The following is a 72,089-nucleotide window of genomic DNA, read 5'->3' as shown; positions in this document are numbered from 1 at the left end:
CAGTCTGTTTGCTGGAGTAACTTTGCTCTTCTGATTGCAAACATTTTAAAATATTTACTGCATGGTTTTAGTTTTACTCCCTCTGCCAACTTAACAGTTTGTTGCAGTGTCTTGAAATTAATGTGCCCCCTGTATCTATGCAGTAAATGTATGCATTCGTCATGGGGTTTAACATTATGATAAGCTGTGCTAGCCATCTGGCCATCCGGTATAACATACAAACTGTTTCTTAAAGTAGCAGTAACCCTGTTGCCCTCCTTTTCAACGATATAGATTTCTCCCCTAAAGGTTACCACATAGCCAATGTTAACCAGAGCCCTAACTGATAGTAAGTTGAATTTCAGGTTAGGTACATATAACATTGGTAACTTCTCATTTAGGAATGAACAACATGCATTACCTTCACCAGATACCCTCAGTTTCCATCCATTTGCCAAAAATACATGTTCCTTGCTCGTGGTCATTTTTACAACCTTTTTTCTATTTCTAGCAATGCACTGTGATGCTCCACTATCAACAACCCACAAATCATGGTTTACTGGTGCATTGCTAGACATAGCCAAAGTAGACATAGCTAAGTTGACATTAGCATTTTTCTAGTTCTTCCAGCATTCTGTCATTTTGCCTTTTTACAGAACCTAGCTATATGTCCCCTAGCCCCACAAGAAAAACATTTCTGAACAATATAGGCAGTAGAATGTGACTCCTCATGTTGTGGTGGTTTCTCTCTCAGTTGTTCCCTTTCCATCTTTCTTCTTGACTCTTCCAACAGTCATGCAGTAATGTCAGTCAATGTTAATTCATTTCGAGTTAGGACTTCAAGAGATGATATAAAAACATCCTAACTCTCATCCAGTGAGAAGAGTATGATATAAACTTGATGTAACTCAGAAAAAATTAATTCTTTTTCATGTAGCTCCTGAAAAACCCCTTTCATAAAGGTTAAATGAGCTAACATATCTCCACCTCTCAGCAGATGTGCCCTAAACAGTTTGTGTGTGAGATGTATGTGTGCACCTATAGTGTCATGTACATAAATTCTCTTAAAATTCTCCCAACATCTTGCAGCAGAATTTTCTCCACAAATATGAACTAATTGTTGGTCATTCAGTGTTAGACCAATTATACACAAGAACCGTTTGTTGTGTTACTGAAAATCTGCTATCTTCTTGGCATCATCATCATTATCTGGATTCCAAGCAGTTACATCCGGTGGATTCTGGACAGCATCCCATAAACCATCCCTATGCAGGAGTAGACTGCATTTTATCAACCAGGAAACATAGTTTGTTCCATCCAACCGGGTTATCATCGATAGGCTTGTTAATGGATCGCTCGCCATCTTCTCCAGGATAGTAACAATCACTAAATAAACAGCTGTCTGTATGCAGTATTGCGTATCAACACCAACTCTCCTTTAGCTATGTCTGGTATACTCTGGGCCCATAACTAGTGTTAGGTAAGCTCCCCGTTGGGAGAGCGAGTACGTTTAGAGAAGCGTTGTGAGAGTTTTGTTGGAGAACACACAAACCAGCATACAGAGACACTGCAGTTTAAATAGACTTTTACTTTCGTGGAAATAGAGGTATCAGAGTCCATCAAACAGTCAAAGTCATACACGGATAAGACAGTCAGTCATCAATGTCTTTCAGTTAAGGGATAATTCAAATAACATAGTCCAGTATCATATAATCAGTTCAGAACTCAAAGTTTGCTAGCAGTTGCAAAACTTACAATGGCTCACGGCACTCAGATCAGATCAGCCCAGCATCTAACGAATAGAAAGCTAATAGTCATTCTGGCTCCCTCCGAGGTGGCGCGGTGGTTAAATGCAGCACTGCAGGCTACTTCAGCTGACTGCTAGATCAGCAGTTGAGCGGTTCAAATCTCACCGGCTCAGGGTTGACTCAGCCTTCCATCCTTCCGAGGTGGGTAAAATGAGGACCCGGATTGTTGTTGGGGGCGATATGCTGACTCTGTAAACCGCTTAGAGTGGGCTGAAAGCCCTATGAAGCGGTATATAAGTCTACTGCTATTATGGCTAATTGAGGAAAACAGCAACCAATCACATTTTACAGTATGATTTAAAGAAACAGGTATAGCATTGTTACATGATTTATATATTGCCAAACCAACTGTTAGATTATATTCCTAACAATATATTTGGTATTTAAATACCACAACTAATCCTACTAGCCTTGATTATTTTTCTTATTTAAAAGACTTCATAACAGGCTGGGAATTCAATTTTTCTAGTAGGAATTTGCAGTGGGACAAATTAGATGTGATGGCAATTTCATGAACATGCCTTGGACACTTTTCTTTTTCATGAAATCATAGCTCCAGCAGAACCTCAGCTTTGGTAAAAATGGAATTCTTCCTCCCATCTAGATTGCATGAGGAATGTGCTAATTGCCCAGGGCTGAGGATAGTTTTCACTTCCTTCTTGAGGTTGACTAATATTAACCTCAGGAAGGATGTGGGCAAACTCTCTTCACCTCCTGGACAAAAAAGGCCAGGTTCTTGTGGAGGCAAACGTGCTGCTGGTGCAGCTGGAGCATGTTTACAGTAGTGCCTCCTGGTTTTATTTTATTTTATCAATTTTTAGTACGGCCATTGTATCCTTTTTTATTTAATTAACATTTTTCGTGGTGATAATAGCATAGGCCATAACACAGACAAAAGTTTTTGTTGCTGCTGAAGATTAAAAAGGCATGGGGAAAAGAAAGAAACACCATGGCACCAGTCTGGGATCCCTCCCTCTGGTGAAATCAGCAAAACAACCAAGAATTGAGGAGCACTTTGTTGGCAAGTGATGTGTAATTAAAACTAACCTCCCGCCCCCATTCCCAACAATCTGGAGATATTAGAATCGGACCTGCAAAAAGATTTCGCAAAACAGCAGTTACTAGACGTTCCCGATCTGGCAGGAGGGGAACAAACTGAAAGCCAGCTCTTCTCACAAACAACTAGTCCAATTACATCCTGTATGGAGTCTGAGTCAAAGGCTAAAAAGGCAAAGAACAACCAGATAATTCAGAGGAGGGTTTACCTTGGGAAAATTCAACAGAGTTTATGGCAAAGTAATGCTTTCTCACAGCGCAAACGGTGGTTTCAATATTCGAACAACTAATTGCCATCCCATTTACAACAATCACATCGCTCACAACAAACCCAATGAATTGCTTTTAGAATTCATATGAACGGACTTAATTATGGACATTGGAATATCAGAAGTGCAATACTAAATTCCCTAAGCCAGCTTCTTCACTGCCACAGGGGGCTGATTGATCTCCATGCTGTGGAGTGGTTCCAAATTGGAAATGGATTTTCCTGATTTTCAAACAGCCCACCATACCACAGATGCTATTCAAGATGTAGGCACATTTAGCTTCCTTTCAAATCTTTCCCATCAGATTTTTTTGGTTAGGAGGGTTACTCCATTAATTGTTAACATGAGAGCTCCCAAGGTAGCTGCCTCTTCCCCCATTTTCAACCTTGGGAAAGGGAGAGAAAGACAGTGGGAGTCAACCAGTCTTGTCTGGTGAAGAGATACTTAATAGCACAGAAACTGCTCTCATTAATGCTTTTGGCTCTCTCCCAAGGAAAGAACAAGACAATATATTATTCAAGTTAGAAAATTTAAAGAAATCCTTATTGGTCACCGCTGGTTGGTTCGCTCTGGCTACCTCCATCCATCTGTGCCTGGCAGCTGCAGCGACCTCATCAAGACAAAGTGGGAGCAAGGGAGGTGAAGGGCCCTTGGTGCCCTGCCTGATCCTCCTTCGCTTGCTCACTATTTTGCCTGCATGGGGCGCCTCGGTGGAAGCCCTTTGCTGGTGGCCAGACCTCACCTCCCCAGGGTGACAGGCGGTAGTTTGCACAGAGCAGCCAGTGCCTAGGAGGTAAGATCCCACCGCCATCCTCATCCCTGCACCCATGCTTGCAGATGGCCGTGCAGCCCTGCGCTATAAGCAAGCCAGGGATCCTTGCAAGGCTGCTGAATCCTAAGGGAGATGCGAATGGGACCAAAATTTGAAAAACAGGTGAAATTCTTTCTGGAGACCAGAAGCAAACACACACACACACACACACACACACACACACACACACACACACAAACACACAGCAAAAGTGTCTGGTTTTGAATATAATCCTCCTTAGTGCTTGGGGAAAAAATAGAGGAACATTTGGATATATTTTAACATTTTAAATTAACTTATATTTAACATTTTAAATTAACGGGAAGAAAATTGCTAAAATCACTTTTAGCTGTGTTCTGCATTAAGGATTCATGCAGTAGCATTTCTTGTTGAATTAGCAGAGTAATATTTATAACAGCCAACTAAGATAGTTTTATCTGTCTTATAATGTCCGTGGGTAGAGGACTTAGGCATAAGTGCAATGTTTGCCTGTGATTATATAATAAATTCACAGCTTATACATTTGAATTAGATGTTTTTCAATTCATGTTTAACCTATACTTGATATACTTGTATTCAATACGTAAAGTGTTTATTATGTCAATGGAAGAGATAGGAAACTGCATTAGTGATATATATATATGTCAATGCATTGATTTGTACTAAAACTGTTTAGCTTAAAGAAGTTATAAGGAATCACAAATATGAGCAAGCCGGTTTTAGAGAAGGAAGATCTACGGTGGATCATATCTTGGTACTCCACTATGTAGTACAAAAATACACGTATTTAAAAAATGCTCTCTTTCGGGGCCTTCCTTGATTTTAAGCAGGACTTTGATTCAATATCCAATACCCTATGGGAGAAATTAAAATGCATCACTATCGATAAATGCCTCCTCTTCCTCATACAAAAATTGTATGCCAATTCCATCTTGAAACTGAGGTGCAATCCCCAAGGGAGTTTAACCACCCTTCCGGCTTTCGGCAAAGCAATTAAAACCTGGCTGTTCCGGCAAGCCTGGGGCTGTTTAAATTTTGCAGCCCCATCCAAGGGTATGACTGTTGTTGTTTTTTAAATGTGTTTGTCTTTTTATTTTTATTTCTGTACCCCCTTCCCTTTCTGATTGTTAGCCGCCCTGAGTCTCTCGGGAATAGGGCGGCATACAAACTGAATGAATGAATCAATCACTCAATCAATCAACTGCCCCAGTAAGGGTAGAAAAAGGGGTACGGCAAGGTTGTATCCTGTCCCCCTCCCTCTTTAACTTCTATATCAATCTCCTGGTCGATCTCTTACAGAACCCTGAGTGGTCCTTAACTTTGATAAATCAAAAAATTTAGTTTTTGCTAAAAGACCTAGCCAATACTCCTGGAAAGTAGAAGGACATAGTTTGGAACAGGTTAGAACATTTAGATACCTTGGGGTGGTCTTCCACTCTCAAGGGACATGGAAGGCGCACCTGGATCGTACATTGCAAGCAGCCAATAGGTCCTCAAACGCAATTAAACACTTCTTTTACACAGGCGAAGGGCAGTTAGTACCTGCTGCCTTAAAACTGTTCAAGGCCAAAATATTCGCACAAATTCTATATGGGGCACAAACAGGAATCCTTGCAAAGAAAGACTTGATAGAAACCATACAAACCAAATTCCTGTGAGTCACCTTAGCTGCACCCAAAGGAACTCCAAATGCCCAGTTAAGAATTGAGACAGACATGCCTCAAATTCAGATAAGAGCCTGGAAGATGATGATCATTCATTGGCTTAAAGTGCATTTCTTTCCAGAGGGACTGTCCCCACTAGTGTTGACCGACAACTTCCCCTCCCCCTGGAAACAGGCAATTGGTCACAAGCTGGGCTCTTATGAGCTCTCACTGGTATTCTTAATGTCTCTAGGCTTTGACCAAGCAAAGCAAGTAGTAATCAATAGAATGAAGGACATGGAGTTCCAAGAAGAACTCCTATTGTGGAGAGGCATTACTGTGCCTCTCTACTATAGGGACAGAATGAAACAGGGGTGTGGGAATCAGCAAGATATCTAAATGACCTGATCTTCCCAAAACAAAGAATAGCTTTCTTCAAAGCCAGATTTAACATTCTTCCTTCAGCACTCCTCCGGGGCAGGTATAAGAGAACACCAATAGCAGAACGGGTTTGTATATGTGGTAAAGGAGAAGTTGAAGATATCTCACATGTTCTATTACACTGTGAGCTATACAGAGTTTGTAGGTCTGCACGTATTATCCCCTTATTAGAGAGATTGCCAGGAAGGGCAGACAATTTTTATGTATGTTTTCTCCTCCAGGATACAAACCCCGCTACCACGTATGCAGTGGCAAAATTATGTGTTGCTGCAATGTCCACAAGAAAAAAAATGATTACAGAAATATGGTTGTCATTTTGTACCATTGGACAAATCTTCAACAATTTCTGGACCATTGTATTTACTTCCATTATTGGCTTAAAAAGCCACTTATTGGCTTTTCACCCACGTAAACCAGGGAGTGACCCAAGCAATTTTAGAACATGTATGTTATTATTCACTTTTATGTCAATACTTTTAAAATATATTTTAATGTCAGTACTTTTTAATATATTGTAAAAAAAAAATGTGTATTGCCGTTTTTTGACCATAATAAAGATTTATACTTATACTATACTTATACACATGTTTTTGAAGTGCAGTTCCTTGGACAAGAAAGATTAACCAATTTTTGCTGCAGATGTTGAAATGATCTATGATAATCAAGGTCGCTGAGTTTAGACTTGCTTGCTTTTTGGTGTGAAAGGCCATTTCAAAATGTAATAAGCGAATTCCCCTTGCAACTAAATTGATTTTAATAGACTTCACAACAAGCCAACTTTTTAAAGGAACCTTAAAGAGTATATTTGAGAAATATCTTTTATAATGTTTATTTATTTTGATAAGATGACATATATATTTGGTATTTAAATAACTAGTCCTACTAGCCTTGGTTATTTTTCTTATTTAAAAGACTTTATAACAGGCTGGGAATTCAATTTTTCTAGTAGGAATTTGCAGTGGGGCAAATTAGATGTGGTGGCAATTTCACAAACATGCCTTGGACGCTTTTCTTTTTCATGAAATCATAGTTCCAGCAGAACCTCAGCTTTGATAAAAAATGGAATTCTTCCTCCCATCTAGATTGCATGAGGAATGTGCTAATTGCTCAGGGCTGAGGAGAGTTTTCACTTCCTTCTTGAGGTTAACATTATGACTAATATTAACCTCAGAAAGGAAGTGGGAAAACTCTCCTCACTTCCTGGACAAACAAGGTCAGAATTTTAAACAAATAATTTAAAATTCTTAGAATTAAAGTAATTCTAAGCATTAAGGCCTCCCTCTTTCAGGATACCATTGCAGGCTGGTTTTCCTATAATCACTGCTGGGTAAAGAAGAAATAAGCAGGCAAGGCCATTCTTCTGATGATCTTCAGTCTTGGTCCTGGAATTTATGTCGTAATACCTAAAAAACTATTAGTAGGAAAAGTAGTACCAGAAAAATACAATAACTATTACTTTTCTACATAACAAAAATAAATGGAAGTGCTCTGACCTTATGAAAAAGCACATTGTATCCAAGCATCCTTGATCAGAACAGCATTAAATAGTCCAAGCAATACTTGATAAATAAATCCCCGCAAATTCTCTTTTGGTGGGTCATCTTTTTCTAATAAAAGCTCATTTCCCCGCTTTGTGAGCATTGCCTTGGCTTGAATTACTGAGCACTTACAATAAATCATGGCCCCTGGACAGGTGTTCAAAATCCTGCAAATACAACTTTTCTTTGTAATAGCCTAATGTAATATCCTAGAATGTTTTAAACTGCAACATCCTCTCTTGACAATGGAGTCTGGACTCATATGGCAAAAGACAAGTACCTAGCTGAATTATAGACCACTCGTGAGAATAATTTATCTTCAAAGGCTTATATGGAAGAGTACTGAAGATAATCTTAAACTGTTTTCCTCCCCACAAACATTTATTTACTTCAATTTATATAGCTGCCCATCTCACTTATGTGTTACTGGATGGCCTTACAATTATATTCTCAATTATAAATTGAGATTATAATACTATTTTTAGTTTTATTGGAGTCTTTAATGATTTGTTTAATTACAAAAACTCCACATAGAGAAAGAAAAGAACTCTTCTGAAGGCAGCAATTTTTTTTTCCATTATGGAGGCAGTTTAGGGTTAATTTTCAAATGGAAAATGGCATGAGGAGGAATTGTTAAGAAGTCTCTCCATTTCTCCTTTAGGTTGCCCTTCTTCTTCTTCTTCCAAGTAGGGCAATGATGCTAGGTGCCTTATAGGAGAAGGAAATATCCAAAAAGCAACCTGGGACTGAATGAAATATATAGTGTGAAAAAGAAAATGATGGCGTGATCAGTTTCCAAATACAGAGCAGAAATCTTGAAAACACTTGTTTTGAAAGAAAAAAAACTCATTGGCCAGCTGAAAATAATTTGCTGAATCACCTTTTATCTTCCTGTCTTGTCATCAGCTTAGGTTGACAAGCTCAGCGCCTTGAAGCTTTTCTACACCACATGCGTCATAAGCATTACTCTGCAGAGCGTTTCTTGTGATGTTCTGTGCAATCATTGCCTTGTGGGGCATCATTTCCTGTGCTTTAGCAGCACACGCGATAAACCAGGGGGAAGGTTATGCACACGTTTTATTACTTATTTACTTGCTTCTGTGGAGAAGAACCATAGCTGCTCTTCAAATTAGAAACAACAATGGATACCATTTAATATATAAAGTATATACAAAATCATACAAAACCATGAAATCATCAATATGTACATAGCAGCAACAGGCCTCAGTTAAATAGAACCATTAGCACTGCCTTTTCTAAAACGAGCAAAACAATAGTTCGGGCACACCTCTTTTGGGTTGATGTAGCTAAATTTCAGCAGAAAAGAATATCTTTTGTTCTCCACACCCACTTGCTGCAGTTGATGATGGTGGGGAGAGAGAACAGGTTCTTTGTGGAAGGGCCAGTTTCCCCAGACATGTTGGGAATATGTTTCTTGGCTATGTTCGATGGGAATTTGAGGAACTTGACTTTCAACACTAGGAGGGCAACAGGTTTAAACCCAAAGAGGCATGGGTGTATAGGATCTAAACTTCAATACATCTGATGGGCACCATGCTAAGAGAGGTCTTTTTGGTATTCCTATAGTTAATATAACAACAACCCCCAAAAAGGGGGTTGCTAAGATTTATAACAGTTAAAAATTCCATGGTAAGGTTTTTTTCAATTAACTTGTATTTCAGTGGGTTTTTACCAAAGCAAAAACAATACAGATGTTAAGAAAAAAGAACAGAAAAGCAAAAAAAGATAAGTAAATAAGAAAAAAAGAAAAAAGAAAAGAAAGGGAAAAGTGTTAAAAGATATAAAGACATCGCTTCTATCTTCTTTACAGTAGTTATAAATAGATTTATATTTTATCCTTTCTCAAAAGTTACATTAGGACTTCCTATTCTATCCTTTCTGATAATCAAACCCATAAATCACAACTTCATTTTTTTACCATTTTCAGCAAAAATCCCATATAGACTTTTCATCCATTGGCAAATGTAGTTGTCTTTTCTTTAAACAAGAAAGCTGTTTTTTGCAAATTTCTGCAAATGTTCCTCTTCACGAATCATTCCTGCATTATAGGTATTTCAGAGTCTTTGGGCATATAATAATCTTGCTAAAAAAAATCCATGGTAAGCTTTAACTTCCATTTAAACAACCAACAGCTGGTCTAAGTTATAATAAAGCAAGAATATGCAGTGGCAGTTATTTTTTTAAATAATTGTAACAAAACTAAATGATATCAATATCAATATTTTGTTAAAACAAAATGAGAATTCAAAGTGAAATAAAGTTGTCAAGAAAAAAATTATTTTAGTAAATGCTCTTTGGAAAATTTATTTTTATTTACATTTTTAATTTAAACTTGAAACAGACTATAATTAACATTTCTCTTAAAAATCATCTATAAAAATGTAAATAACAATATAACTATTATTTTAAAATTAAACTATATACTTTCAGATATATTAATAAGAATATAGCAAATAAGGAAAAACTACATGTCTCATCCAAAACAATGAGAAATATCTTACAATGATTTTTACAAAATCAAGATAACAAAGCAAAACTTAATAAACTGAACCTAGATGGATTATAAAAAGTTCTGCTTCAGCAGCTTTCAGAAGGTGTTAGAAGGAATAGCCCTGAATTCTCAGTGGAAGGAATTCCATAAGGCCCCAGCCGAGTAACAGGGGCTCCTGGCTTCCATTCCCCTCACTTCACAAAAGTGGGAAATGATTACAGGGAAGAATATCCTGAATAGATAAATTCAGATAGGAGGACACAGTCTTGAATTTCCAGATATGTCAATTATAAAATAAATGAGTTGGGTAGCCTTGGGAAATTCTCTCTCTCTCTCTCTCTCTCCCTCTCCCTCTCCCTCTCCCTCTCTCTCTCTCTCTCTCTCTCTCTCTCTCTCTCTCTCTCTCTCTGTGTGTGTGTGTGTGTTTGTGTGTGTGTGTGTTTGTGTGTGTAAATATAAAGTTTCACTCAGCAGAAGCTTGTAAAAAAAGTTATGCCCAGCAGCCTCTTCTCAATTACCTAACGTTGCTTGTTCTGTTCCAATTGTTTAGTAAACTTTACTAAGCACCACACTGCACAGCCTGCCTTCCGTAATGCACTCACCTCAAGCAAAATCTCAGATACTATCTGAAAAGTGTCCATCATTATGAATGGAGATGATCATTCCCCTTATGCAGAAATATCAGACAGTTTAAGGCTTTGGGAAGTGGGAGGCATAGTGTGTCTCAACTGTCCAAACTTTATTAGGAAGACTTGATAAAATTTTAAATATCGTAATGTTATGGTAATGTTAAAAATATAATATATATTTTTAAAGCAAAGCTAAAAACTGAGCAGAATATTGATCTGTACAGTAGAGCGACATTAGTTTTGAAACCAAGCCAGACTCTCAGAGTCATATTTAGTGATTCAGTAATGAAAATATTTTTGGAATTCCAATCTAATCTTCAATGCTCTTAGAATTTTGCAGACCAAATTATGTTATTGTTTTTTTTTTTAAAAAAAGCAGTAGTCTGAGGGCAATCACTTTTCATTCAAATGTCACAATTAGTTTGCTAATTCAAGGAAAAGAAAAATGATCGTACTTAAATTGTTTTCTAGATACTCTAAAAAGAAAGGAAATCAGCATTCTATTGTTGAATGAAGATCTTGTAATTCTTAACAAAATAGAGTAATTAATATAGCAAAGAAAATTGAATTTTAAATAATATATGTGACCCATGACATTGAGGTTAGTAAGAATCAGTGCCAAATTTAAATTATTATTTAGTCTTTTCATAAATCTTTTTAATAACATGATAATGACACCCCACCTTGGAGCAGCTGAGGGTGGAATATTTCTTTCACAATCACCACTTACTGGAATTGACCCCAAAGAAAGGAGGTGAATCAGTACAACACCACTCAATCTCAGTTCTCTGAATCAGAATAATTCCATGGCCAATGGCATCAAAAGCCATTGAGAAGTCAGGTAAAACATGATTGCACACCCACCCACTGTCCTCCCTACATCAGAGATCATCCAAAAGCACAATCAGTGCCATTTCTACTCCATACCCAAGTCTGAAAGGTAATTGAAAAGTATCTAATCTGCTTCCTCCAGGGTTTTCTAAGTTGTTGTGCAAACATCTTCTTAACCACAACCCCTCAAAAATATGGGGTGGGGGGAGAGTACTGGGCAAAAGTTATCCAGTACTGAGGATTCTAGTGATAACCTCTTGAGGAGAGGGTGAACCAGGTCTTCCTAAAGAGCGAAAGGAAAAACTCTTTCACTCAAAGAAGAACTAATCACTGTTAGGGCAAACTCACATGACACATGCACACCCTGGATAACTTTCATAAACCAGGATGAACATGCATCTGAAGAGCAAAAGCTCATAATCCTAAGGACCCTCTCCATTTCTTCACGTCCAACAAATACAAACCATTCCCAGATAATTAGGCAAGATTCCATCCCAGATATTTCCTTCAGACTTGCAATAAGACCAGCATTCATCTGTGAGCAAATCCAACCAATTTTGTTCAACAGCTGCAGGGCAAATTTGTCTGCATGTTTCTGTTAAAAGTTCATGTCACCTAAAACATATCTACAGGGTGGCAATCTATTCCATGATTTATGTTCCCTTTAGTATGGGAATAAAGAGAAAGAAATGTTCTAAACATTATGAAGATAGATATTTTAATATATTGGCATGATTGAAAACATTCTGCAGCTAATTCATTAAATCAAAGATTTAATGAATGAATTTTTCTCATACATTTCTCTAGATTAAAGAAATGAGGATTGTTTATTATTAATATAACTTGGGTGAAAAAAAGTCAGGATTCTCTGAGAGAATCCTGACATGTTCTCACATGTTTCTGTATATAGAACTCTATACAGGAGAATAAAAAAAACTATTTTCTTCCAGAATTCTTATTTGCGATTCTTGAGGAAGCCTGAGTATTCAATATTTTTGGTAGGTATAAAAACCACAATTAGACATATCCTGAATCATCCTGAAAATCAAACATAATTATATTAAAAAGGGAATTGCTTAAGATGATACATAAATTTGCAATTATGGCTCACACGTATTTTTATCTACTGTGCATACCAAATGTATGAGAATTGTGTTACAGGATAGATGTGAATGTAAAGTGGCTATGAATATATGCTGTATCATTGACTGATCAATAGCAGGTCCCTTCCTCATGCCAAACTTGATGGTCTTTTGTCCATTAGTTAGGTCAGCAAATTAGGTAAACAAAAGACTGATTGCAGCATAACTATGGGATTCTCTGGGTTTGCATAATAAAATTATTTTATTAATTCAGGAAACAGGAAAATTTTCCAAATATTCAAAAAAGAGTTTCATATAGGTCATATTGGGTGTTATAGTCAGTAATGTATCTATTGAAGGAGGGAATGGGAAGGAAGAAGAAGGAATTGACCCATTAATCCGCTTCCACATTCCTACTAAAAGGAAGTTTGATCAGGGTGTTAAAAAAAAAGAATCAATTCCTTAAACCCTGCCTCTCAACCTTAACGGCTTTAAAATCTCTGGACTTCAATTCCCAGAATTCTTGTTCGTACATCTTAATGTTATGGCTGAGAAACACATCCTTAAAATATAATACAGGTGGTCTGAGGAAGATGAGGGAAAAGAAATGACTGTACAGCAAAACAAAAAGAAATTAAGAGTTGTTAACTTAATTTTGCTAAGCTTCTTCTCCAATAACATTGTATTTCTAACTAGGGCATACAAAACCTTTGCCAGATCAATTCTCAAATAAAGCTCATCTGCCTAGAATCCACACTGTACATTGGACATTAATACGATTGAGCAGGTCCAGAGGTACTTCATGAGAAGAGTACTCCATGCCTCTACTCATAATAGAATTCCCTATGCAATCAGGTTCAAAATTTTGGGCTTTGACAATCTGGAACTGGTCTAAGCTCGCTGTCCGACTTTGCTGCCCGCTCCGCAGGCTGCTGGCAGACCACAACACTCCCCATCTATTTGTATTCATTTCTTTCATTTATATCCATGTTTATATTTATACCTGCTATCTTGTCCATGTTTGACAAGCTAATAAATACAAATATAAAACATCACTTTGTTGAGTAAATAGAAACTTGCCTGAAGGACAAAACTCAGAATCAATGCTGACAGTTGTGAACCTGAAGCACAAAGGGTAGACTCTAGAAGGAAAAATGCTTCTTAGCCTGAACCTTTTATGAAGCCTTCTGCTTGCAGTTCCTAAGCCATGCTCCTGTACCAGCTTACAATGTTTTTTCCTGACCCTCCACAAAGTTCACATGCAGTACCAAAACCAGTGGTTTCATCTATTATTTGACCTAAACATTGGGCAGGTTCTCCAGTTATGCATATTTTTAAATGCTTTACATCAGTGTTTCTCAACCTTGGTGACTTTAAGTCCTATGGACTTCAACTCCCAGAATCCCCCAGCCAGCATAACTGGCTGGGGAATTCTGAGAGTTAAAGTCCACAGGACTTAAAGTCACCAAGGTTGAGAAACACTGCTTTACATGATAAAGAGAAGGCATGAGTTTTCAGAATATTTTGCCCACATATAATCCAGGCAGGTAGGCAGCTTTCATGCAGTAACAAACTCTCATATAAAAATATAAGAATTAAACAATTGCTGCTGTTGTTCAGTTGCTAAGTTGTGTCTGACTCTTTGTGATCCCGTGGACCATAGTACGCCAGGCCGTCGTCCCCCCCCGATCTCCCAGAGTTTGCCTAAATTCAGGTTCATTGTGTTGATGGCACCATCAAACCAACTGAACAAGAGGATACAATAATATTAATAATAGAATACAATAATACTTGGTACCATTCTTTCCTATGAAGCAACAAATAGATTTGGTGCACATTAGAGAGTGAAAAAGACAGTTGTCCAGAGGTGGGTTTCTGCCAGTTCAGGCTAGATTGGGCAAACTATTAGTAGTGGCGGCTGGATGCTCCACCATCGGCCCCGACACTTCTGCACATGCGCAAAAGTGTCACACGCCCATGTGAACCAGTAGTAAAAAAAATGAAAACCCACCACTGAAGATATCACATAGTAGGTTAGAGTTTCAGAAGTTGGCATAAATAGAAAAAAAAACATATTCTGAACATACTTTTCTGTCATGCTGTCTCATCACATAATTTAATATTGTCAACTGCTAGTATTCCCAATTTGACTCCTCCAGACCTTTTTATTTAATAGGCTCTTTGCCAGCTGTTTTACATATATTTTGGATATTATTTTAATGTCAAAATATTAAAATGAAGCGGGAACATTGCCAGCAAAGCACTAGCCTTCTTTCCTATTCCCATGCATATCTCTGGATTTCACATACACTTCATAGATAGTTTTAGGAGCCACCTCCTTGACTTCTGGTAATTGGGTATTTTGCAACTAGGTACATTCACTCTGTAAGCCATTGTGTGAATGGAGAAACCTTCCCCTAGAGCAACTACTTCCTTAAAGTTACCAACTCAAAGTGATTTCCAAATATGTTAATTGTGCCCAATGGCTCCAAAAGGCTAGTCAATTGTTTATTTTGTTTATTTTAAATTTGGGATAAATTTTCCTAGTTTCAACCAGAAGTATTTGTAAAATTGTTTAAACATGCTAAAAGTAAACTTGCAGAAAATAAAAATAATGGTAGAACCCCAATGTGCATGACATCTTAATTAATAACAATTTCATTTATATTATCATGTTGATCGGGAATTTAAGAAACAGGATCTGATTCTTTTGGTAATCAAACAGGGATGTAGGTTTTAGGAGTACCTTTGCTTCATTCTATTAATGTTGGCCAATGCACCTGAAATTTAAGGAAAGGCTGGCACACCCATAATAAAAATTAAGGAGTGCCTAGTCTGAGGCTCTGAAAATTGACACACCCTTTCAGACAGGTTGTTCTTTCCTTCTTCTGTTGGAGTCCAGAGCTAAGTCTCGATGTTACTGGTGAAACTTTGGGAAGCTTTGAGATTAGGACAGATCTGCCTTAGGGAAGGAAGTCTTTCTGATTCAGGGAGAAAAATACAGTCATTCCTTGTCAGCCACTGTGTACCTGACTTAGAAAACTGAAAAAATATGAAGAAGCTGGGAACTTCAACATGACAATAGCACACCTATGTGTCAACTTGAGATTGCATGCTATTTTCGTGCAAAGCAAGGCAAAGGCAAGAGAAAAGGCATCCATGAAAGGCGAAACTTTTGAATGGAAGCAAAAGTTAAAAATAAGATTACCAGAAAGAAAAGCACCTGGGGCACAATTTAAAAAAAATGATAATGACAATTAGGTCACAGCTATGATCCTACTGTGATTTTATTCACCCATTTCTACTTCTCTTACCATATGTTGACTTAATAGGAATCAAGTTAACTCATCCATAGTTAGTTTAATTCTTATCAAGCTGTGAAGAGGAGATAAAAGTTCACAACTAAAAAGAGAGGAATAAGAAGAAATAAATCTAACTTAAACTTTTTTTTTCAATAAAAGATATTGGAACTAAGCTGATCCCTTAGTCAAAGAGATCTTTTTAAATGTGACATTTTATGGACAATAAGATTAAATGGAGATTTTGTCTTCAGAGTACATTTACATTCTCAATTATGAAACACGTTGTCTAAGCATGGAATTCAGTTTGCTATAGATTTCAGCCAGTTACTATTCTGGAATTTGAACTGGGACTTAAATGCAGTTCTTCCAAATCAAAAGTAATTAAAAAATAATAAGACAATAATTTTATTTATTTATCCCCCTCCTTTCAAGATGGCTGCTGCTTGGTAAGATTCTCTTTTTTCTCTTACCAATGATCTGCTGATTTCGCTGCTATTGCTGGTTCTTTGACAGTGCTCCTTTCTAGTTTTGTATGGGAGCACTTAGGAATGACCTAAGATGACTTTGGACAATCATGGATCCACTGGGGAAAGGGGACCTTGAAGATTTCAATTCCTTCTTGGAGTGATTGAAAAATCACTGGGTGTATCCACCTCCCTGTTAAGCATTTCATTTTCTAAGCATGCTGGAATTTTAACTTTCACTTTTTGACTTATTTCTTTTTTTTAAAGTTGATCAGTGGTTGAATGCTGGTTTATTTCAATCCTTGCTTTTTCTCTTTTTCCCTCCTTATATATGTTGTTCCGGACAACACCTGTCTCTTCTGTATGGAAAGCATGGCAATGTTTGGGGAGCTGGTGACGAGACATTAAACTTTCACCACAGGATTTCATATTTTTTGAATTTGCAAAATACCTGGAGTTTCAATTTCTATTTAATTTTTCTTATAATTTTAGATTGAAATTTAGAGAAAAAAAGTTTGTTTGTTTTCCTTCTGATTAAATTCTATAGATTAAAATGACCAAACAGTGTATGAATATAAGAAAGAAGGGTGGGAAAATATGCAGCTTCTAGCTGGTTTTCACTTATGTAAATAATCAAACTTTAATGAATCTTCAAAAAATGTAACAACCTGAAGCTTTGTCTGAAGATACACAAAAGGACTTTGATCCACTTCTAGATCAAAGAGATAGTCTCATGGCTGAAGAACCAGTGAAGTGGATTCCATTTGTTGTTCAGAAGTTTATGTTTAAGTCTGTATACTTCTCCAATATTACGGCCTCAGCTGGAAGAGAGGGAGACAAATTCCTTTCCTGTATGAAGGAATCTCTTTCCTCTACGAATACAGTGGAAAGCTGGATGGATTTATTATGGTTAACTGGTAACAATCTTTGCTTGAAGAAAGACATATTCTGGAAACTGAATGTATTACACTTAAATAACAATTGACAAGAGAGGCTATGAAGAAACAGATGTGGATTTTTGACTCAGGACAATTTATTTATAACTTTTGGGGTGATCAGGGATAGTTAAGATACCATGGTAATTTTCTATGAGTGGGTTACAATAACAGTTCATTAACAGAGTGATTTGAAACTTCAATTTGGTTCTGATTTAATATTAGTGTTTTTCCTGCTAACTACTTTGTTACCAATATAACATATAGAAGACAGTTCAACAGGTTGCTAATAGATTAGTAGTTTTAAATTGGGGGGGGGGAGTTTCACAAGAGGTGGGAACTAATTAGTAATATATTAATCAGTATTCAATTAGAAGGCATAATATTCTGCATGTATAAGGTGAACTATTATATTGAAAGGAAAGACAAGCCATTTTGATGTCTTTCCCTTTCTTCAAAATTTCTACAAATCTCATCTCATCCCTGGTCTACATTCCCTTAGTCCTGAATATTTATCCTTTACTTCTTGTATTGTTAAGTCTACTTTCTTTTAGCATGAAGCACACATTAGGATAATATTGGTTAATGTCAGAAACATTCTTAATTTCAAGAAATAGGCATCAAAAAGATGCACCTGAGAATTTATGACAGGGACTCTCAAGAACCTTTTTATTCATCACAAGAACAACATTTCTAAAAAAGGAGGCACAAGCTTTTGGTCACAAAGTTATGACCACCATCTTGTCTTTTTGACTGCCTGTTCATGACTCCCCAGTCCTAGCTAGTTATTGAAGTACTTAAGAAATGTTGTCGTCCTAACTAGTAGAGGTAATAATTACTCTTCTGAGAATGAACTTTAACTTTTAATAGATTTATATGCCGCCCAATCCCGTAGGACTCCGAAATGAAGAGATACTCCTCATCATCTTGAAGGAAGCAATTGTATTATTGAATAAGAAAAAAAAAGAAAACAGTTTAAAATAAAAAATAAATAAATTTTGTACTATCATAAAGTAAATCTCTACATATTTAATTATATTACTGTTATGTCACATTTTATACCTCCAGAGGCAAACTTTGGGAATCATAATTTGTGCATTCTTGGGTAAGAGGAGTCCAATTTTTTAATTATTGGCAATAGCTCAATGAAATCCACAGTTACTATGCTTTCATGCTTACACAGAATAAAGAATCACTGTTTGATTAGTTATTCTTTAGCAAGATGTATGTAGATATACAGGGCGGGGCATAACCTTTTCCTAGGGGGTCACAGCAACACTTGTAATAACAACACAAATAATTCATACACCATTCGAAAGCCCATCAAAAACTGAGTTTATTGACACGATTTAATAGTCAGTATGACCACCATTAGCCCTTCGAACAGCATTCAAACGAGGTGGATAAGAACACAACAAATCTTCAAACAGTTCCGTTCGATTTTCAGGGCGGGGCATAACCTTTTCCTAGGGGGTCACAGCAAGATCGACAGCAGTTTACAACTTCCGCGACACCTCATTTTAAAGCCCATAAAAAACTGAATTGAATGAGCTATTAAATGTTAAATTTGTTTCGGTTGAAACTTTGAGAATGAATTTGGAAACTGTGTTGAAAAATCTGGAAAATCGAACAGAACTGTTTGAAGATTTGTTGTGTTCTTATCCACCTCGTTTGAATGCTGTTCGAAGGGCTAATGGTGGTCATACTGACTATTAAATCGTGTCAATAAACTCAGTTTTTGATGGGCTTTCGAATGGTGTATGAATTATTTGTGTTGTTATTACAAGTGTTGCTGTGACCCCCTAGGAAAAGGTTATGCCCCGCCCTGTATAAAATAGAAGCAGAATTTATGCAGTTTCACAAGAAAACATTGAATTTAGAGTTATGCTAATATCAACTTTTTCTTTGTTCATATTTTTATTCATTTTATTGCCCAATACAAAATAGTACATATTACCTCCTGAAATTTTGCCAGGTTTTGTGGGAGAACTGTATTTTCACATGAAAATGAATGAACTATCAGATGCTCAGTAGCCTAGGATCACTGGTTAGGAACCATTTGTGCCCCAAATTACTCACAATCTGATCCCTACTGTTATATCTTTTTTAAATTAGTAGAACTAGTTGTTCATTAAGTGCATAAAACAAAAATATGTTGAACTCTTCCAATCCATTCCTTAAGTATGTATTCTGTAACAGATTACATTTGTATTTGTGGTATGTTATTTTATAGGACTATGATACCTAAGCATATTAATAACTCATCGTAATTTTAATAGACATCTTGGATGTCTTTAACCCAGACTTTGTGTGTGTATGTGTGTATGTATGTATATGTATAGAATATGGAAGTCTGGGTTAAAGGGATTGTTTTATATTTTGAAATAAAGTTTAAGGGATTAATGTCTCAATGGCATGCATTAAATGACATTATCTCATTTGATACTTAGAAAATGCAGTACTAAAAGAGTGTGTAGGTTAATAGTTTGTATGTGTAGTGGAGAAATATATTCTTCCATTCAGCAGTTTAAATTCTTATCATTTATTAAAGTAATATGCTCCCATCTCTCTGAAAAGGTGACTCTGGGCTGCTTACAGATCATAAAAAGTTATATGAACAAAGAATTAAATTTTTTAAAACTATGCAAAAACCCAGAACCAAACAATTTATATTTCAAACATGGATACAGAAGACTCAACTGATTCTTGTAGATAAAAAACCTTGTGATACAGGCTTTCCATGTGGTCAGAAAGACGCATTGTTCTTCAGGCAATGAACTTAGAAAATGCAAACATATTGATTTTGAAAAGCAAAAAAAAAATCAAAATTAAAAGTTGTGTGAATACACATCTGTAGAAGTAAATAAATCAGTATTGGCTGTCATCATTTAAGTCGGAAACTGTTGCTTCCAGATCTCCTAATGACTCATTTTAAGATAGTGCCTTACATGCCCTGGGAATTTCCTGTGACAAGGTCTATTAGTATATAAGCCAGAGAAGTGGTGAAGCTCAGTCAAACACAGGCTTTCTTGAGCAAACAGTCTTCTGCTCTCCAGAATCCCAGCCAAGAAAACAATTCCCTCTCTTGTCATGGACTTCAAGGCTGCGACTGCATTTTTGGCTCTTCTCTTGGTCTCTGCAACACTGACAGAAGGTAGGCAGAGTTTGTATGATTTGTATGATAGGCTAAACTATTTTCTGGGGAAGATAAGCTTACTGTTGTTAGGAGAAGAATAATTGCTTGTAAGGGAAAAATCATTTTCAGTTAGAAGTTGTTATTTCATAATTAAATGCTAAACAGACTTTCAGAAGTCTTTTGACTTCCAAAGGAAAATATACTTTTGTACTTTTTCTTCTCTTTTTAAGTAAAACATACTAAATGCAGTTTATGCATAAATTTATTTAAAAGGACAAATCTTTCAGAAGTTGTTATTAATAAATGACACGTCTAGATCCTAGAGTAACCTACATTTGAGCACTAGATCCTAGGAAATATTAATGGGGAATAGTTGCATTTACCACAACTTTTTAATGATCTGGATGGTTGTTACAAAGAAAGCAAAAGGTTTGATTAGAGATAGATCTATTGTCTCAACTAGCAATGCAATTGCGATGCAAATATTTTTTACTATAATCTGCAAGTCAAAATGTTATTACTTCCTTTTTTTTGCAGATAAGATTTGAGAGATAATAAATAAGAGAGCACTGATAGGAATAATTAACTTAATGAGTTTAGGGATAATTGAAATGATTTTCATAAATGGGACTGAATCAGGTTAAAGAAAAGCATATTACAACAAGCCTTTGGAAAAGAGGTTTAAAATATATGATCAAGTGAGCTTATTTTCTATACTTCTATTTTTTTTATAGGAGCTTCTTTGTCCCGGGTAGGTCTTGAACTTCGGTGTCAATGTATAGAAACCTATTCTAATCCCAGCCTCCGTGGACACATTGCAAGTGTCAACTTGATCAAAAGTGGGCCACATTGCAGTAGCATTCAGGTCATGTAAGTATACTTTTGCTACTTCATATTTGCCTTTGGTTTTAAGACACAATTTGCCATGAAGCATTGCTGCCCAGCTGCCCCATGAAAACCTTGTGCACAGATCTTCTGATTTTTTTTATTAAAACCAAATGGTTGGTGTGATTTGTATGATTGGAAAATCATAGAAGTCTTGTAGATTAAACCAATAAACAGACAAATTGAAATACGGTAACCTTCTGCAAACTCAGTGCTTGATTATCATGATTTTCATTTGTTGCAGTGCAACTCTTAAGGATGGCAGACAAGTGTGCTTGGACCCCACCGCACTCTGGGTGAAAAGAGTCATCACAAATCTTCTGGAAAAGTAAGCCCTTATTTTCTTCTAATTTTAAAAAAAAACTTACAGTACATTTTTTTCTGAATGTGTTTATTCAAAATAAGTCTTATCAAAGATAGTGTTTAGAACATAGAACATAGATCATAAGATTTGAAATGACCTTAGAGGTCTTCTAATCCAATCTCCTCCTCAAGGCAGGAGAACCTATACCATTCTGGACAAATGGCTGTTCAATCTTTTCTTAAAACCTTCCAAGTTGGAGGCAAGTTGTTCCACTGATTGATCTCAAGTCAGGCAATTTCTCCTTAATTCATTGGACTGACCAGAAATGAGCTTCACTGTTAGACAAATAAAGGAAAGATTCTGGAACTGGACATACCCCAGCAGAGACTAGCATGACTGCATATCAGTATTTTCTTCTGGAAATTTGTTTTATAGGTGTACCTATATGTTGTAAACAACTCTTCATTTCCCCCCTTCTTTTTTCCTCACTCCAGGGCTAAGAATAATGCGGAGACACAATCATAAGAAAAGCTTCAAATTATCTCACTGTTGGCATCCTTAAAAGAAGCTGAGCCATTTCCAACAAACCTACATTTTAAGAAGAGTCTTTTATATTAACAACTTTGAAAAATTATTTATTGCATAAATTTATTGAGAGAAAATCATTAGAAATGCATCTATCACATGCATAAAGGAAATGTCCTAATGCAAAGATAAGATGGGGAATAAAGATTTGGAAAACAAAAGACATTACTAAATGCAGTTAAAATGGAAGTCTCATGGTGGTTGCATAAGATTGCCGTGAGAGTAAAACAAATTGGTAATAGTTTCTGTTACTCTTGGGCACAGAGCAACCTATAGATTTGCATAGGTATTTGATGAGAGTCAAAGCCAGCCTTGGGCTGTCTATTGTGAGAATCAGGTTAGAGTGCCAATCTAAAAAGGTCCAGGTTGAAATCCCAGTTTGGCCATGAAACTCCTGAAATGCCTTCATCTAGTCACCTGACAGGATTGTTGGGAGGCCAAGGGGCAAGAATCATATATCTTGTGTTGAGCATTGAAACTTACTATATTCACGAATGTGCATTATTCTCAGAGTGTTTCTACCTTATTATTTATTAATATAAGCATATGTGAAGTATTATTTATTATTCTAGAAGATATTTATATCTGAGCATTTTAAAATTATAATGTTTATGTTGAGGGAACCAGATATTTCAAAGAGTGTTTATAGTGAATTTTTCTGTGAAAAGCTTTTTACCCAGAAGAGGTATCTGGAACTTTTACATCCATAAGATGATCATTTAAGACTTATTTATATATTTATTGAACAATTACTGAATACTGTTAAAATATTTTTGTACAACCAATGTGAAATTAATTAAATTATTTTAATGATGAAATATCATTTTAGTTTTGTCTTTTAAAAATGTAATACTTTAAACTGTTGATGACACCTCCCTTAGTTTCGTATCCTGTGCTCAAAGAATTCATTGATAAGCAGGATAGCAGTACAATATCTTTTCTTTCTCTTTCCTCACAAATATTCACATGAATACATTTTATTGTATGGCTTTGGCATCTGTAGCAAGAGAAATACCTTGAACGTTGAGCCCATTTATAGTTGAAGGTGGGATTTCTCTTTTTCCCTCTATCCTTTCCATCTTCTTGCAAAGTTGGCTTACAGAAGTGTGATTCAACCTTCAGAAACAGATTTTTTTCACCCTCCTGCCCCCTTGGAATAGAAACGAAACTCACCAATCCCCCCCCCAAAACCCTCATATATGTTATGAGCTTCTAAAAAAATAATAAAGAAAAAAACTTCAATTTATAGTGACATGATATATGTATATATTCTCTTACACAGAGAAATCAGAATAAGAAAGAATAAAACTTCTGAAACACATACAGCAAAATAATTAAAATGTCTGATTCCTGACTAAACACATTGACTATTTCTACAGAACAAAATCTCTTGAAACAGTTATTCTCCCTCCTTATTAAAATGAAACATTATTGTGATCATTCACCAGTACAAGGGGATTAGTATTGAAATATCAAAAAATAAATTGACAATATCAGGTTAATTAGGAAAGGTAGAAACAAGCAAAGAATTTTGGCTAAAAGACAATCTTAATTTTAAAAAAATGATAAGATGCTTGTTCAGACTACACATGTATGGCAAAAGAAAAAAAGGTTAAATTTAGCAAGGGTAGTATAAACATTGATATAGCAATACAAATCTAAAAATGAATATTGGTAGATTAAACAATAAGTTATCTAAAAGGCAACATTCTCTTTCAGACCCCTGCAAACCTGAAGGGAATACTTAGTAGTACAATAGCTGACATAACATGTACTATTTTCACTAAAGCATAAAAGAATAAGTTAATATGTCCATGCTTAATGCTGAACCTGGGCCATTTATTTATATTTAGACAGGTTCAATAGTCTTAATTGCTTTCTGCCTAATTTTGCATCCCTACTTATCTACTCACAGTTGCATGCTTTCAAACTGCTTGGTTAGCAGGAGTTAGGGTGAGAATGTGAGCTTACCCCATTGTGCGACACTCAGGTCTTAAACGACTTGAGCCATCACGCTACCCCAAATGAACTTCACTGGGATGGTAACAGGGCTTCATGATGTTATGCTGGTCACATGACTGCAGAAACTTCAGACAGCATAGGCTCAATGAATCTTGAAATGGAGACAAGCATTGTTCTCCATAGTTGGCAACAACTAGCAGAATAAAAACTTGTTTAATTTTGCATGCTGCCATACAAATCCTGACAACCTCATGTGTTTTAGGATTGATGTCAAAATGGAGAAATGGTTATACTGATGAATCCTGTTCTGCTGGTCAAGGATGGAGTAATTAGAGCATTTTGAGATTCTGTATAAAAGCTGACAATATTGGAGAATATAGTTTCAACCTGTCCTGGATCATAAGGACACACCTGTAATACATATAGTATCTTTTTAAATCTTCCAACCAAAAGTGCTTATATTGGGAAAGTGTTATATTAGGCTAAGGTGAAAGTTCTTCTCTGATTTAGGATATTAAGTTATATGATATACACAGCTACTCACAGACTGGATCTCAAGTTATTTACCATGAGAAACTAAATGGTATTACTAGATCCATTTGAGGATGTTGTTGCTCATAGTCCCAAATATAAGAAAATGGGAAAAAGCCTTATGAGAAAAGGCTTGCTGTAAACTACTGGTTTCTACCCGCTTTGAAATCGGTATTCTAATGTTAGTGGAACTAAAGATATAGGGGAAAGTGTCAGTTTCAGCCAGTAAATACAACTTGCTATAGTCTAGTCTCTACTCTCAGCTTCCTTGTCTAGTAGAGCACTGAGGACACAGCAAATAACTTGGGAGATTGCTGTTAAAACTGGAACTGAACAAGTTCCAGTGCTGCAAGACTGAAAGGGAATGGGGTATGCAAGATGCTAAGTCCTTTTTTACCCTCTCCACTGACCACAAGCCACTCCTTGGGCTTCTGGCCGGTGACTGTTCTAACCCTCCCATTCTCTCTCCTTGGATGACCCGTTGGATGGAGTACCTTGCAGCGTATTCCTATATGCTGCTGTATTATCCAGGCAAGCAGCTAGGGCATGCCGATGCTCTCAGCTGCTGCCCTCTCCCTATGACTGACCCACAATCTGTACCCTCCTTATCTGTGCTGCCCATTGCCTCTCTCGACCTACCTCTAACTGCCTCGGACATGGTGCCCACTCTATGGCCAACCCTGTCCCTTTCCAGATCTTCTCGTGGGTCTTGAGGAGTTGGCCTATGGGCAAGGTCTCCGAGGAATTCCGCCCCTTTAAAACCCACCAGTTGGAGCTGTCCATCCACAGGGGGGTTTGCTTTGGGGGGATAGGGTCATCATCTCCCTCCCTCTGCTGCCAAGTGCTTAACCGCCTCCATAGGGACCACCCAGTCATAGCTGGTATGAAGGCGTTAGCTCGCAGCTATGTCTGGTGGCCCTGCATGGATGAGGAGATAGCAGCCTGAGTGGGCCATTGCTCCCTGGGCCAGTTGTTCTGCCCCGCTCTGCCTGCGGCAGCTGCCCAGAATTGGGAGGTTCCTAAGGGACCCTGGTCTAGACTCCACTTAGATGTCACGGGTCTGTTTCATGGGCAGATTTCCTGGTGGTTGTGGATGCCTATTCCCAGTGGGTGGAACTTATTCTAATGTCTTCCACCACTATGGAAAGCACTTTGTGGGCCTTGGGGTACCTTTTCACGACCCACAGGTTGCCGGATGTTGTAGTGTCTGACAATGGGCTGCAATTTGTGTCCACGGCCATCCAGGAGTTCCTAGCCATGCAAGGGATCCGCCACCTGCCTACCATCCCATACCATCCTGCTTACAATGGCCAGGCAGAACGTACCGTCCTCTCGGCCAAAGAAGCACTGGGCAGGATGGATAGGGGCAACTGGCTGGCAAGGGTGGCCACTTACCTCTTGGGTCAGCACTCCACCCTTTGCCCTGTTTCCAACAAAATCCCTGCTGAACTACTGATGGGCTGACACCTGCAAACCACCCTGGACAGACTGCACCCACTCTATACGGGGCAACAGCCTGGCAACCTGGGGGCCCCTCCCTGCACCTTCGGGGAAGGAGACCCTGTCTATGCTTGAAATTTTACTAGGGATCCGAAGTGTGTTCTTGCCACCATCACCGGTCCCTGCTCTTACAGGGTCGCCTTCCCAGATGGCAGCGAATGGCGGTGCCATGTGGATCAACTGAGGTGTCACCTTCCATCCGAGGCCTCCACTCAATCTGGCCCATCTGGTCCGGCCGCCATCGTCCAGCAGCAGATCCCAGTTCCATTGCAGCCCATGATTTCACCATTGAACATGACTGCATTTGAGGCCTTCGCCCAGTCAGGCCTTCCCTACCCTGCTACCTCATTTTACCAACCTCGGAATGATGGAAGGCTCAGTCAATCTTGAGCCAGTGAGAATTGAACCTCTGGCAGTCAGTAGAATTAGCCTGCAATACTGCATTCTAATCATTGTGCTACCACTTTTGGACTCTTTGTGAATGCCATTATTTTAGTTTTTCAGCTGACTCTCTTTATAATGGAGGTTTTTCATTGGAGGTTTTCAAGAAAATGTTGTACAATCATTTGTCCAGGATGGTGTAAGGACTACTGCCTTGAGCAGAGCACTGGACTTGAAGACTTCTAAGCTCCCTTCCAGCCCTATGATTCCATGATTCTACAATGATGTTCAAAACTCTATTGAGTCCAATGGTGTCTTGAGAGATTACTGCATCATCTGCATATAGCAGTATAGTAACATGCCTCTCTGCTATTTTGGAAGGTGGAGGTTTGGGTTCTTCAGACAATCTTGCACACCCTTTTTATAAAAATTAAATAAGAGAGGTGATATGAAACCATATTTTATACTCTAGGTCAGTGATGGCGAACCTATGACACGCGTGTCAGTGCTGACACGCGTAGCCATTTGGGGTGACACGCACAGGATTTCATGCGATTCATCCTCGGCTCCTGCACGGCCGCCGAGGATGAAAGAATCTGTGCTGGAGGAACGGGGGGGCGGGATGTGTGATCTCCCCCGCCCACACTCACTTACTGTATCGCCGCCGCCCCTTTCTGAGTGCAGGGGCTGCTGGTAAGGCGTGCGTGCCGTGCGCACACACGTCATCAGCGCGGCGAGGGAGGACCCGCAGGAGAGGAGCGCGGGAACAGTGCACGCCTCTCTCCAGTCAGGCCAGCACAGAGAGTCTACTCCTGGGACTGTCGGTTACGACCGCACCACAGCAGGGAACAGCGGAGTGCCAACGGGAACTGTGAGCGCCATTTTTGTAGTTTAAACTATAAATTGCGCAAAATTATGTTTTTGTCGAAGTGACACACAACGCGAGTTATGCTCGATTTCTTGCCGATTTTTGACACACCACGCCAAAAAGGTTGCCCATCACTGCTCTAGGTAGTTAGAATGAATTCTTCCAAATATCCTTGAGAGGTGCATCTTACTCTAATTGTTCTTTTATCACTTATGAATAAGGAACAATACTCAATGATTAATAATGATATTATACAACATGCGCCATATCTTAATCCAGGATACAGAAATGTCAATCAGTTAGTTAATGTTGAGGCTATAGAGTGCCGAAATGAGAGCGCGCATGGCAGCGCTGACTTTCCGAAAACCAGAAGAGCAGCCATGCAGTGCACGCATCTTCCAGTTTCCAGCACACACATGCCTGCCAGCCACCTGATCACATGGGCCATAGATTCCCCATCATGGCTATAGAGAATATTAACCCCTCTTCTGTTCACTCTTCATCCAACAGCTTTCTCTTCTAGTAGTAAAAGATCATAGCTTTTACCTTTCCAAATGAGGGAAATCTTTCTATGTCTATGTGGCAAAACCTAGTCTTACCCATTGGAGGTCTGTATTCATACTCAGTCTCAGAATTAAAGATACTCATTTAGTAATGGGGTTGCTTATTTTATGCAGTGAATGATAATATTATTTTAAAACTTTCATTATTGCCAGATTAAAGATGAAACAAGAACAACAGCAACAGCTCCATGTCAATGCATGTTTGAGGATACCGCACAAAAGACCAAAAGTTCAACAGGGTTCAATAGATTTTTCCTGTACAGAAATTTATCATCTATTCCTTGCTCTCCTGTTCATGTTTAAATGATAGGAAATAGGCACATAATTAGGGGGATATCAATCTTATTTTGCAGTGAATCTGTGACGCATCCTGGGTGATGGTTTAAACCAGTGTGGAAATGTGAGTGATACCTCAGGCAGAGGCATGTAGGTTTAAGCTATTTGGAAATTATGGTTTTCCAAGGATAAATTACTCAGGTGGACGTGAAAGAGACTGCAGAGTGAGACAAGTTTGTTTCAGTCTGTCTGTTCATATGTGATTGACCAAAAGACATATCAGATCTAAACTTGAACACTTCATTAATCTCTACCCACAGTTGCAACACCAGTTTTGAAAGACTCAAACCTGTCCACGAAATCTATTTGAAACAGAGTTGTTCCTTATTGAATGAGTAAAAGGCCCTTCGGATAGGTGCGGGGGAACGTCCTGATCAGATTTTATGGAGCGACTTTCAACTTGTCGCTCCTGAGGAAGTGGACAAGGCCATGGGAGCTGTGAGTGCCTCCACCTGTTTGCTGGACCCATGTCCCTCCTGGCTGGTCTCGACCAGGCAGAGAGGTGACACATGGCTGGCTCCAGAGGATTGTTAACACCTCTCTTCTGGAGGGATCCTTCCCGCATCTGTTAAAGGATGCGGTGGTGAGACCCCTCCTTAAGAAACCTTCCCTGGATCCAGCCATTCTGAACAACTATCGTCCAGTCTCCAACCTCCCCTTTGTGGGGAAGGTTGTTGAGAAGGTGGTGGCCTCTCAACTCCGACGGACCTTGGATGAAACAGATTATCTGGATCCCTTTCAGTCGGGTTTCAGGCCTGGTTATGGCACCGAAACTGCTTTGGTCGCGCTGATCGATGATCTCTGGCGGGCCAGGGATAAAGGACATTCCTCTATCCTAGTGCTTCTTGACCTCTCAGCGGCCTTCGATACCATCAACCATGGTATCCTTCTGCTACGATTATGCAAGGTGGGAGTGGGAGGCACCATTCTAAAGTGGTTCACCACCTACCTCTCGAACAGGTCGCAGTTGGTGTTGGTTGGGAGACAGAGATCGACCCCAAGGCCCCTCAAATATGGGGTGCCGCAGGGCTCGGTCCTGTCCCCCCTCCTATTTAACATCTACATGAAGCCGCTGGGTGAGATCATATGCCGGCACAGGATTAAATATCATCAATATGCGGACGATACACAATTGTATCTGTCCGCCCCGTGCCAACTCAGCGAAGCAGTTGAAGTGATGTGCCAGTGCCTGGGTCTGGATGGGAGTGAACAAGCTTGCACTCAACCCAGACAAGACCAAGTAGCTATTGATGTTGCCTCCCAAAGATGGTCCAGACATTCCACCTCTTAGCCTGGGGGGTGAAGTTATTCACCCCTTGGAGAGGGCCCGCAATTTGGGGGTCCTCCTGGATCCACAGCTGATGTTAGAACACCACTTGTCGGCTGTGACTAGGGGGGCCTTTGCCCAGGTTTGCCTGGTGCACCAGTTGCAGCCCTATCTGGACCGGGAGGCACTTTGAATAGTCACTCACACCCTCGTCACCTCAAGACTGGATTATTGTAACGCGCTCTACATGGGACTGCCCCTGAAGAGTGTTCGAAGACTGCAGTTTGTCCAGAATGCAGCCATGCGAGCGATAATGGGTGTACCCAGATACACCCATGTCACACCTATCCTCCATGAGCTGCACTGGGTCTCCATTGGTCTCTGGACCCACTTCAAGGTGCTAGTCATTACTTTTAAAGCCCTACATGGTACTGGACCTGGCTACCTGAGAGACCACCTCCTGCCATTTACCTCCCAACGACCAATAAGATCACACAGGTTGGGCCTCCTCCAGGTGCCGTCAACCGGACAATGCCGGCTGGAGGCCCCCGAGGGAGGGCCTTCTCTGTAGCTGCGCCGGCCTTATGGAACGAGCTACCCACGGAGATCAGGACCCTTACCACTCTCCCGGCCTTCCGTAAAGCGACTAAGACCTGGCTGTTCCGGCAGGCCTGGGGCTGTTGAGTAATATTCCAGCCACACGTGACTGAATGGTGATTTTGTTTTAAATAATTGTACTTTTAATATTTTATGTCTTTGCTTTGTTGTGAGCCGCCCAGAGTCTCTAGGGAGTGGGCAGCATACAAATTTTATTAAAGTTACAAAGTTCTTTGGGGTCTCTATATTAAATTATTAAATATTATAAACTTGCTAATAGATTCCCCCTCCCCAGAATTTCCATATAGAAGAAGGACCTGAGAATAGCTGAAATCATATATGATTAATTTTATATGTTCCATCTGCTGTATATAGCTCTTGAAAAAAGTGGTTGATAAGCTGTTTTTTTTAAAAAAATCATCGTTATTTTTGGAGGAAAATGGCTGCGATTTCTTTTTCTAAAACAAAATAGTCTCTCCATAAGTTCAGGTAAATAAAAGAGAGGGCAATATTTTCTAGCAGGTTTTTATTAGTTTCATTTTTCATAAAGAATAACATTTATTGCAGTTTCACTTCAGCATTACTTATCAGCCTTCATCCCACATCACTCTAGTTTAGGTTTTAGTAATTCTGTATTTTTTTTTCCCTGTAAAGATTTAGAACTTCAGAATTAGAAAATTACTGAATTCTGATATCTTATACCTGTCACAGATTTCAACTTTAAACAATTTGAATTTATTGCACATTGTAATATGTTTTGGTAAAGTATATTAATTTTAATTTCTAAATTAAACAGACCAAAATGAAAGCTAAGTTTACACCAATACTTGGAGGAGTCCACCAAACATTTTCAAATTCTCTTCAGTCCCAGGAGCCAGTATGATCAATACTGAAGAATTATGGCATTGGCAATGCTGTAATGTATGTGAAGCTTTCATTTATCTATTCCTGTAGGATTTTTGAAATAAATCTGCTCCCTCCATCTCATTCATTTGTGTTCCCAAAATGCTTGCTTGAATCTGATGCCTTTTAAATGTGTTGGGAACAACTCTCAAATTCCAATACAATACAATACAATACAATACAATACAATACAATACAATACAATACAATACAATACAATACAATAGCAGAGTTGGAAGGGACCTTGGAGGTCTTCTAGTCCAATCCCCTGCCTAGGCAGGAAACCCTATACCATTTCAGACAAATGGCTATCCAACATCTTCTTAAAGACTTCCAGTGTTGGGGCATTCACAACTTCTGGAGGCAAGCTGTTCCACTGATTAATTGTTCTAACTGTCAGGAAATTTATCCTCAGTTTTAAGTTGCTTCTCTCCTTGATTAGTTTCCACCCATTGCTTCTTGTTCTACACTCAGGTTCCTTGGAGAATAGTTTGAATCCCTCTTCTTTGTGGCAACCCCTGAGATATTAGAACACTGCTATCATGTCTCCCCTAGTCCTTCTTTTCATTAAACTAGACATACCCAGTTCCTGCAACCATTCTTCATATGTTTTAGTCTCCAGTCCCCGGATCATCTTTGTTGCTCTTCTCTGTACTCTTTCTAGAGATTGCATGGCCCTTGGTTATAAATTCTGGGAAGCATAATGGCATCTGGAAAGCAATGGGTTGCATCAGGCTTGCTTATTCTACGAATACATAAAAGTAAATTGTAGATATGTAGGAAACATATCTAGAGAATGCATGACAATACATGGACAGATTGCTTTAACCTGCAATTAACTCATCTAGCTGTCACAGAGATGAGCATAAACTATTCAGTTATCTGATTGTGATTGAGGTTATTCTCAAAAGAAATATTTGATCAATCACCTGGAGGCACTGAGTATAAATATTTCAACATTATGTACAATAAACTCATTGTGAACCTTTTTATGGAAGAAATTAAATTATATATTACACTTTTAATATTCATTTATTAATTTGTCCTTATACAATTTATAGGAGCCCAGAGTCCCAATGTAGTCTCAGAAATTGAATGGATTATCATCAACAAATTCATCCGACAGATAAAATCCTCTAAATATCTAGGTGAATATTTTCAACCATCTATTTGCCTGACAACCCAAATGAGAGCTTCTCATAAAAGCCCCCCAAATATCTCTTGTAATTGCTAAATTTACATGTCAATTTAGTAATAATTATGTCCCCACAACTATTAAAATATTTCAAGCCAAATATCCAGGTTTGGATACTGTATGGTGTTCAGTAAGATTATTTATAAGAAGTTTCGTAGTTTAGAATAATTCAATCAAAATTCTTGAAAATATTTGATATACTGCTTATTCAATTCCCAATGCTCTAATGTGATTGGAATTAGGCTACATTGGGGGGGGGGGGGGGCTAATGAAGTTTGTTTTAGATTCTGGTTAAAGCAAGTCTTTAGTGGATCTCATCTCACTAGAAAGGTTCTATAAGAAGACAAATGATGATTTCACACATTCCGAACTCACTCTGCTGGCTCTTTCTATTCATAAAACCCTGGCTGAAGTAGAGTATTTGGGAATTTCTACTTTATCCAGAATGACAAAGCCAAAATTTCCTTTCCTCTTATAGCAAAATTGTTCGCTCCCCCTGAACTATCCCTAAGTATTTCTTTAACAACTTATATGTTCCATGTGGAAGACTATTTACTTTGGCCTGAGCTAGGGCACTATTAGGGCATCAATTGATAGATATATTGTATAAGTTTCCCATCCAAAAGCCAAACTTCTTCTGTTCAGACCTGGAGATAGAATCTGTCTCGTATGTGCTATTTAAATATCTGTTGTACACCTAAGAGCAATCCAATTGTTACTACTCTTGTGATCAGGAGGCCATTATGATCACCATTCAGAAATTTCTGAGATGGTTACAAAATTCTGTTCATTAGGTCTAGCTGCTAGAAGTCATCTGGTTTCTTCCTCAAGCTGTTAATTATTGTCTACTAAGGAGGATTTCCCAGGTTTTTACAATTTCGTTTTCTAATTATTGTTTTGTATTTTCCATTTTTTTTATTGTGCTATGTTTGGAACATAAATACGTTTTTACTGGCTGGTAGCTCTGAGTATATCTTATACTCATTAACCAGCATCCACTAAGCAGAACCCAGCACCAGATAAGCAAAAAAAAAAAAAAAAAAAGATAGCAAGGAGTAAAATATTGATGCACCAACCAGTTGTGATTCTATTGTTATGTTTGCCAAATTCAATTAGCAATTATAGCAATAGCAATTAGACTTATATACCGCTTCATAGGGCTTTCAGCCCTCTCTAAGCGGTTTACAGAGTCAGCATATTGCCCCCACAGTCTGGGTCCTCATTTCATCCACCTCAGAAGGATGGAAGGCTGAGTCAACCCTGAGCCAGTGAGATTTGAACCGCTGAACTGCAGATAACAGTCAGCTGAAGTGGCCTGCAGTACAGCACTCTAACCACTGTGCCACCTTGGCTCTTCTAACCCAGACAAGTCACACAAGCTCTTAGGATCACTCTCTGGAAATACTTATCTCCTAGAGGGAGGATAACAGTGCTAGAGGGATTGATTCCAGCAATGTTGAAGCCAATCATACCATGCTGACCAGAGGTGGGTTCCTACCAGTTTGGCCTTTTTGGCCAAGTAGGTAGTAACTCGGCTGGCCATGCCCCCAAACAGGTTCTATTGACGGCACCTACAGTGGCACCATCTTGCTTTCTGCACATGCACAGAAGTATTTTTATAGTATTGTGCATGCGTGTCGGGTTATGAAGTGTTAACGAAAACAGCCAAACACAAAAACGGTTTGTAAATGCAGTTTGTATTCTTCCTCCGGCATGAACTGACCAACAAAGCACTAAGGCAATGAATAACTTGTCAGAGCTGCCACCCTGTGCTTCCCACCACCTTTTATAATTACATTGGTAATTAAGATAAACAGAACCCCATGTGTGCCCACACCCATCATCTTGTGACCACCTGGCAATTAATCATGGATTGTTAACAGGAGTTTTGTAGTTTCTTCAGCTAGCTAGACAGCTTGTGGAGGAGGGAAGGTGAGGCTTGGCAGCTGGCCCAGTCTTCTCCCCTGAATGGCAGCTCCAGGCCTCTGGGCTGGCTGGAACTGACACATAGTGTGCATAAAGTGCCCTGAGTGAACCAGCAGTAGCTGTAGCCAGTACCACCCCTGATGCTGACTAAGGAAAGCCCAGCAGTCCCTGGACAATCCAGACAATCTCTCCAACTCTGAGGTTCACCCACCCAAACCCAATCAGAAGGGGGCTTGAAAAATACAGAGGACTGAACTCTGCAGTTAGGTAGGCTGTCAAGATGCAGGCTGCCAAGAGAGTAGAATTTAAGCAGTAGTGTACCTCTGCTGTGCATCTGAGTGATGGCACATCAGGACTTGTTTATTGGCCTTTCTTACTGGGAACAACAACTTTTCAATCCTTAGTTCTGTTGTATCTTGAGTTCTGTTCTGTTTATCTTGAGTGGTGCTTTAAATTCTGGACTCAACTTTACTTGAATTTGTTGCTTCTTTATTGGATTTCTGGTCTTGATTTATGCCAAACCTTGATTACATTACATATGATCACTGTTCCCTCTAAGGTGCGCAGCTGCGCGGCCGCGCACGTGGCAAGAAAACCCCACGCAGCAGTTTCTAACTGCTGCGCAATGATTTCTGCCAAAGCAAACATGGGAAAGTCCTTTGCAGGCAGCTGGAACTGGCCACCCGCAAAAGACCTCCCAAGATCTGTTTTGATGAGCACGGAGTGACTGACGGTAGTTTGTGCCGGCCGCGGCCTCTCAAACTAGCATCAGTCGCCTCTGTGTTCAGCAAAGCAAGCCCGGGGAGGTCCTTTGTGGGCGGCCAATCCTAGCCACTTGTGCCCGGCGCTGCGGCTGAAGTAACCACCCAAAGCCCCTGCCGCCACCAGAATATCTTCTGCCTCCTCCTCCTCCTCCTCTAACAGCACTGGATTTGCCGCCAGCGGCTGAGATGAAGCTGCCAAAGCTCTGGTCAGCAGCCCTGCCCGTGGCAGTGGTGCCTCCCCCTCCACGCGGAGCACCTGAGCTGCCCCCCACGTTATCCCTCCCCCTTCCTCCTCTGCTGTGCTTTTGAGGAGCCATGAGGCTGCAGGAGCCAGTAGAAAGGTGGCGGAGGGGGCGGGAGCAGGAAAAAAGGCCTCATGTCTTCTCAAAAGCATGGCAGAGGATGAGGCGGTGGCAGGGGTAAATGCGGTGCCCAGCTCAGGTGCTCCGAGCGGAGGTGGTGCCAGCGGGAGCTTTGGCGGCTTCACCTCAGCCGCAGCGCCGGGCAGCAAATGTGGTGCTCCTCTTGGAGGAGGAGGGGGAGGCAGCAACAGTTATTCTGGTGGTGGTGGGGGCTCGTCGGCATCTTCAGTGGCAGCCCTGCCCCCTGTGGAAAAAAACTGAAGATGGAGCAGATCCACGCAGATGACGTCGCCGCAACATGACTGGAGGAGGAATTCTGGGAGTTGAAATCCACAAGTCTTAAGCTCTCAGGTTTGAAGACCCCTGGGGTTTTTTTTCCCTAAAGGGTTAGGGATGCAAGGGTCTTGTAACTTGACAGCATTAAGACTTGCATGCTTCACTGCCAGAGTTTCTGAGCCAACATGACTGGAGGAGGAATTCTGGGAGTTGAAGTCCACAAATCTTAAAGCTGTCAGATTTGAAGACCCCTGGGATTTCTTTTTCTAAAGGGTTATGGGTGCAAGGATCTTGTAACAACAGCTTTAAGACTTGCATGCTTCAAATGCCAGACTTTCTGAGCCAACATTTTGGTTGCTAAGCAGGACCGTTGTTAAGTGATACTGATATTATATAACACTTTTAATTTAGCGGGTACCTTGAATAAACATAACTTTGAGTTTCAAATAATACTGATTTCGTTGTTGTCTTAGGTGACATCTGTGAAAAAAATTCAGGTGCTCAGGCATGAAAATATGCCGCTCAAGCACTATACTTTTCTGCTCACACTGAAAAAAAATTAGAGGGAACATTGCATATGATGTAATAGGTGTCTAAGCCTTCTGCCTGAATGTAGCTGTCTCCAAACAATGGCAGGCATCCAGCTTGCTATTTTATTGCCTGGCACATAAATTAAACTTATTTGCTGACAACATGATTCCGTTCCCAGACACTCTTCATATTGGAATGGAGTTGCAAAAATTGGTGAATATATATGAATTTTCAGAACTGCTAATATTCTTTGACATACCTGTTAAAATGAAGAAAGAAATATGTTTCAAATGTTTAGGAATTAATATTATTAAATATTAATCAATTATTTAAAAGTTACTTTATTCCTCTTAGGAAGAAAGGAAAAGAAAAAGAGCAAAAGAAATACCAGTAGAATCTGCTGGTTCAATTGGCAGATGTTAAAATGAAGGGACTTTAAAAACTGAATTTTTATTTCAAGTCTTAGCAGTTGAAATTCCAGAAAAAGATGTAATGATCTGACTGAAAAAGAATGAAAATAATTGCTTTAATGTTAAACAGTTGAGGACTAAAAGGAAAATCCTTTAGAGTTTGCAAAAATATAAGGATGGAAGAGTTTGTTTTTAGAATTGCATTATTATTTAATTGAATTACAATTGCTTTAAAACACCAAAGCATGGTTTTGTCAACTGGTTTGGGAGTATGAAGGAAGATCAAGTGGCTAATCTGATAGTGTTATCACTATTGGTGGACGGTGAATGAGCTTTTAATAGGCTTTTTATTATATAGTGGATTTTTAAAAATATTGTAAACTCCCCAGAGCCATATGAGTATAAATTGGACAACTATATAAATCTTGTTGCACACGAATGGACATTGTTAAATTTACATGTTTTCACATGCTCACCAGGGATTGGTTGCCCAAACCCCGGGAAGTTTAAACAACTGTCATTGGCTTGCTGGGCTGCCGGAGCTCCTTAATTTATATATTTTCACATGCTCACCAGGGATTGGTTGCCCAAACCCCGGGAGGTTTAATCTACTGTCATTGGTCGGCTGTTCTGCTGGAGCTCCATAAAAGGCGAGCTCCAGCAGCCCAGCCAGTAGAGCGCAGTCACTCTGGCAATAAAAAGTGCAGAAACTCACTCGCGCCTCGCGCCTGCTGCTTCTCACTGATCTAACACTGGCAACAAAGGGGACCAGAGAAATCTCATTGGACAAGCAGCCATTTCACACAAGGACCAAGACCCTGCACCACAGCACGAGATGGCCTCGCAAGCATCCCCTACACCAGTGATCTTTGACCCATAGACAGAGGACCGGCACACATACATGGGGTGATTCCAGATGTTCCTGGAAGCCAACAACTACCTGGATTGGCCGGACAATAGGAAGCGGGCATTATTCCTAACTTACTGCAGAATGAAAATCTACAAGATGGCACAGACATTGATTGTCCCAGCAGATGTAGAGACTGTTGCATGGACAACTCTACAACTCACCCTGGAGGACCACTACATGCCATCCGCCACCCCCATGGTGAGCCAGAACGAATTTTACCACTGACGCCAATGGGAAGGAGAGATGGTGAATGATTTTGTGGCCAGCCTCTGAGAAATCATGATCTGGTGCGAATTCATCAACCCAGAAGAAATGATGACGGACCGGATCATCCTAGGAATGAGAGACCTCTCCTTGCAAACGAAACTGCACATCATTTTTTATGATCATGTCCTGGCAGACCATTAAGAAATTGAACCTGACAGCCAGAAAGAAGCTCCTAAAACCACCAAACATCCGGCTCAACTACCAGGGAAACCAGATCCAAGTCCTAGGAAGAATGGAGGTCGGGGTGGTGTTCCATGAATTCCAGGGCCATCTACCCCTCACGGTCATCACCAGCCACTGACTATCCCTACTGGAAGTGGAATGGTTCAAGCCCCTGGGGCTAGACATCACCAGCCTGCATCGAATCTCAACCCATGACCTGGATCAGCTACTGGCAGAGTTCACGGACGTTTTCAACGGGGTCCTAGGTAAGTATACGGGGAAACCCATTTCATTTATCCTAGATAAAACCCCTATCAGGCTGAAACCCTGAAGGGTCCCCTTTGCTCTAAGGCCCAAGGTGGATGAGCAATTGGACAAACTAATTGCCCAAGGAATCTTCATGCCAACTGACCATGCGGTATGGGAAACCTCAATAGTCACCCCATGAAGCCAGATGGTTCTGTCTGCCTCTGCACAGATTACAAGTGTTCGCTGAATAAGGCTTTACAACAAAGCACTTATCCGGTGCCAGTTGTGCAACATCTGTTGCATTCCCTAGGAAGTGGGAAAATGTGGTCTAACCCCTTTTCTCCAAGTCCTATCACATCTCCCAAGGCTCAGAGGCATTCCCCTCCCACCATCTCTATCCTAATTCTTTTTTTCCAAAGAAAAATGTAGATCTCTGACTTATCTCTTTTCAGTCTGAGATCTATATTTTTCTCCAGAAAAAACTGTTAGGGTGGAAACTGTGGGGAAAGGTGGGGCATCTATGCCTTGGGAGCCTTACCTCAAGGTCAGAGTTGAAAACAGCTCCCAGGTTATTTCCAAGGGTGAGACACTGCTGTAGATAGAAGGGATAACATAATCCCACCATGTGATTGTTTTACTGTCTACTGTTTACTTTATAAATTGAAATGTGAATGTGCCGCACATTTATTTCATATTTGCTTTTAAAATCATGTAAAATATATAATTGTGGACCAGTAGGCAACCTGGTATGTAAAATCGCAGAAAAATAGAATCATAAATTATCTTTAGATTTGTTTGTAGAAGCAATTGCAAACAAAGAAAAGAGGAAGGGAAGAGAAATATTAACTTTGCTTTTCATGACTCAAAATTTTTATTATGTTCTTAAATAATCTTACGTAGCTGCAGCAATGTATTCCTTGTAACAGTTTTGATGGTGGTGGTGATGTGGGGTGTTTCCATCATTGAATCACTTCTAACCTTGGCCTGATCCACATCATTTCCCCTCAATAAGCAGGAGATCAACTGAAATCAATTGAAATATATGTTATATACTAAACAAGAGCTAAATTATTTGTGACTGATTCAATAATCAATTGTATTTGAAATACAAATAAGTCTGTATCCAACTTAATAAATATATATCCTCATACACGTTTTGAACTTATGTTCATAGTCCATTAACTGTGGCATTGTTTTGTAGTTCATGTCAGAGGTGAGTGGCCAATGTTTTTTGCTACCAGCGGGCGTGCTCCTGATTGTGGTTGTTAAATGATTAGGCAGATCATTAAGCAGAACAAAGGAATACCTCAGGGATGGGGAAGGCCCTGGGGGCCTCCACCTGTTCCCCTGGCCACCAGGCCCTGGAGGCCTTGGTTGGCTACAGGGCCCAATGAAGTATGCAAAGCTGCCATGGGCCAGGAGGCCTCAACAAACTACAAGGTCCATCAACCCATCAATGCATATAAATTGTTCCACTTTCCTTCCACGCCCATTCAATCAAGGTTGCTACAGGCAGGTGGTACCATTCTGCAGGAGAGCACCATTCTCCTGTCCCTTCTAGGCATAATGAGCAAGATAATAAGGTCCATTTCTGCATGGTAAGGAAAGAGGTTGGCTCTCCTTCATACATAGAAGGTATGGCACAGAACAAAAACTTAATTTATCAAAACCTAAGTTTTGTTTTTTCACCCCCTAGAAGAATGTCCTCTTTTCTTTATTCATGAAAGGGAACTCCTCCAGAGCAGGGGAGGAGGGTGCAGAAAAGTAGCTTTGTAGCCCTCTCCGTGCACAGAAGGAACTCTTCAATGTGGTGCAGAAAGGGCTGTTGGATCTTCATGGTTTAAGATTCATCTCTGCACTCTACCAGATGATTTTCCTTCTATGCAGGAAGGAGAGTGATACCTTACTGCGGGTGCAGAAGTGGAGCTTATATGGTGGATTATAAAGCTACCCACATGAGGCCATCATAACTAAAAATGGTCATTAAACGATTTAATGTTTAATGTTAGCAGTAGTCATACCTACCAGTATTTATCATTTCCAGACCACAGCACAAGCAACCTAAATACATTCTCATCTGCCCTGGTTTTAAAATTGTATTATCCATTGTCTTTTAACAATTCTTTCTAAATGTAGTATTTATGATGCTGATACACAATCTGATGATCTGGGATTAGCATTTCCCAGACTCCTATTCAACAATGGACCTTCCCTCACTAGTTATCTTTTCTATGGCCATTTTGCCTCACCCTTGTTTTCTGCAAACGAATCAACCTATATAGTATCTGATCTGAATATTGAGAATATATTGTGAATACTATGGCCATTCTGCAGGTGCCTTACATACACTGGTATACCAGTACTTTGGAAGACTATTAGACCAAGGATTAAACATATATGAATTGTCTTTCAAAATAAGATTTGTAAAGTGGGAAGAATTGTTTTGCTATTTTTGTTCCAAGTAGATACACCACCAGAATGCTACTGCTTCCGTTCAACAAAACAGAAGCCATGCTTTCTACTATTCTTATTTTGAAAGGCAATGATGAACATTTTGCTTATTCTAATACAGTGAGATGTATCTCCTGTACAGGTAGTTCTCAACTTATGACCCCAATTGACCCCCAAATTTTCATCGCTAAATGAGACAGTTGTTACATCAGTTTTGCTGTGTTTTATTACTTTTCTTGCCAAAATTGTTAAATAAATCTATGCAGTTGTTAAGTTAGTAAAAAGGTTATTAAGTGAACCTGGCTTTCCCAATTACTTTGCTTGTCAGACAGTCACAAAAGTTGATCACATCACTCTGGGACACTGCAACCATTGTAATGCCAAGCATCCGAATTTTGATTATATGACCACAGGAATGCTGCAATGGTTTTAGATGTTAAAAAGTAACTTTTTCAGTGCAGTTATAACTTTGAACAGTCACTAAATGAATGACTTTAAGACAAAGTCTACCTGTACAGGTTCCCCCCTCCTCCTCCTTAAATTCTTCCTCTTTTTATCAAGCTCTACCCTTTTAAATATACATTTACTGATCATTCAGCAATCTACCAATTGCTTCTCTTACAGATTGTTACAGTAAAGCTGTAAAAACAGGGTCATTCATGTGCCTCAATACTGAGTCAGATTAGGATAGGATAGAATAAGGTAATGTAGAGTACGGTAGGAGAGAATAGAATAGAATAGAATAGAATAACAGAGTGGGAAGGGACCTTGGAGGTATTCTAGTCCAACCCCCTGCTTAGGCAGAAAACCCTACACCACTTCAGACAAATGGTTATTCAACATCTTCTTAAAAACTTCCTGTGTTGGAACATTCACAACTTCTGGAGGCAAATTGTTCCACTGATTAATTGTTCTAACTGTCAGGAAAGTTCTTCTTAGTTCTAACTTGTTTCTCTCCTTAATTAGTTTCCACCCATTGCTTTTTGTCCTGCCCGCAGGTGCTTTGGAGAAGAGCTTGACTCTCTCTTCTTTGTGGCAGCTCCTGAGATATTGGAACACTGCTATCATGTCTCCCCTAATCCTTATTTTCATTAAACTAGACATATCCAATTCCTGCAACCGTTCTTCATATGTTTTAGCCTCCAGTCCCCTAAGTCTCCACATCTTTTTTACATCATGATGATTAGTACTTGGCGATCAGCACAATGCAAATTATCCTGACATGTTTTTTATGTCATCTTAAGGATTATGAAATGCAATTTGACATGGCTATTAACAAGAGCTTTAAGGAAGATTGCACAATATCCCTGAAATTCTTTTCCTAAAAATTCTTTATTGGATGACTTGAGCTGTTGGAGGGAATGCTTAAATGTATTTTTAATGATATACTCTAAAACTCCTCACTATAGTATTCAATGTTCTTAAGATACTTCAGGCAAAACATATAGAATATCCTTGTGTGGAACTAAGCATTCAGACCTTCAGTGTCATTCGTCTTTGGGGGGAAATATAATTCAGATAAATTATATATATATAATAGACCGTCTCTGATTTCAGTCTGACTTCAGTTTGACCCTACTTGGAACAGTACTCACAAATAGCTTTTTTGAGGGTTTTTTTTTGGTGGGGGGACAGCAGAGCTCTCTGGTTGTATTCCAAGTACAACAGATTGTCTTCTGAGGAATATTTCCATAAATACTAAATACATAAATGGAAAAATAAAGGATAACTGATACTACACACACCTATTGGTACTTAACAACAGTATCATGTTGCTGGTTCAGAACCTCGGTCATATCAGCATTACTTTTGCTTTTATCTGATCACCTTCTTCCCCAAAATGTCTTCTCAACAAACAACGGGCAATTCCATATTTTATCTTCTGGGCAAGTGGGAAAACTTCAAAGAAAGTATTGGGATGCCTGCATCAACTATTTTTACTTTCTAAGGATACCAACTGGGAATATAAGGGCCAAAAGGTATTTTGAGCAAAAAAAAAAAGATGATATGAAGCTGGTGCTTTACTTTTCAGCATACCAATTTCTCATTCCATTTTGATTGAACCAAAACAATCTTCAAAAAATTAAGTCCTGAAGTACAGTTTGTAAAATTTCAAGAAAGATGTCTGTGGACTTCTATGGTCCATGGGTACCACTTTGTTTATCTATGATTTATGCTAACATGTGAACATTGCAGGTGGCTCCTATCCCTGGTAGGATATAAATGATAATATTTCTATATCAAGTAAAGATTTTGAAAACTGTTTTTAAGTCTTGTGGGTTTTCTGAACCTCATAATTATATATACTAACATTTTTATTTATTTAGTGTATGGCAGGGAAATCTACACATGCTACCTACCCAACGCAGTCCTAACAGAAATAACAGAAATAATAGAATAACAGAATTGGAAAGAATTTTTGAGATCTTCTAGTCCAACTGCACAAACAGGAGTCCCTATACCATTTCAGACAAATGCCTGTCCAATAGCTTCTTAAAAGCCTCCAATGGTGGAGTAACCACAACCTCTGAAGGCGAGTGGTTCCACTGGTTGATTGTTCTCACTGTCAGGAAATTTCTCCTTACTTCTAGGTTGCTTCCTTCTTTGGTTAGTTTTCAACCATTACTTTTTGTCTTGCTTCCTGGCGCTTTGGAAAATAGGTTGAATCCTTCTAGACATCCTAGAACGTTAGTTCATTCTGTTCAACATTTATCCCATGCACTGCAAGGGATGATCTAGTTTTATACCAGCTAATTAGTGGCGCTCAGGTTGCTGGCTCTTTCGGGCTCCTCTGCTGCCCTCGTTTCATTTGCCTCGTATCATGATGCCTCACATCTGGCAAGTTTCAATGCTGACTTCCACTCTCCACACACATAAATGCAGCTAGATTTTCCCCCACTGAAGTGGTACCCATTTATCTACTCTCAATATTGCATGCTCTTGAACTTGTGTAGGCAGCAGCTAAGGATCCAGTAATTGGCATTTATTCCGTCTCACAGAGCTGGATTCAAACTGGCCAGCAGTTCCAGCATCATTAAGCCTCTGGATCACTGTTCCCCTTATACTAAGAGTAATAATTTTGTTTGGGGATGGGTCTAAACTATATGGTTTCCCTAGAAATAAAAAGTAAGCAATCAAGCAATCAATGCACAGAAATGACATCATTACATAAAGGATTCGTCCTGTTAAAAGTCATTGTATCTTGGATATATGAATATCTTACTTCCCCTCACGTTTTAATACTGACCTCTAATTGTCTTCAGGGTTAGTTCTTTGAAAAAAAAAGATTAATTAAAATGCACATACAGAAATTAAATAAACTTTATTTATGTAATTAATACAAACCATTAAACAGAAACTTAATTGCATCTGTAAACATTCCAGTGCAACAGAAAACATTTTGAAAATATGATGGCCTTTTCCCACCAATGTTCTCTCTTCCATGCCAATATATATAAAATCAAAGATGAAGCATGCAAAAAAAATAATGATATTGTCACAATATTTAAATACTGACATTGATATTGACTCTTTATTGATTAGCCCTTGGGCCATATCAAAGTGCAAAGTTCCAGAAACAAATTAGTAAAATTTGATAAAAGCAATATAAAATGGAATTTGATAAAATACAATTTAAAATGGAATTGGAATAAAATACGATTTTAAATGGAATTGGAATAAAATACAATTTTAAATGGAATTGGAATAAAATACAATTTTAAATGGAATTGGAATAGAATACAATAATTTAAGATATATATAAAATATGATAAAATTATATTTCTCTGTCACCCCTGCAATCTACCCCAATCAGTCCCACGTTTAGATATTTATAAGAACATTTTCAACTAAATGGTGAAATTATTTTCTACTATACTGATGAAAATTGAACAGTCTTGCAAATGGAAAGATATGCTTACACCTTTTCATGCTGATGGAATTTACAAACACAACTCCTGCCAGAACAGTTTCCTTCTCCCTGGAGCTCTAGATGTGGGTTTACATTTATAAATGCCTGGAACTTTTATGACTCAAAGGCCAGAGGTAAAAGGAAACCAGGTTGCCCAAAACACTGGCTAGATACTATCATAGCTGACACTAGCCAGAACATAAAACAACTGAAAAAAGCCAGACAAAATGAGAAAACATGGACATCATCATCATCATCACATTGCACCCCCTATCTCAATTTTTTTTTACTCCTCTGCAGATACCCCTGCCTTAGTAAAGTACTTCCTAACCAGTCTTTTATTACTAGACTAGGTTCATAATAGAAGTTTCTTGCTTCATTCTTCTATGCTACATATTGAATCTATTTTAATATTTTGTTGCTCTTAATGTTGTAACTATTTTTGCAGTCCATCCAAACAATTTAGATTATTGAGTGCACTAATAATCTAACTCCTAAATCCTGCAAAATCCTTGGAACCCTGCCTGAGGCTCCGATAAAAAAGGAACTGTCTCTCTCTTATGTAAAAGGTTTTGGGTTGTTTGTATCCCAAGGTTTTCTGATCATTGAATATAATCACCTAATGAAACCTAATAAAAACCAAATGAATAGCACGTGGCTTAGTTCACTTGTATAACATGGTTATTTCTAAGGGTTTTACTTTACTTACTTTACTTACTTTTGCTGTTTTTGATAGGTTGGATTGTTTTTTCCCTTTGTGTAAAGACAGATGCAAAAAAACAAGTTAAGTAGTTCTGCTTTCTCCCTGTTGCTTGTCACCTTCTTGCCACTTTCTCCCAGCAATGGATCAATTATTTCCTTGACTATTTTTCTTGTTTTTAACATGTTGGGAAAAGCTTTTTTTTTTTTTTTACTTTTGTCACAAGCATTTATTCATTGTGAACCACAGCTTTTCTCACTTCAACTTTACGGGCTCTGGCTATTTACTGATATTCTGCCTTATTTATTTGCCCCTCTTTCCACTTTTTATACTTGTCCTTATTAGAGCAATTTAGGATTTATCAAATTAGAGCAATTTAGCAAATTAGAGCAATTTAGGATTGATCAAAGGTGCATGAATGTGAATAAATTTATTAAATGAAGAAAAGTGTCTCCTTCCTCAAAAGAATATTATTTGTGTTTTGACAAACTGAAGTCAGTTTTAAATAATTTCCTTTGTTATGTTTTTATTTTAAAAAAGGGATTGTGAGATAGTTTAAAAAGCATGTACTGTCAAAAGGGAAATGCATGGAGATTAACAATGGTGAGATATTATCTGGAGTCACTATGTTTGATATTTGTTACCTGTTTCTCCCCTTCCCCTGCTTTGCATAAAATAGGAGTTGCTGGAAATTAAATTCATGAATCAACTACACTTCCCTATTAACTATATTTACCAGGAAGTAAATTTGCAGACATAAACTTGTTTGGTTTTTAATGAGATATAAGAGATATTACACTTTTCCAAGGAATAGTATTTCAAAATAGTTAGGAGTATTAGATGGCCCTTTGGGTCATACATGAAGCAGGTGTCCCGGATTAAGTTAGTCATCTATAATGGTATGCAAAAATGACCTTGGGAGACAAAGCCAAGAGATGCTGCTACAGAACTGTTAGATAAGAATCTGCATTGTCCACAACTTCATAGTTGGCAGGACAAGAGGCTCATAAGAAACCCACTCTAGTTTCTTGAGCTGTAAAGGAGATGGTGGGAGAATTGTATTTTCAGACTTGCAAAATTATGTTAATGCAGCTTTAAAATAAAGAAGAATTGCTTATCTGATCCTGTTTCCTATTTGGTCTACCTAGAATGGCTAACACAAATTTACAAACAATATATTGTGTGCAGCAACTACTGGACTGGAGAAAAATGAAACCTAACGTGCAATAAATAGTATCTAAATAATATTCTTTGGATAGGAGATTCCTAACATGCACTGTATAACTTGCATGAGTCTGCATTTAAGTCTATCCTAACAATTTATTTTTAGAGCAGGCAATGCAGCCAGCAGTGACACTTCTAAGTTTTTATTATTTATTATTTTATTATTATTGGAAAAGCAATGACTGAATTAAAGCGCTGTCCATCATATTGTCCATCCTTAAGTTGGTGTTCCTTTCCTACTTTCTGCTCTGTTTAATGATGTTGTCCTAATCTTTGAATGTGCAGGTCATTATAGGTCAGGTGACTGTGTTTCCCTCCTGGCTTTGTTGCTGCTCTCCCTCCATACATCATCATCATACATTCACCAGTGGAGAAGAAGGCATTCTGAACTCAGGAATCTTCTCAAAGCTGCCCCCCCTTCTCTATTTCTCTTAAGCAACTCTTGAGCTAAAATAGAATGAACTAAAAACAAAAACACAGGGAAACACTAAGGTTGTTATGATTCCAGAAAAGGGACAAGAAGATCTGTGTCCGGATTGGGCAATTAGCTTGGCAATATAGAATGGGATAGAGAGAACTAGATTTCCAAAATAGGAACTGATGAGGTGAGATATGAAATGAAGAAGAGTCTGATCAATTCAGCTTATTTTGAGACTAGAAAGGAAAATTACTAAAACTATTGCCAGTTTCACCCTCATTCCCAATTACATCAAATCAAACCAGACCCAAAAGTTTTCTTGATCTGACCCTTAATTTGTTAACTTGAGAATGAAAATAAAATGCATTGATTTAAAAATAACACAAGTTGAAGATTACACAGTATCTACATTTCCAGATGTAAAGTATTTTGTACTTTATTTATGTATTATTAATGCAATATACACACAGAGTATCTCTGGGTATCTTACAATATAATAAAAATTAAAAGGTGCTAAAACAATTAAAATTAGAATAAAAAGATTGAAACTTAAGAACCAAAATGATGGGCAACCTGAGGGTAAGAATCTTCTCTAACATTTCAGCCACCCCCAATATAACAGACCCCTGTCGAGATCCCAAGCCATGAAGTAGAGCAAGTTTTTAGGCTCTGGAATGTAGAGATGATCCTCAATATAGGGGAATATATTCCAGAGGAAGGGGGCCACAGCAGAAAGCACTCTTCTCCTGGACTCTGCCAGCTGAAATTCTTTGGCCAATGGATCTGAAGTGGGCCCTTTCCATTGGAATGAGTGGGAAAGATTAGTCACAACAGGGTAAGGCGATTCCTCAGATACTCTGTACCTTTAGCATAAAGGCCTTTAAAGGCAATAACTCATACCTTGAATTGTAGATCAGTGAAGCTGATGTAAACTGGAGATCAGTGAAGCTGATGTAACAGCAGATTTACATATGGCACCTAAGGGGCCTGCAGAACTGTCAGTGCTTCTGCAATCTGTATTAGTTGTAGCTTCTGAATACTCTATAAGGGCAGCCCCATGTAGAACACATTGAAGTAATCCAATGGGACATGACAAGGGCATGAATAACTATGCACATGGTATGTGTGTGTATGTTAACTCTTGCCAAAATCTTTAAAATGTTTAATAAAAAAAAGTCAAGATCTGTTTTAACTCCAGAGCACAAGTCAAAAAATTATTCAAAAGCTGATGGAGTTGGATAAGTTCAAGTGGAGAAGACTATAGATACCCTTCTGCTTAAAATGGATAGATGTACCAAGCAGGCACTGAAATCAATTTTATGAATGGCCCATTCCAATTCCATTATTTTATCTTGCCCTATCAGGCCTGGGAAAACAACCTGGCCCATCCAGATTCTGAATTGCAACTCAAAGCTAAGACAAAGAAGGGCCTGAAATCCAATAGCTTTGGGAAAGGATTGCATCCCAGTCATTTCAGCTGATAGACTGGAGTAAAATATAGTTTTTGTAGTGTACAATATAGTTTCTTCAGAGCCAGCTCAACTACAAGGTCAACACCATATAGAACAGTGAATCAGAATACAGAATGACAATTGAAAGGGACCCAAGCAGGAGAACCTATACCATTTGGACAAACGGTTGTCCAATCTCTTCAGAAAAATCTCCAGTAATGGAGCAACCACAATTTCTGGAGGTAGGGCATTCTAATAATCAGTTGTTGTCACTGTCAGGAAATTTCTCCTTATTTTTTGGCTGAATCATTCCTTGATAAATTTCTATCCATTACTTTTTGCCCTGCCCAGAGGTGCTTTGGAAAGTAGGTTGACATTTTTTCTGTGACAGCTCCCCAAATATTTGAAGATTGCTATCATGTTACCCCAGTCCTTTGTTAGATTAAATATACCCAATTCCTGCAACTGTTCACCATATGTTTTAGCCTCTGGCCACCTAAACATCTTTGTTGTTATTCTCTGCACTCTTCCTGTAGCCTCAACATCTTTTTTATATCATGGTGACCAAAACAAGACATGGTATTCCAAGTGTGGTCTTACTAAAGTAGCATAAAGTCTACCTATGACTTTGGTACTATTCCTCTGTTGATGCAGCGTAGAACTACATTGGCTTTTTTGGCAGCTACGGCACACAGTGGTTTCCATTAGACTTCTAGATACCTGTTACAATTGCAACTGTTGAGCCACCAACCACCTATTATATACCTGTACATTTGGTTATTCTTGTCTAAGTGTAGAACTTCACTTTTCTCATCACTGAATTGTTGGATGTGGCCAGTCTTTGAGTCCATCAAGATCCATTCCTCCCAGCTTGGTGTCCTTTACATATTTGATGGGTTCACCTTCCATTCCCTCACCTAAATTGTTTATGGAGATTTTGAAGAGTATCTCACTGCATGCTCTTCTCCCTGTAGGAATAGGATAACTAGTCAGTTCATAACTGGTCTGTCATTTATGAATCCATCTGGTGCTGGTGCTTTCTACACCACAAGTTTCTATTTTACCAAGAAGTAGGTTGTGGTTGTTGTCTAATGTCTTACTGAAGTCCACATATACTAAGTTGGCAGCATTTCACAGGTCCACTAATTTAGTTACTTTGTCAAAAAAAATTGTCTGGTTTTGACAAACCCACACTGACCTCTGGTAATAGCTTTGCTTGCTTGAGCACTTGCCTATAAAGTTGCCAAGAGTTGGGCAAAACTTAATGGTTAAAACAAACAAAAAAAGCTTCGCAGACTTGATACTTATCTTTTCCAGGGTCTTTCCAGATATTGATATTCAGGAAAATTGGGCTGCATTTTCCTGGATCCATTTTTCCCTTTTTTGAAGATATGAACCACACCAGCAATTTATATATATAGTTTGTTTGCTTGTGATCAATAGGGAAATGTTTGCCAGTGTCTTCTTCTGGGGTTTCCCCCCCTCTTTCCAGTCTAAGCTTTCATCTTAGGAATGCCTGCTGATCTTTCAAAAACTAACCTCTTGGTCCCTGATGAGTGTTTTGAAATCACCTAAGGCCGATTAGATGCTAGCCCAGCTGTATGTTTGGTACCTTTTTCCAAACAGGAGCCCTTTTCTGAATTCTCTTAATAGTTGCAGATTAAGGTGGAGACACTTTTCCCCGATGTCCAGACAATGTAACTTCCTGTTCGTGATCCCCCTCCCTCCCTTTCCTTTTCTTCCTTCCCTTCCTCTCCCTCCCTTTCCCACTCTTCAGCTCGTAACTCGGAGTTCGAGGAATTGGCTCAGAGATCGTTCTACGCCCTTTTTGCCCTTGCTATCGCAAGGGGTGGGTCTTGACAGCGCCGACGTTGACAGTTTCTGAAGAACCGCTGCCTCTCCTAGGTCGTTATCCCTTTGGGTCAGCCCAAGAAGGATAAAAGCCCGGCGGATGGATGGAGCTGCTCAGAGTGCGCTATAGCCCGTTGTGCCAACATGAGCTGCCTAGCCTCCCGCACGACCCTACTTGTCCTCTTCTTACTGCTCTCCCGGAGCGCCTTGCAGAACCAGGGTAAGCTGATTTCTAAACCAGGCAGGGAGCTGCAGGTAAGAAGGCGAACGGGAGGCCGTCTTCCATCCTGGGCTGCCTGACAGCTATGCGCTGGTAGCAGTCGCTGCCCTTGGGCCAAGCGGAGTTTCTGAGGGATAAGAAGTCATACAACTGTGGTTATGGAATCCTTCCCCACCGTCGCGGGAGGTTGCTAGAGAGCGCGGGGGTCGGCCGCTGGTTCGCCAGGCTCCGTGCCGATTTCTCTGCAATTCTACTTCAGAAGTCGTGGTCGCTGGAGGCTTTTAAGAAGAAGTTGGACAGCCACTTGTCTGAAATGGTATAGGGTTTCCTGCTCGAGCAGGGGGTTGGACTAGAAGACCTTTAAGGTCCCTTCCAACTCTTTTATTCTATGTTTTTACTCACTTGCTTAGAGGTATGTCGATTCGTAGTCTTATCGCAGATAACTTTGAAGAAGGAGAATCCAGCTTCCCAGGCTCACACGCGCAAAAACAAACTCTTGTAGGGGCATCCTATCTCTAGGGAATGTTTTGTGCTTCGAAGGTGGTTGTGCACTGGAGCCGCCAGACTTGGAGTGTTTTCTGTTTTCATTTAGCGCAGATGGGAAGAGAAAACGGTGGTACCTGGGTAGTGCAATTCGAATATGAGAATGTAGAAAACTTAGCACTAGGCGTCTGAAGGATCTCAATGCGAGAGAGAGAAGGGGGACGGAAAGAGAGAGGGAGAGCGCAAAAGTTCTGTGGACAAAAGGTGCTTCTGAGGCAGAACGGTCATCCCTCTCGGTTTGCTGTTTAAACAATGATGACACCAAAAAACAAAATGTCTTGTGCTTGATGAATCTCTTCTTGAAAACTCGTCATTCCTGTGAAATTTATATGCTTTCTTGTGGTGCTTTTGCAGAACCAGGAATATTATTGACATTCACATACATAATTTAGGACTCGAATGTTTGAGCACATTCCCAGTCCTATTTACACATTCAGGTGGTTTCAAACTAAAGGTGCAAAATATAACCTTGAATGAAGATAGCAAATATATTTATCAACCAAAAATTGATATAAGTTGTTTCCACTGTAAAAATCCCAAGCAATGCCACATATTACAATTATAAAAAGTACTACTAAGGAAAAAAAAATAGTTCATTATTTGTGTGTCAATTGACTAAGATTATCCAATAGTGAAATAAGGTAAATTCTAATTTCTATCCTGGCAAAAGAACTTGCCCAAAAAATTGACAACTCTTTTACTTGTAAAAAAACTATCACATTATAATAATTTGAAGGTCGAGTTATATACCATCAGTATGAAAAGAGTTTATAATTTAACTCATTAATAAATAGATCATCTTCAAATAATTCCATAATTATTTTTAGATTAGAATTTAAAACTATCTATTTCTCTTTCTACAAAATAATTTAAAGAACATAAAACATTTTAGCATTTTTTCCAAATATTTTGCTTCCATGAATATTTTTAATTATTTTGTTAAGCAAATTAAAATAATCTATATTCATATTTCTATCATTTGACAACTATTGTTCAACTTTTCATGCCTATGGCAAATGACTCTCACTGCTCCTTTTATTACTTGTTTTCATATTTAACTTTTGTATACTGTATTTTTTAATTTTTTTGCAAGTTAGAACTTTACCTTCACAAAGTAGCTGTGATTTTGTGTGTTTGTGGCAGTTACAAAAATGTCCATGCTACACTAGCTATGTTAAGACAGTCTGTAGTATAACCTACAGTAGCCTGGGTTATATTCAAAAGCATTATGTAGCCCAAACCTCATGAAAATTGTTAATTCTTCATATCCAAATATTACTACTTTGAGAAAAAGTGGAACCTCTCAGGTATGATTTTAAGAAACTGCTCTGGTTCTTACTTATAAAACCAATACAGCACTATTATACCTCCTGTTAAGGTAGCCAGGTTAGCTGGAAAAACTGGAATAGAAAAGGTGCAGAAGATGAGAAAAATGGAGAAACAATTCCCAACATTTTCTTATCAGTTCAGGTATGGTAGTTAGGTTATGCTTAGGTTATTTTCAGGTATATGTAAGGGTGCTTATCAAAGGGAAAACATAACAATGCAGGTAGTAACTGCATAAGCCAGCATTTTAATAGTCTGATTTTTTTTTAATTTATAAAATGTGAAATAAAGAAGATAGAGTGAATTACACGATAAAGGAATATGATAGTTGGAGTTTGGATGCTAGCAAATTGTGTTAACATTGAAAATAACCACACAAACCCTTCAGAATAAAGTAATATTGTAAAAAAAAGTTCTTATTTTGTTTTTATCAGTTTATTTATCAAGACCAGGTTTCTATAGTGATAATGCAAAAATTAAGAGGAATGGGGAAAACTAAAAAAATGGGATTATATAATAAAGGTATAAATACAAGATGTTAAGATTATATTGATTCAATTAAAAAATGAAATATCTCTCAATAAACTTCCAAAAAGAAATACAGGTAGTCCTTGACTTGTAACAGTTCATTTAGTGAATGCTCAAAGTCACAACAGCACTGAAAAAGTGACATGACCATTTTTCACACTTACGACCATTGCAGCATGCCCATGGTCATGTGATTCAAATTCGGATGCTCGGCAAGTGATTCATATTTATGATGGCTGCAATGTTCTAGGGTCATCATTCTGACAAGCAAGGTCAATAGGGAAGTCAGATCTACTTAACAACCAGGTTACTAATTTAACAACTGCAGTGATTCACTTAACAATCCTGGCATGGAAAGTCAGAAAATGCAAAATTCACTTAACAAATCTTTCACTTGGCAACAAAAATTTGGGCCTCAATTGTAGTCATAAGTCGAGGACTACCTATATATGGTTGAAAAGCTTGAGGTTGTTGCAGTTCTAATATATGAACAAATGCTTACAATCATATAAAATATTTTGCTTGCTTGTGTGGGATTTATTAATGAGACTATCAGTAGATTTGGAGTTGTTTATTTTTCAGTCAAAGCCTTTATCCTTGGGAGAATATTTGGAGTTAAATATTCAGTATGGATCTCCTTATTATACTTGTTGGAAAGTATAGCCAGGGGACAGATTTTGTAATATCTGCATATATATCAGTAGGATTGCATTGTGAGTCTCTGGTTGTTTTTCCTCCACAGCAAGAGAATTGCGCTGCCAGTGTGTGAAGGTCATTTCCCATGGAATTTCAACTGCGTTAATTGCTTCTGTGGATTTCATACCTGAGGGACCACACTGCATTAGGCCTGAAGTCATGTAAGTGTCCAGGGCTAGTCAGCTGCATTTTAGTTACTCTAGGCCAGTTAAGAGCTGTTTGAACTCACTCAGAAACTAATGTTATTCTTTCCACTGTCGCAGACTCACCAGGAAAGATGGGAAACAGTTCTGCCTGAATACGACAATGCCATGGGTTCAGAAGGTTATCCAAAGATTTTCAAAGGTATTTATAAAGATCATTTATATATTCTAGTACAGCTAGAATCCAGCAACAGTAATTGTTTACTAAAGGTAATGAGATTTTAAAGCAACCTGAATAAAGGATTGCTTTTTTTTTGTTAGAAATGTGAATTCTTATTTTGTTCAAATTCTATTGCAATATGTTTCATATATATATATATATATATATATATATATATATATATATATATATATATATATATATATATATATATGTGTGTGTGTGTGTGTGTGTGTGTGTGTGTGTGTGTGTGTGTGTGTGTGTGTGTGTGTGTGTGTGTGTGTGTGGTGTGTGTGTGTGTGTGTGTGTGTGTGATATTTGTGCTGATAAATAAATAAAGCACAAATATAACACAAATATAACAAAGGCAACAGTAAAAATATTGGGTTTCTGTCGTGATGGACTCTTGTGACGAGCCGATTGACAGATAATGGAAGCAGTTAGCTTCCTCCCATATTTGGGGCATACCAGGGGTTGTGACACTAAATATATATATGTTGGCAGCATTATTAAAATTGTTTGTGTATGTGTGTGCTTGTGTGTACTCATATATATATATATATATATATATATATATATAGATAGATAGATAGATAGATAGATAGATAGAGAGAGAGAGAGAGAGAGAGAGAGAGAGAGAGAGAGAGAGAAAGTACACACAAATACACACACACACACACACACACACAAATTTTAATAATGCTGCCAACAATTGTAATATAAATGCAGTGTAATCAGCAAGAAAATGTATTTTATACCTAACAAAAGAGGTCCTATAAACACAAGATGTGTTGGTGCTCCTAAAGTCTGCATTAACAAAACATAATTAGGGTAAGAAGGTCTGTTGCAGACAGAAATAGTAAATCTATTGCTGAAACTACAAGGTAGATGGACAAGAAAGAAAAAGTTGTATGTGGTTGAGACAGCTTTGCCTTTTTCTGCTTCTCATGTTTTCAATGATTTCTGGTCTCTTGCAGCGTACTAACCTGTGACACAAACACTATTGTTTGGGTAGCTGCAAGAATAAACACTGCAACTGTGAAGAAAGAGAGAGAGAGAGAAGGAAGAAAGGAAAAAAAATGGAAGAAGACGACAATCCAAAGACTTAATTGTTCCTTTGGCAGTTTCCCCTTTTTGTATTTATTATTCAAACATACTTTAATGTATTTATTGCTACCTCTCTATATCAGCATTCACCACCATGGCCATGTTAAGATGTGTGGACTTCAACTTCCAGAGTTTCCATACACTTAAAATTCTGGTGCCATGCTCTTGTGACCATCTCAATTTCTTCATATCAGATATATATTCAATGCAATCTACATGGTATACTGGTAATCCTCGATTTATAGTCATTTGTTTACTGATTGTTCAAAATTATAACCCTGAAAAAAGTTATTTACAACTGATCCTAACACTTATGACCATTGCACCATCCCCGTGGTCATGTGATCTGAATGAAGGCACTTGGAAAGTGGCATTTATTTATGACAGCTGCAATATCCTGGCATCGTATGGTCACTATTTGTAATTTTTCCAGCTAATTTCTAACAAGCTGGATTCACTTAACGACCACATGATTCACTAAACAACTATAATAATTTGTTTAATCGTGGCATTATAATTTTGGGCCCTTACTCACTTAACAATTGCCTTGCTTAGCAACAGAAATTCTGGTCCCAATTATGGTCTTAAGTCACAGACACCTCTATATTATACATTGAAACTAATGGACATTGATTGCCTTCTTGAATGTAATAATAGGTTGTGAGCCATAGTGGAATTTGTTTTAAAAAGTGGGATATAAAACTATTAATAAACACACACCAAAAAGCATAAGCAGAAAGTTATCTGTACCCATGCTTTCTCTGCCAGCCTTGTTCATTTCAATGGAGCTTACTAAAGACTAAATGCAACAGCCATGTAAATGCATCACTACATTTTAACTAATACTTATTTCTATCATAAGTGGTGTTTTTTTTTGAAAATTTGATGACTTTGCATTTTCAATGAAAGTGTTTCAATATGACAATATATGTGGAAATGTTAAGTAACATTTTAAAACCACTTAATATTTTTTTAGGTCTTTACTGCGCATCTTGTATTGCCAAATTACTTTGAGGCTTGGTGGATTTGTTGTTTCTGGAATACAAAAAATATAACCACAATGAAGCCACATAGCACAAATTAAACATTTAAAAGTATGCAACTTGAGGCTGATTTATATTTATCACTTTGGTGCAAGACATTTTTTTTATCAATGCTCAATAGTCCAGTTTAGAAATATTAATCAATTAGCTACATGATATTCTTTTTTATGTTCTGTCTTGGACAAAGTGAATCATCGATAATATGTGACACATTATTATTTTATATATTATAAATTTAATGAAATTGTTAACAAGCTGCAGTTAATGTAAAATAATTGAATATCATAGTAAAATGTCTTTAACAAAAAAAACAACCCGTCAACTTCTCATTTATACCAGGCAAGCAGTGTATCAAACAATATGTTTATGAGCACTTATGCAAGCATGCTTTAATTAACAAGAGTCAGCTTGAGTCTTCATGAAGAAATCATGCCAATCTGATTAGCTTAGCCTTTGAAAGAATGTGTCATGATGTTCTCTTTCATAAAATAGTAAAATATTGGCCAGAAATTACTCCTATTAGATTCAGTTGGCTGAATGACTGCATCCAAAGAGTCCTCATGAATCATTCCAGTTGTTTGTTTGCAGATAACACCGAATTAATTAATTAATTAAATCAAGCATGTACAAGTATAAACATGGATATGAACAAAAGAAATAAATATATGAATAACCCTTTTTTGGACCTCTTAGGAATGGGGTAAGGTCCATAGTAGACAGTTTAAGGTTGAAGCTGCGGGAGTTTGAGGATGTAACAATGGAATCAGGTAGAGCATTCCAGGTGTTGACCACTCTATTGCTGAAGTTGTATTTTCTGCAACTGAATTTACCTTGAGTTTGTATCAATTGTTTGCCCGGATATTATTGAAGTTAAAGCTGAAATAGTCATTGACAGGTAGGATATTACAGCAGACAATTTTGTGTAGTATGCTTATGTCAGGCTGGTTCAAATCTGGAGAAGTTCAAAAATATTTAAGCAATCTTAAACACTAAATTAGACTGAAAAGAAGGATATCATTTAATAGATTGTTGGAAGAAATGTCCTTCTGGGTTCAGCTCCAAGTGGGAAAAAAGAGACTCGAAACATGGAGGCTGCTTGGAAGGATGGTTTAATGGTGGATAGAATCACATGGCTTGAGTTCTGAACAGAAAAAGTGATCACATGCTCCAATGTTGGGTGAAGAAGAAGAGAAGAGGAGAGGGCCGAAAGTTCCTGGCTTTATACTCTCTGTTCAGTCCCATCTCTCTGTTTCCTGTTCCTGTGTTCCTCATGTTTCTCCATTTCAGATCCAGGGAAATATAATATTCTGCTTTTTCAATATTTCCTAGGATGTTTCATTTTTTTAGCAGAGGGGTGGGTGTTAAATTCCTACAATCTCTCTTTTTTTTTATAAAACATGTGAATGGGACACACATGTTCTTGACAAAATATTAAAATTGGTCAGATCAAGGAGACTTAATTTTTTCCTTATGCAAAGGCATTGAGAGAGACAGCAGAAGGATTCCTTCAATGGCTCCCAGAGAGCTTTCAACCATGAAGGTCTAACAGCCAGGGCAAAAGTTTTGGAAAGAAATTTACAGTATCCAATTTTCCATGCCAATTAATTTCAGATGTCAGATATCACTCTCTGTGAGTTTCCAAACAGGTTTTAAGCAAGCAGAAATCCCAAAATTCTTCACAGCCATAGTTTTGCCTTTTAAATAACCACAGGCTGCCCATTTCCAAGGGATGGTTCCTGAACCTGCCCTAGCTCTTAATTTGTGAGGCCAAATTGAGGTTAGCCAGTATGCAGTGTGGCTATTTAGTGTTTTCTAAAATTACACACAATGAGCCCTGGGACTCCTATTCATTAGACCACCGGTGCAACATATCCTGCTTTACTGGGCAACTGGACAGCATCATTTGTGACTGGCTTGGGTTTTGAAGATCCTTTTCTGCTAGCTCTTCAAGTGGGAGAATTGATTGAGGGGAATTGCCCCTCCCGCATGGGATTAAAAGGGAGATATGATTGCTTGGGCTTTAGTGTCAGAATAAAAATCAACCTAGGAGAAGCCTAGGGAATTAGGTGAAGGAGATACTTTCAATCTAATTCTGAATGGGGTTTCTCTCTCTCTCTCTCTCTCTCTCTCTCTCTCTCTCTCTCTCTCTCTCTCTGTGTGTGTGTGTGTGTGTGTGTGTGTGTGTGTGTGTAAGTACGCATGCAGCTTCTTCTACAATACAGAAAATACAGACATTTTGGACAAATTTCCCTCCAACAGACAGAAATCTAAGGTATTCAGAATTTGCTGTGCTAGGCATTCTCAAGTACAATTCTTACATGAGTACATTAAATTGATTACAATATAAACGAGACAAGAAAGAAAACCTTACAATGAATTTCTATGAATGAAGCAAAGAAAGAAAACCTTACAATCAATTTCCACTCTCCCCCATAATCTTTACAGCTGTCTTCTGGGATTGAAAAGAGTCTTTTAGTCTGTACTTCTTTATCTCAGGGTCCTTTCTTTCATGTCTGCCAGGGTGGCATGCTTTGTGGTAAGGCTAGTAAGTCAGTCTGCTCCACTCTGATTGCTGTGATGGCTTTCTAGTGGAGGGCTGGATTCAAACCCAATTCCTGGCTCAGTGAATGGAAGGTCTCCTCTGGAGACATCTGTATCCATGTGCTCTGCTCATCTGTGCAGGGCTGAAAGACATGAGAACAAGGTCCCCTTCCCCGCTTTGCTGGTAATTTTACCAGGAAAGCCGTTGTTGGAGGATTAGAGGTAAGGGAGGGTGAGGGGGGAGGATAGACAGCTTGCAGTCAGAGTTTGGAAAAAACACACATCAGTATTGCAGTTGCTAAACAGATAAACTGTTAACAATCTGGGGATATCACATATGAGAAAAAGTTAGCTGGATTCACATGCTTCAGGAAAGAGCTGAACAGATGAAATCATTTAAACGTGTACAGTAAATGCAAGGGTAAAAATTTTCTTGTAAATGAGCTTAAAAACATTTCTTCATAACCTTTGGTTGTTGTTTTTTAAAGTACAAGGAGAGAAGGAAGGAAGAATAGTTCTCTTTACTCTGTTTTTGTTGGCTAAGCCAACACAAAGTAAAGGCTTCTCCCAACCTCCCTTCACTCAGTTTTCTGGGCCCAACAAATGGACCAAAGGCAATTTCTGCCAGTTTATTCTTTTCTTTCTTTAACAATTTAAAATTCTTGTCCTTTTGTATTGGAGACATTTTATAGTTACAATTACCACAAGGGTGCACAAAGACTTAGGCACACATATACATAAGGACAAGGAAAAAACAAGAGGGGGGAAAAAGAGAACTCTCAGGTTTACACACCCTAGTCATTCCCAGCACAAATCTGTAAATTAGGGAAGGCACAAATCTTAACAAACAAACCACATGGTTTCATAAAAGACAGAGAAACAGACAAACAGACAAGAAGAAAACCCAGAAACCTAAGGTGACCAGATGTCCCGCTTTTGGCAGGACAGTCACCATTTCTAACAATTTGTCCCACATTCCGCGGCGTTTTTAAAAAGTCCTGATTTTGGCTTCATGTTGAAAGTGCAGTGGATGTGCTTAAGAAATCCTAATCGGGGCAAGACAAAAGACACTCTGTCTAACCCCTCTCTATGTCTCAGTACTTTCATTGAAGATATTAAAATATTAAAGCAAGAAAACGGAACCCCCCCTCTCCTCTTACTTCCTTTTATAAGAAAAGATGACCCAGTACCATAGAGCTCCAGGAAATATTTTAGCTAGAGAAGTAGCGACTGTTCCTTCCTGGATTTCCCGGATGGGAGGGGCACGGAGGTTGGAGGTCGGCTCGTGTGGGAAAAATGGTGGCGCACGAGGAGCTCAAGGTTTCTTTGAAAAATATTTCCCTGGGATTAATTTCACCATTTTAATTTGCTCAGTTCTTTGTATTAACATCTACATCATTCTGGATTGACTTGGAGTGCTTCTTATGATTCTTGATGAATGTATTCTATTTTATTTTTCTTTATGTACACTGAGAGCATATTCACTATAAACAAATTCCTTGCATGTCCAATCACACTTGATTAATAAACTATTCTATTCTACTCTACTCTACTCATTTCTATTTCAATTCTAATAAGGAGTTTAGCTTCTCTCTCTTGAAAATGTAAGCTAGCATAAGGCATTATAATGCAAGCTAGCCTTAGCTTTCAAACAGTTCATTTAGTGACCAAAGTTACAATGGCATTGAAAAAAGTGACTGATGACCATTTTTCACACTTAGGGACCATTTTCACACTTAGCGACAGTTGCAGCATCCTCATGGTCATGTGATCAAAATTTTGATGTTTGGCAACAGATTTGTATTTATGATGGTTTCATTGTCCTGGGGTCATGTAATCGCCTTGTGTGACCTTTTGACAAAGTCAAATGGGGAAACCAGATTCACTTATGTTACTAACTTATCAGCTGCAGTTATTCACTTAGGAACTGTGGCAAGAAAGGTGGTATAATGGGGCAAAATTCACCTAACAAATGTCTCACTTAGGAACAAAACTTTTGGGTTCAGCTGTGGTCGTAAGTCAAAGACTACCTGTACATTAACCATCCTTTCTCTGGAGAAAGCATGATCATTTTCACTGCTTCAAATGGGGGGGGGGGTCTTGGGGAGCAAAAAGTTTTTGGTTCCTACACCTGTGGATTAACATCACATCTCCTTGGATGAACAGCCAGGGATAGAATCTGATTCCTTTAGGTCAGTGCTTTTCAACCTTGGTCCACCTGAAGATGTGTGGACTTCAACTCCCAGAATTCCCCAGCCAGCTGGCTTGGCGGATTCTGGGAGTTGAAGTCCATGCATCTTCAGGTGGACCAAGGTTGAGAAATACTGCTTTAGATGGAGAGAAAAGTTGATGGAAAGAATCCTAAAAGCTACTTAATGTTAACAGTAAAATAACTAGATAAAAGCAGAGATTGAGTCTCTAAATCATAGTTAGATAGTAACATTCTTCTTGCCTTACAATGAAGAGTAATGGGGACCATTTAAAAAAAACCTAGCAAGGGGGGAAGTGTGTCAAAGTATTGTGCATAGAATTTTTAAAAATGGTTTATTTCAATTTATTTTGGATGGAATCTTTTTTTAAATAGTCTAAGACAATTTAAAAAAAGAATCCACACAGAATAAATTGAAGTAAAACATTTCAAACTATTCCACACAGAATAAATTGAAGTAAAACTATTTTTAAAAATTCTATGCACAATACATTTCAAAGTATTGAGTACAGAATTTTTAAAAATGGTTTTACCAATATGCCAAAGAATAAAATTATACTGTACATAATTTTTGTAAATATATTTAATAAATATAAATGTAAATAAATATATTATATTTGTAAATTGTAGTTATGTTGAAATAAAAAAATATTACAATACTATTTTTGCATTGTATGAAAAATTTTGTTGCTCCATATAAAATTTTTAATCAAGCCCCCCTTCCCCCCGCCCGGTCAAAGGTGTCCCTCTTTACCAATCTGAAAATATGGTCACCTTACAGAAACCTCAACATTTTTCCTTTTCTTTTAAATACCTCTATGTAGCCAAATTAGTTTTCCTGTGTTATCCCTCAACAAAGCCCATTTGCCACACAGTTTGCTTGCTCTCTTCATGCCAACCAAGATAGGCATGTGCCTAGCATCCCAGGCTTCAAGGAAATCTCCAACTAGCAGCTCCTTCACTCTTTTCCACACACAATGGGCCTTTGCTTTTTTGCTTTCACGGGATAAAAGCAAAAACAAAACAAATTTTCATTCACTTTTCCATCCATTTTCACTGTCTCCTTTCCCTAATAGAAGGTCCTGTGCTCTGGCCTGACCCTAATACTTTCCAGTCTCTTTCGGTAAAACACACAGAGGAACCGAGATCCAGCTGTGACTGAGAGAAGGATCCCATCACTATCACACAGGCAGGCATACACACATTTCCCATGCTTAGCCATGCTTTAAAATTAAATTTAGAGAATTAAAATATAGAGATGCTCACCTTTCCAAGCAGCCTTGGAGCTCAAGCTCAAAACTCCTTTAAAACCTAGTTCCAAATAGCTAAGGTCCAGGAAAAATCCACCCACATATTCAATGGGGTTTGTGCCGACATGGAAGGCTTACCTGGGCCATATCCATTGGTTAAGTTAGCTTGGAGTTCCATAATTGGGTGCCAATTGTTGGAAGAAATGTTCTTCTGGGTTCAGCTCCAAGTGGAGGAAAAGACACTGGAGATACAGAGGCTGCTTGGAAAGATGGTTTAATGGTGGACAGGACCACATAGCTTGAGTTCTAAACAGAAAAGGTGATCACATGCTTCAATGTTGGGTGCAGAAGAAGAGAAGAGGGCCGAAGGTTTCTGGCTTTATACTCACTGTTCAGCCCCACCTCTCTGTTTCCTGTTCCTGTGTAAGAAATGTATTCTGATTGGTTGCCAGACTCCCATGGAGCCAGGTTTGAGTTTCCAGATGCCATGTGATGAGTTTCTGTGGAAGGTTAATACTATCATGCCTTAATCCCATCACCCTGGAGCTGAAGGGGAGAATTCTTTATTATATAGAATAGGCTGTCCCAGGCTTTTTAATGGCTCATTAGGGAAAGTGGTGGCTATTAAGAGTGAGTCTGTTTCCTGCCCAAAACACGTTTCTCCATTTCTGATTCAAGGAAATATAATATTCTGCTTTTTCAATATTTCCTAGGATATTTCATTTTTCTAGCAGAGGGGTAGGTGCTAACTTCCTACAATATCTCCTTTTGGAGGATTGTTGGAGGATTAGAGGTAAGGGGGGGATGAGGGGGGGGATAGATGGCTTGCAGTCAGAGTTTGGGAAAAAACCACACATCAGTATTGCAGTTGCTAAACAGATAAACTGTTAACAATCTGGGGATATCACATATGAGAAAAAGTTAGCTGGATTCACATGCTTCAGGAAAGACCTGAACAGATGAAATCATTTAAACGCATACAGTAAATGCAAGGGTAAAACATTTCTTGTAAATGAGCTTAAAAACATTTCTTCATAACCCTTGGTTGTTCTTTTTTAAAGTACAAGGAGAGAAGGAAGGAAGAATAGTTCTCTTTACTCTGTTTTTGTTGGCCAAGCAAACACAAAGTGAAGGCTCCTCCCCACCCCCCCTTCACTCAGTTTTCTGGGCCCAACAAACGGACCAAAGGCAATTTCTGCCAGTTTATTCTTTTATTTCTTTGGAAAATTTAAAATTCTTGTCCATTGGAGACATTTTATAGTTACAATTACCTCAAGGGTGTACAAGACACATATACACAAGGAGAATGTAAAAAGTGCAAGTACCATCTTATAGTGCATTAGCAGAAACTTTGAATCAATGGCAAATAATTGTTTCATTCTCATTGCTTTACTATAGAGTGTTGTGCCCTGGTCAAGTCTCATCTGTCACTTTGTGACAGTAACAAACTGGAGGAAATTCAAAGAAGGACTCCCAGGCTCTTCATGATAGTGAAGAGTGTGCAGGTCACATCTCATGAGGACCTTATGGGCATCTTTTGCAAGCAGACCGATCAGTGAACAAAAGATATAATAGCAATCTTCATATATCTGACGGGTTCTCATAAAGAAGAGAGATAGGGATTTGTCCTCTATTGTCCTAGAAGACATGACCAAAATCAATGAGTTAACATTATTCATGAGAGAAGAGTCAGGCTAAATAACCAGAATAGCTTTCTGACTATTGGAGGTAACAACCAGCAAAATAGGCTGCTGCATGAACTTGTGAGTTGTGACCTTCCTGAGAGGTCTTCGGAAGAGAAACTCTGTGATTATCTGCAGGAAATGCTCTAGTACAAGGGTGTCAAACTCACGGCCCAGGGGCCAGATGCAATATGCAGCGGCCACACCCATTACTGGTTTACCAATGGGGGGAGTCACAATATGTCACATGACAACAATGTGATGATGCAAGTTTGACACCCCTGCTCTAATGGATTCTACTAGAGATTGCACCAGATGAGATCTAATATCAGATTCTATGATTCAAAATGAGACTTGGATCATTCTACCATTAGATAAATAAATAAAAATTTCAATAATCATATCAGTGATTCTGATCAGTGAATCAAGCTGGAAGGAAATACAGCATCAAGGTTACATTTAGAATATTGCATGTGGGTCTGGGCACCCACATTTTACCCTTATGGGTCTCAAAATAAGACCTCCCTGGACAATAACCCCCATTGGGCTTTTGAGCGCCTGCATTAAAATAAGCCCTAAAATAAGACCTCCCCAAAAATATTGCAACACAGTAGTAGTCATGAGGTGATCACGCTCCCTGCTTCTTGCACCTCAAAAATAATAAGACCTTCCTGAAAATAAGGCCAAATGCTTATTTTGGGGGTCGTATTTTCAGGGAAATAAGGTAGAAAGGACTTCTTTGAATTGGAATGTGTCCAAAGAAGATTAATCAAGAAGATAAGGAACTGGGAAGAAAAAATGAATGAAGAACAACTGGAGTTACTGGATGTATTTACTCTGATAAGAAGAGACATCCAGGAGACATAATAAATGTCTCCAGACATCTCAAACATGAGGAAGGTGGGGCAGAATTTTCAGAGTTGTTACAAAAGATAGGCATTTCTTAATAGTAAGAGCTGTTCAACAATAAAATAGACTGCTTTGAGAGTTGGTGAACTATCCTTCATTAGACATGTTTGAGCAGATTGAGATGCTAGATGGCATCTGTTAGGGATGCTATAGCATTGGATTTCTGTGCTGGGCAGGAGGTTGGACCTGATGATCTCCAGTATCCATTCCAATTTTAAATTATGTTTCTAGTATTCCTTTACTCCTAGCATCTCATAGCACACACTTCCCTACGTTTGCAGAAGGAACATTCAACCGTGGAAGCAAAAATGTCACCCACAATTGTAAGTGGTTAATTTGCAGATAAGTTTATTGTTTCAAATGAGAATACAGAGTAACAGAGTTGGAAGGAACCTTGGAGGTCTTCCAGTCCAACCTTCTGCTCAAGCAGGAGACCTATACCATTTCCAACAAATAGCTGTCCAATCTCTTCTTTAAAAACCTCCAGTGATAGATTACACACAAATTCTGAAGGCAAGACATTCCACTGATTGATTGTTCTAACTATCAGGACATTTCTAGGTTGTGAGTTGTGACCAGTTCAGCCTTATTTCTAGGCTGTATCTCTGATTCGTTTCCATCCATTGTTTCTTATCCTGGCTTCAGGTGCTTTGGAGAATAGTTTGACACTCTCTTCTTTGGGGTAGCCCCTCAGATATTAGAAGATTGCTATCATGTCACTCCGTCCCTCTTTTCATTAGACAAGACATACCCAATTTCTGTGGTTGTTCTTCATATGTTTTAGCTTTCAGTCCCCTAATCATAGTTGTTGTTCTTCTCTGCATTTTTTTATAATCTCGATATCTTTTTTTAAACATTTCGTGGTGACCAAAACTGCATGCAGTATTCCAAGTGAGGTCTTACTAAAGCATTATAAAACAGCACTAACACTTTACTTGATCTTGATTCTATCCCTCTGTTAATAGACTGCATTGAGTTTTTTGGAGGCGGCAACACACTACTGGCTCATATTTAAGTGGCTGTCCTCTAGGATTCCTAGATCCTCCTCACAATTATGCTGTTGAGCCAAATGCCACATAAACTATACCTGTGCATTTGGTTTTTCTTTCCTAAGTGTAAAATCTGATTTTTCTCACCATTGAATTTCATTTTGTTGGATAGAGCCCAAAGTTCTATCAGGATCCTTCTGGATCTTGAATCCAACTTCTGGAATATTGGTTGTTCCTTTCAGTTTGGTGTAGTCTTCATATTTGATCAGTTCCTCTTCTATCCACTCATCTAAATCATTTATGAAGATGTTGAAGATTACCGAACCTAAGACAGTACCTTGAGGTGCTTCACTGTGTAGTTCCCTCCATATAGATGTTGTTCTATTAGTGACTACATGCTGAGTCCAGGGTCAGTAAGTTATGATTCCATCTAGTGATGATGCTATCTATCCCACATTTTTCTATCTTACAAAGAAGTAGACTGAAGTTTACTTTGTCAAAGATCTTACTGACGTCCAAGTAAATAATGTCCACAGTATTTTTCTGGTCCACTAATTATATCATGTTGCCAAAAATACAATAAGATTTGATTGGATTTATCTATTTTTGACAAACCCATGTTGGCTTGCCTGTAGGTATTCGCAGATTTGTTGCTTGATTATACTTCCTACGATTGCTGTCAAGCTGATTCGTCTGTAGTTTTCTGCATCCATTTTTCCTCTTTATGGAAGATGGGAAACACATCAGCTCTTTTATTAGATTTTTAAATAGAGAACTAGGTTTCAGACAGCATAATGCAGGAAGAAGAGAAGAAAATAGAGTAGGTTACGTACTAGGATATAGGAAGAAAAAGAAGGATTAGAGAGTGTGAAGTTCAGAAAGATCAGTGATGGTGCAAAACAAGGAAAGTAGGGAGGGAGGGAGGAAAGAATGAGATAACCATGGGATTAAAAGCTTAAAAAAAAGACATCTGAATTAGTAAATCATAAAAGTGAATATCTGAGTATTAGTTATACACACCTTTTTCATTGCCCTGGAACAATCAGGAGAATTTTTCCCCATTCCTGTAGTTATACAGATAACAGGAAAAAATTATGAATTGCTTGATATAGATATTTGATTATTTCTGCTACATCCACATTATTTCTAAACCCTTGTTAATTTTTAAAAGCTCAACGTCAAGCTCAACAATCATGAGGCATGATTACTTTTTAGAATTCCTGAACCATGCTACTATATCCATAGCCACATACTCTAATTCCTAGAAATATCAGAAAAAAATGTTCCTAAAACTAAATATCCTAATGTTGTATGCTCCTTTTCCCGTTTCTGCTAACCGCATTGTCCTCCATTGCATTCCAATGTGGGAACTTCCCACAGTGCCACTGTTTATGAAAGCAATGTAACCACATCTTAAATATCCAAACGTAAGGACAGAAAACAAGGCATTTCACTAAATTTTGTTTTTCACTCCACATAAAAAAGAAGAGAGGATAGACTTATTGGCCTTTGTAGCATCCTAAGATTGTGAGACTTTTGATAATGAATTACAATTATTTCCATGTTTATGTTTGGCTTGCAGTGTTACTACTATAATATACTGTAAAATATTTTGACTATTTTCTCTCAGAGTATCCTCAAACCCTCAGTAAACAAACAATACAGCTGAATTACTTGACTGGCATATTGAATCACAAATCAATATTGAATCACAAATCCCCTTCAAGTCTATTTGGCCAGACTACTAATTCACATATACAGATATTTTGAGACCAATCTCTTGGAATCAAATTTGATTTACTTTTATAATTATATCTGTAATTATTTTCTATATTGCTCTGTATTCTCCAATTTGAAATGTTGAATAAATTAACATTCCTTTACCCTTAGAAAAATAATAGCCCTTCATATTTAGATTATTGAGGTTTCCACATTATTGTTTGAACAATAGCACAAAAGACAGTGTAGCATAGTTGTTGTTTACCATTGAGGTTGGTGGTTTGGTGGCTGTACCCTTATTTCCAAGTACACAATCACAAAAGTTATGCAGAAACTCTCTCTCTTTGCAAAGTGTCCTTGGACTAAAGGACAGAGATGAATCTCTGTCAATAGCTATTAAAACTGGTTCTAGGATTAAAGGTATCAGTAGAAGCTGCTGTGACATCAAAACTGTCATTATATACATCACAATCCTATTGCCCAAATGGTGCAGACATACTTCTGACATGACTCAAGTACATAATTCATAATGATTTTCATTATGTCTCACCACATAACTGCATAACTGGAATGCTTGACTGAATGCTTGATTTTCAGTGGGGGAAAAAACCAAGGTGCCTAGGATCAAAAAAATAAATAAATCTAGCAGACAATGATAGGTGATATTTGGGGTTATTTTGGAAACAGAGAATCTAGCCTATGAAATAGAACAGAGAAGACCAACAAAGATGATTAGTGGCTGAGGGCTAAAATATATGAAGAATGGTTGCAGCCACTGGGCATGGCTAGTCTAGTGGAGAAAAGAGCCAGGGATGACATGATATCGGTATTCCAATATTTGAAGAGCTGTCACAGAGAGGAAAGGGACAACCTATTTTCCAAAATACCAGAAGACAAAACAAGAAACTATGGATGGAAACTGATTAAGGAGAGCTCAGCACAATTGTGATGGCAGAGATTGTGCAGATATAACATGCAGCATTGCAATCACCCCTGGTTGTTTGACCTTATAGCTGTTTTGCAATCTGGGAAAATCCATATTCTTTACAGAAGGCTATGAATATTCTCTATCAGCATTCCAACCTAAGTAAAAAAATTGCTACAGCATAGGATGTGACTTGGAACTAAACTCACTAACCTAGAATACCTTTCAGATATACCAGAAATGAAAGAATTATGCAAATATGAACTTCACTAATAGTTCATTTTTACAGCTTTTTTCCTTTAGATTTCAGAACTAAAGTTAATTTTTGAATAACTGGGTAATTTTTCGATCTTGGCATAAGAATTTGGTCTTCAATTAAAAATTAAACAACGTTAGTGTGATTATTATGCTGGACCATTATAACCAAAACACTGAGTTGTGAAGCTCAGGACATATAACTACCATTGAGAGGACTGGGGAAATCTTAAGGTGAATCTATCACTGTGGTTAATAGTCACTCTCTGTTGTGCTTTATATATTTTATATTTTAATAATGACTGTTTTGATATATTTATCATTTTAATTAATTGTTGTACACTACCCAGAACCGATTTTTGAAAGAAGTGGAATGCCACACTGTGTAAATTTGATAGCTATGTGAAGGTGGTGTGGTGTATGCAAGAGAGGGGGAGGGGGAGAGAGGGTGGGTGGGTGGGGGGAGAGGGAGAATTATAGTTAGGATAAAATAGTATAGTGAAAATATTAGCTAGCATAAGGTAAATTTCTATCTCTAGAAGCAGGGGAGGCTGAAAAAGTATGTCCCCAACCCTACGTTTCCTGCAGTCTTGCATAAAAGGAAACTATTATGAAAGCTCCTCTTGGCAAAAGGCCTGCTTGCTATAAATTACTTGCTATGAAACTTGTTAGATACTAGCTTCAGTTATAGTGGTTTCCACCAATGTCCTCTGTTCCTGCCGGAATAGAAGATCTCATTGGTCGAAAGGTCTGACAGCTCCCTATAAAAGGGCTGCTGTCAGACTCAACCTTCGCTGGATTGTACATACTTGTTCTGTTACAATAAAGAGCTGTTGTGGCCTTTAGCCTGAGTGTGCCTTTCCATTACCAGATCTAACACTGGCGATGAGGGTGGGATTGGAAGGCAACTAGGCGAGCCCAAAAGAGCGTAGCAATCCAGCAAGTAAATCCAGCCCGGAGCTCAGCACGGCTTTAAGCAGCCATTTTTGAGCAAACTCAAAACGCCCTCAGAACACAAAATACCCATGCATGCCCCACTGACTCCATATGACCCAGTCACTGAGCACTGGGACTCGTATATGCTGAGGTTCAACTGGTTCCTCAAAGTCAACGACCTCATAGGCCTTTCTGAAGGCTGCAAGAAGAACATGTTCCTCGGTTACTGTGGACAGGAAGTGTTCGAAACTGCCAAAGACCTGTCAGAGCCGACGCTGCTACAATTGGTCACTTGGTCCATGCTCCAGCAGATGCTGAGGACTCTCTATACACCCAAGCTGTCTAGGCACATGCCGTCACGAGTTTAATATTCGCAACCAGAAGGAAGGCAAATCAATCAACGAGTATGTTGCAACACTACAAAAGGCCGCAGCGTACTGCGAGTTCTGAGACCTTGACGAGCTTATTCTTGACTGCATCATATACGGTGTGCGGGACATTAATTTACAGAGGAGGTTACTTGCCAAATCTAACCTCACTCTACAAATTGCCTTTGCTTGTTATATGAAACAGTCACTAAATATACTGTGACTATCCTTATAATCTTTCATTTTACAACCTCTTTACAACCTTCAAAAGAATGGGTCACAAAGTTATTTTTTTCATCACAGTCATAACAGAGATCTACTGTATATCTAAATCTAAATTAGTCCCAGCCAAGACAATGGCTTGGCTGGCACTAATAGTGATCAACCAGATTCCTTTCCCTAGAGCAGTGGTTATCAACCTTCCCAATGCTGCGACCCTTTAATACAGTTCCTCATGTTGTGGTGACCCCCAACCATAAAATTATTTTCATTGCTACTTCATAAATGTAATTTTGCTACTGTTATGAATTCTAATGTAAAAATCTGATCTGCAGGATATATTTTCACTATTACAAATTGAACATAATTAAAGCATAGTGATTAATCTGCCAATCTTGGTTTGGGAGAAGATCAGCCAGGCTGGGATTTTCCAGGATAAAACAACCTCCCTGCCTGCCTCCAACAGCAGTTTGTGGTTTACATGAGTTTCACTTTATTAAGTTTACTTTTTTTATATTCCGTAAAATAGTGATTAACTCTGGTCTTCCCCAGTAGAGTGGACTCTTTTCTCTATAATGGGTTTTAGACTGTTAAATTGCAAATAGACTTTGGGTTATTCCTGCAAAACCTAGAAACTCTGACATAAAAACAGAGGATCTTTAGAGCTGGAATGGAAAAGTGCAGGGTAGAGCCCTTCTGCTTAGGATCCAATCAGTTAACCATGTCTTCTTAAGACCCAAACACCATTACGCCCAGTATAATTTTGCAAGAAGGAACAAATGCACTTACTGTATATTGCCACCCCATCTCATAGCCAAGAAGGAAGACATTATGGATGTGTGTCTTAGGTATCCATATTTCTTACAAGGGACTTTCCTAGCCATCATGCTACAACCTTATTTACCCTCTCTACAGACCGGAGGAAAACAGACGAAGTATGTTGTTTACTAGTCACTCTAATCCAGAAAATACTCTACTAAATGATTTTTTTATGAAGACGTAAATAACTTCTTTCTCCAGTCTGACCTAAAGTGTAAACTAAGGACTAAATTTCTTTCCAAATATTTTGACTCATTAAGTATCTTAATATTTATATTATACAGAAGTCTAGAAGAAAATTGAGAAGAAAAGGGGGAAGGAATCAATAATTTCTTTCTGAAGGATTAATCTTGGTCTGTTGCTTCTGGGATCTTACATAGACGAACACATCAGAACCTCAGCTAAGATCTCAATCCATAATGCTACAATTAACTTCACAGTCATCATAGCTCAAGATTTGTTGCCACTGGCTGAGGCTCTTACTTGGCTTCCAGCCAGACTTGGAGGAGCAAAACAAAAAAATATATATGCTCCAGACAAAAGCAAAATGGAGATTGTCTGCTACGTTGTAAAAGATAAACAACAAATATCTGAGAGGAGAACATCTAATAGGTTGATTGGCTGCTCAAAATTTGATTTTCTGGAGGTTTGCTTTTCTCCATCCATTAGCATTTCATTTAACCCTCTCTCTGAACAAATTTCCTGAAATGGAAATTATCAATTTTACTTCTGCCAGCAAAGTAGACTGGAACTAATTAATATGCACATAAGAATTTAAGAATTTTTGCGAAGTAATTTTATTATGGAAAAGCTAAGAAACCATTAAGAAAGAATTCCAAAATTTCTAAATATCAAATGTGGTCTGCTTTCTAGTGAAACTAAAGTTGAAATTCTTGTGCCTCTTTCTCTCTCTATGTAATTGAGGCAGGGGAATAATCCTCTCTCTTGGGATGCAAGGTACATTTTCCATCTGTCTTTTTTTCTGGTGACAAATTGTTTTCCTCCCACAATGTGGGTCCTAATTCTCATAATTTTCTCACAAAAAAATTCTGGCTAAAGTTACATAGTATCCCACATTATGGCTTCTCTACCTCATTCTTAAAATATTTCATTTGCTTTTTACTTTTCAACATAACATCCATCCTGAGGGAGCGTTGTATGAAGCCTATAGATCCGAGGTGGGAACTATATAGCCCCTTTATGACTTGTGAACTTCAACTCCTAAAATTACTGAGAAAGCTATGCTGGTTGAAGTTGAAGTCCAGAA

The 72,089-nt window shown here is 38.4% G+C and overlaps 2 protein-coding genes across 2 annotated transcripts; both read left to right on the top strand.

Annotated features, from left to right (window-relative positions):
- Window positions 1–20,345: 20,345 nt before the first annotated feature.
- LOC106550154 (interleukin-8-like) lies at window positions 20,346–22,922 on the top strand. Its single transcript, XM_087711861.1, has 4 exons — window positions 20,346–20,454; window positions 21,171–21,306; window positions 21,566–21,649; window positions 22,120–22,922. Exons 1-4 carry the CDS (start codon window positions 20,391–20,393, stop codon window positions 22,148–22,150), a joined length of 315 nt encoding a protein of 104 aa, XP_087567987.1. The 5' UTR covers window positions 20,346–20,390; the 3' UTR covers window positions 22,151–22,922.
- A 27,239-nt stretch (window positions 22,923–50,161) lies between these two features.
- On the top strand, window positions 50,162–56,235 carry LOC106550186 (growth-regulated alpha protein-like). The gene is made up of 4 exons (XM_014068039.2): window positions 50,162–50,395; window positions 53,535–53,649; window positions 53,752–53,833; window positions 54,829–56,235. The coding sequence occupies exons 1-4, from the start codon at window positions 50,320–50,322 to the stop codon at window positions 54,841–54,843; spliced, it is 288 nt and encodes a 95-aa protein (XP_013923514.2). The 5' UTR covers window positions 50,162–50,319; the 3' UTR covers window positions 54,844–56,235.
- Window positions 56,236–72,089: the final 15,854 nt, after the last annotated feature.

This window comes from Thamnophis sirtalis, unplaced genomic scaffold, assembly GCF_051295495.1.
Source record: "Thamnophis sirtalis isolate CommonGarterSnake01/CBP01778 unplaced genomic scaffold, rThaSir2_p1.2 scaffold_4, whole genome shotgun sequence".
NCBI lineage: Eukaryota > Metazoa > Chordata > Lepidosauria > Squamata > Natricidae > Thamnophis > Thamnophis sirtalis.
The sequence above is the reverse complement of the archived record's forward strand: the minus strand, read 5'-3'. Positions and strand labels throughout refer to the sequence as shown.

Coding starts and splice junctions, on each gene's coding strand:
- LOC106550154 (XM_087711861.1), top strand. CDS start 20,391: ATGGACTTCAAGGCTGCGACTGCATTTTTGGCTCTTCTCTTGGTCTCT. Junction 21,307..21,565: donor TGCAGTAGCATTCAGGTCAT/GTAAGTATACTT, acceptor CATTTGTTGCAG/TGCAACTCTTAAGGATGGCA. Junction 21,650..22,119: donor ATCACAAATCTTCTGGAAAA/GTAAGCCCTTAT, acceptor TCCTCACTCCAG/GGCTAAGAATAATGCGGAGA.
- LOC106550186 (XM_014068039.2), top strand. CDS start 50,320: ATGAGCTGCCTAGCCTCCCGCACGACCCTACTTGTCCTCTTCTTACTG. Junction 50,396..53,534: donor GAGCGCCTTGCAGAACCAGG/GTAAGCTGATTT, acceptor TTTCCTCCACAG/CAAGAGAATTGCGCTGCCAG. Junction 53,650..53,751: donor TGCATTAGGCCTGAAGTCAT/GTAAGTGTCCAG, acceptor CCACTGTCGCAG/ACTCACCAGGAAAGATGGGA.